The following is a 72,089-nucleotide window of genomic DNA, read 5'->3' as shown; positions in this document are numbered from 1 at the left end:
AGAAAAAATATAAGTTTATAGTCAGAAATACAGGTTACAAGTCAATATTATAAGAGGTAGTCATTTCAGTCGAAAGAACGACGTCTTGATGACCATTTTGAAAAACATACTTCCACTTTGAGTTTAACCATGATTTTTGGATATAGTTTCATGTTCATAAGAAAAATAATTTTCCCAGAAGAACAACTTTTAAATCAAATTTTATCATAGTTTTTAATTAACTAACCCAAAACAGCCCGCAGTGTTACTACGACGGCGTATGTCCGGTTTTACGGTGTTCTTCGTGTTTCCAGGTTTTAAATCATTAAGTTAGCATATCATATAGATATATAAGATGTGTTTAGTTGATTTTAAAAGTCAAGTTAGAAGGATTAACTTTGTTTGCGAATAAGTTTAGAATTAACTAAACTATGTTCTAGTGATTACAAGTTTAAATCTTCGAATAAGATGGTTTTATATGTATGAATTGAATGATGTTATGAACATCATTACTACCTCAAGTTTAGTAGGTAAACCTACTGGAAGTGACAAAAATTGATCTAGCTTCACAGGATTCTTGGATGGCTTGAAAGTTCTTGAAGTAGAATCATGACACGAAAACAAGTTCAAGTAAGATTATCACTCGAAATAAGATTGTTATAGTTATAGAAATTGAACCAAAGTTTGAATATGAGTATTATATTGAATTAGAAATATATATTACTGTAAATAAGAAATATTTCTTGAGATTGGATGATCACTTGAAATGGATTAGAAAGCTTGGAATTAGACTTGTAAACTTGAGAGTATTCTTGATTTTATGAAACTAGAACTTATAGAATTTATGAAGAACACTTAGAACTTGAAGATAGAACTTGAGAGAGATTAATTAGATGAAGAAATTTGAAGAATGAAAGTGTTTGTAGGTGTTTTTGGTCGTTGGTATATGGATTAGATATAAAGGATGTGTAAGTTTGTTTTCATGTAAATAATTCATGAATGATTTATAATATTTTTTGTAATTTTGTGAGATATTTCATGCTAGTTGCCAAATGATGGTTCCCACATGTTTAATGACTCATTTGGGCTACTAAGGAGCTAATCATTGAAGTGTATATACCAATAGTATATACATCTAGAAGCTGTGTATTGTAGAGTACGAATACGGGTGCATACGAGTAGAATTGTTGATGAAAATGAATGAGGATGTAATTGTAAGCATTTTTATTAAGTAGAAGTACTTTGATATGTGTCTTGAAGTGTTTTAAAAGTGTACAAATACATCTTAATACACTACATGTATATACATTTTAACTGAGTTGTTAAGTCATTGTTAGTCGTTACATGTAAGTGTTGTTTTGAAACCTTTAAGTTAGCGATCTTGTTAAATGTAATTAATCCATTGTTATAATACTTAAATAAGATGTTAAATTGTTATGTTATTATAATAACATGTTGTATAGATATATCTTAGCATCATATATATATATGTTAAAATACTATTACAACGATAATCGTTACATATATGTCTCGTTTCGAAATCCTTAAGTTAGTAGTCTTGTTTTTACATATGTAGTTCATTGTTAACACACTTAATGATTTACTTAATTATCATTTTATCATGTTAAATATAGTGTAACAATATCTTAATATGATACATATGTATTTAGTAAGACGTTGTTATAACGATAATCGTTATATATATCATTTTCGAGTTTCTTAAATCAATAATATCATTTGTTTGTATATAACTCATTGTTAACATATTTATGGAGATACTTACTTATCATAATCTCATGTTAACCATATATATATCCATTTATATAACATCATGTAGTTTTTACAAGTTTTTAACGTTCGTGAATCGCGGTCAACTTGGGTGGTCAATTGTCTATATGAAACTCATTTCAAATAATCAAGTCTTAACAAGTTTGATTGCTTATCATGTTGGAAACATTTAATCATGTAAATATCAATCTCATTTAATATATATAAACATGGAAAAGTTCGGGTCACTACATGGTTCATTTGAGTAAAACTTATCCAAAAGCAAAGAAATCTCTAAGTCGAATGATGTTATCCCACTTCTTGGACTACAAGGATCAAGAAGTAGTTCTTGATGACACTCATTAGGGTTTAGACTCATTTCATTTTTATGTTTGTAAAGAAAAACTACTCCGGTTTTTGAAGTGGTGGGAGAGCAACTGCCTTTCACACTTTCTTCGTAATCGGTTAAGTTTGAACTGGAATCTACAGAAATTAATACCATAATTAATATTTTGTTTTTGTAGTTTATTAAAGGGTTTATTATAATGGCGACTTTTAAACCTATACCCACAAACTCTCTATTTGTTAATCATATGTGTTCCTTATCAATTTACCTTTGAAACAAGTGTCCAAATCGACAACGGAGAGGCAAGATCCTTTTGGTTCCAATATAATTGGAGACTGTTCAGAAAATCCAACAACTAAGTCCGTGTATAATTGTCTTTCTTAGACACCACTCAAGAATCTCAGATATCTTGACAGAATCAATGATTACCTTAACAAATAGAAAATTCGATCCCCAGCAGCGGCGCCAAAAACTTACTACCCCTATGGTATGGCTAAAATGGACGGTTTTATGTATGCTGTGTCGTTACGTCGCAAAGCATCAGAATCAGTTGCCAAGAGGGAGTAATGGTTTTATTATTTATATTTAGCTGGGTTTCCTAGCTATAATTCACCTACTTGTCTTCCTTTTAACGAGTAAGTGGTAAGTATAACTTAGGTTCATATTTTTGTATGTTTGCTCAGTAATGTGGGATAAAAGTGCCTAAATAGTTAACCCTAGCGACAAGTTTGATGGATTAAACTTAACTAAGATAATACAAACTATAAAGATAAAATAGATAGGTATGAAGAATAGGATACTGAGGGAGAGCTGTGAAAGGAGTTTAACTTCCTAGAATGAACACTAAACCTCAATCAACCGGGCTATGAACCTAATTGATTTGTCACTAAGAGTTTAGGCCTTGAAGATTCTTGCTAAGACGGATATCCCTACTCCCAACGTTAACCTTAGAGGGTTTAAACGACCATATGGATGGAATCCTAGGTATATGAATAAAGTGGTATATCCCTAAAGGAAAGTCTCAGCTTTTCTTAATCCTAGTTGGTTTAACTACAACAACATTCCTCCACTTAATACTAAGCTATGCCTTAACAATAACAGATTCGCAATCTTAGATATCCTAAGGCACTGCTACTTGGATTAGAGGTCTCTCTTTTGTGATCACTTACTCAACCCCGAATCATCTTACATCATCTCAAGAACGTTGCTTCTGACGCGAATCATGCTTTTGAGTAAGCTAGTGTTCACTGAACTCTATATTGCCTACTCTAATCATAACCTAATTGGGCAGCTCTTCTTTGTCGGATAAATAATTAACCATACGTAGGTACTATATCCCTATTGTGATGTTAAGCACACATAATGAATCGACCCGTCCTAATCCATAAGGACGAATACAATAACATATAGTTACATTGCGAGGTATTTGACCTCTATATGATACATTTTACAAACATTGCATTCGTTTTAAAAGACAAACTTTCATTTCATCGAAAGTTGACAGGCATGCATACCATTTCATGATATCCAAACTATAAATGACATAATTTTTCATTTACTTAATAATAATCTTTATTGAACTCAACGACTTGAATGCAACGACTTTTGAAATATGCCATGAATGACTCCAAGTAATATCTTTAAAATGAGCAAATGCACAGCAGAAGATTTCTTTAATACCTGAGAATAAATATGTTTAAAAGTGTCAACCAAAAGGTTGGTGAGTTCATTAGTTTATCGTAATCAATCATTTCCATCATTTTAATAGACCACAAGATTTCCAGATATTTAATTATACACGTAACCCGAGTACAAAATAATACGCATAACCCACGAATTAAAAATCATTCATATGGTGAACACATGGTAATCGACATTAACAAAATGCGTCTAGAATATCCCCATCATTCCGGGACTCTCATCGGACATGATAAAATCGAAGTACTAAAGCATCCGTAACCCGAATAGGGTTTGTTAGGCCCAATAGATCTATCTTTAGGATTCGCGTCAATTAGGGTTTCTGTTCCCTAATTCTTAGATTACCAAACTAAAAAGGGTGATATTCGATTCGATAATCCAACCATAGAATGTAGTTTCGATTACTTGTGTCTATTTCGTAAAATATATATAAAAGAAATGCATGTATTCTTACTCCCAAAAATATATATTGCAAAAGCATTTAAAAAGGGAGCAAATGAAACTCACAATGCTGTATTTCGTAGCAAAAATACATATGACAGCATTGAACAAGTGCAAGGTTGACCTCGGATTCACGAACCTATATTAATTATATATATTTACATGCTGGTCAATATATGTCTAACAATTTAGGTCAAGTCATAGTGTATCACAATCCTAATGCTCGAGACTATCATGCAGAAGTTAACAAAAGTTATTTAATCCAAAAATGACTTTCAAAATCTATACATGTTTATTATATAACTTAAATATAGTCGTTTTATATATTTAAATATATTTAACAGATTTTATTAGAGTAAATAATATAAATCATTTATTAATAAATAAAAATTTATATTAAAATTTATATATAATAAAAATATACCTTTATATATCTTAAGTAATAAAATTTATAAAGTTCACTTAATATCATAAAAATATAGTGGTATGTATTATTAATGTAATTATATTACATGTGGTAAAATATCTTTGTATCACATATTCATTTGATAAAATAATATGGATAATAATAATAAGTAAAAGTTTTATTATTTTGTAATAATAATAATAATTATTATTATTCTACTAATAATAATAACAATTTTTATATTTACTAATGATGATATTAATTATGATAAAATGATAATCCTAATCGTGATAATTTTAATAATAACGATACTTTTTAATATTAACAGTAATAATAATAATATTTTATAAAAATAATAATTCTATTCAAAATGATAATTTTTAATAATAATAATAATGATATTTTATAATAATAATGATATTTCTATTAAAAATGATAATTTTAGTAAAAATGATAGTTTTAATATTAATAATACTATTAATAATAATAATAGTGATAAAAATAATGAAAACGGTCTTTTTATCTACATCAATATCTTACAATATTTTAATTTCATCCTAATACTTATACTCATTATTTCCTAATCAATTTGTTTAATAGCTTTTAATCCTCTTTTACATCGCATTCACAATAATGGTAATAATAGCAATCATAATAATTAGATGATACTAATATTAGTTTTAATGATAATGATACTAATAAGTATTATAATAATATTAATGGTAATACTAATAATTATAATAATAGTAATAATAATGATAATATTAATAATAACCTTAATGATAATAACGATAGTAATAATAATAACAATAACAATTTTTAATAATAATATTTATATCAATAATAATAATAATAATAATAATAATAATAATAATAATAATAATAATAATAATAATTATTATTATTATTATTATTATTATTACTATTAGATAATAATAATAACGACGATAATAACGACGATAGTATTAATAATCATTTTAACAATAATAATACTAAAATTAATAATAATTCAGTTGACCATATCTTTTAATCCGTTCATCGAAATCACACGATTCCTAAATGAAAAGTTATTGATTTTTCGTTAGCTTTCCCACGACATGCATATCATATACCTTATCCTAGTAGCATATGTATTAAATTCATGATTTGTCATAAACTATTTAACGACAAAATTAAACATACAAATATGCATAATCATATATACTCGAGCACTAGTCAGGGATACACTATTAATATATAAAAGTTAAGTTATGAGTGGTCACGTATCAATATTTGATTCAATATTGCAGGAAAGTACGTAGACGCAACGGAGATGATAAACACTAGGTTGACCTCACGAGCTATATCCCCATAACCTCTATAGCTATTACCCATAATTTCCTTAGCTCTATCCAACTCGAAAACCCGTTTTAAAAATTAATAGCCCATTCCTACTTTATTAATAAGCCCAACTATAACACCCTTGTCATCACAATTTACGTACCATAATCTCATTTCATCATCAATTATTATATTCAATAACTATATGATCATAATCATAGACGATTTCTTAAAAAAAATAATGAACGTCCATTGTATTTGTGATGACCCGGGAATTTCCGACCAAATTTAAACTTAAATCTTATTTGATTTCGATACGATAAGCAAAGTCTATTAAACTGAGTCTCATAATGTTTGTACTATTTCCATGAATGCATTTGACTTTGACTATTCCCGACGATTCACGAACAATCATTTGTAAATAAATATGTAAATATAAATACAAGAATTTATATAATAATAATTTGGAATAATAAAATATAATATAAACATTAAAGTTAAATAGGTAAAATAGGATATAAAATAATTAAAATGAATCTATATATATATATATATATATATGTTATACATACGTAGTATTATATATAACGTAAAATACATAAAACTTATAAAGATTAATTATACAATATATATTATTTTATAATATATAATTAGTAAATATGATATAATTAATAAACTGTAATATTAATATAATAAATGAAATTACAAGATAAAATTTATTATAGTAATATTATTATTACTTTCAATATTTATAGCAATATCAATATTAAATATATTATGATTTCTAATACCATTATCATTAAGAATCATTATCACTATTATTATTATAAATTATTACTATTATTATCATTGTTATGATGTTTATTAAAATTATTATTATCACTACTAATATATTTATTATTATTAAGTATTAACTCGATATCATTATTGAAATTATATTTAATCCTATTATTGTTAAATATTAGTATTAGTATTAGTATTTTATTTTTTATTTTTTTTATTTTTAACATTATCAATACTATTATTAAAATTAATATTACCATGAATAAAATTATTGATAATTATTATTATCGGTATTATTATTACATATATATTATTCTTATTATTATTAATAAAACCATTATAATTAATATATTTAGAATTATTATTAATATATTACTTATTTGAATATAATTTGTTCAATGGAAATTAGTTAAACTTCGCTATCTGTTCTACCCTACTATTATTTGTCTGATTCATATATTTATTTCTATTATCTCTGTGCTACTCGTGATATGTCGACACACACATCAAATCCATCAAAAGCAAATCGAACAACCCTTATTCTCTGCATCTGCCATTCAACTATTCCACAATCTTTATTAAATATTACATCACTGGTATCTGATATTATTTGGGAATTAAACAGAATTTTATAAGGATATATAATAACCGATACCTCTGTTCTATAACTTTTCAGCCAGAAATCGAATTCGAAGTTCATTTCAAAATCCATTAATGTGGTGTTGTTAGGAATGTTTTAATTAAACTTTCTCCAAAATTTTAGTCGTCAATTCCTAAAAACGAACTCGAATTCTTGAAGTTAAAGATGAGTTTCAAAAAGTCAAATATTTTGTTTATAGCGAAATTCGTGATTTTGTTGACGTTTCTGTTGAAATTGAGGATTCACAAAGATAATAGAGGTAAATTGAAATATATTTCGTATTATAAACTTCGTCCAAATCTTTCTCTATTGAAAAAATCAAAAAAAAAAATTTAAAAAGGCCTACGTCGAACAGGAACAGCAAAAGGGCTGGTATTATATTTTTTTTGTTTTCATTAAATGAATTAATCCTTAATCTTTTTCTGTTTGTTAAACAATTCTTAAACTAAATAAATAAAACTTTATGAATTTGGTTTGAACATCGATCAAATTAAAACGCATGGGGAAGAAGAATGAGTTTTATAATACGGTTTATATATAATTTCGAGGGTTTTAAAACAGAAAAATGTGCAACAGCCCAATGGTCCGAGATGTTAACGAGGGAGCGAGAGGTCGTGGGTTCGATTCATGGTAGAGACGTTTTCTTTTTAGACAGCCTCTTTATTGAGGTAGTCTTTTTTTTTTATTATTATTATTTTTATTATTATTATTATTATTATTATTATTTTTATTATTATTATTATTATTATTATTATTATTATTATTATTATTATTATTATTATTATTATTATTATTATTATTATTATTGTTAATGTTGCTATTATTACGATTGATTATTAATTAATGTTATTACTACTAAGTATATTAAATATCACTAGTACCATTATTATTGTTATTATTATTATTATTACTAGAATTAGAAATATCATAAATATTAGTATTTGTTGTACAATATGATTAAGACTATCATCCTTGTATAATATTCATCATTAATATTATTTTTATTAAAAGTAGTATTATTATTACCATTAACATTATTATAACTATATGTATTAATTAAAATTATTAATATCATTATTATTATCAAAGCTATTTTTTTAAAACAAATAAATACTATGTACATAAAATATACTTATTACATAATTATATTAATATTTTCACATAACCATATACATTAAACCTATTAATATTATTTGTATAGATATTTACAAATAAGAAACTATTTTTTTAACACTAAACAATTATAAATATAAATTTGGATATATTAATGTAACTATATAAATATTAACCTTTTTGAATACATACACAAATTAATTATATATAATATATAAATTTGGTTATAATATATAAAATTGTTCAATTACGATTATATGTGTTAATATATACACAAATGATATAGGTTCGTGAATCCGAGGCCAACACTGCACTTGTTCAATGTCGTCATATGTATTTTTACTAAAAAATACAGTATTGTAAGTTTTCATTACTCCCTTTTTATATATATTTTTGGGACTGAGAATACATGCGCTGCTTTTATAAATGTTTTACGATATAGACACAAGTAATCGAAACTACATTCTATGGTTGAATTATCGAAGTTGAATATGCCCCTTTTTATTAAGTCTGGTAATCTAAGAATTAGGGAACAGACACCCTAATTGACGAATCCTAAAGATAGATCTATCAGGCTCAACAAGCCCCATCCAAAGTACCGGATGCTTTAGTACTTCAAAATTTATATCATGTCCGAAGGAGGATCCCGAAATGATGGGAATATTCTTATATACATATTGTGAATGTCAGTTACCATATGAATGATATTTTTGTCTCTATACACGGGACGTATGTTTATGAGAAATGGAAATATGAAATCTTGTGGTCTATTAAAATTATGAAATGATTATTTATGTTAAACTAATGAACTCACCAACCTTTTGGTTGACACTTTAAAGCATGTTTATTCTCAGGTATGAAAGAAATCTTCTGCTGTGCATTTGCTCATTTTAGAGATATTACTTGGAGTCATTCATGACATATTTCAAAAGACGTTGCATTCGAGTCGTCGAGTTCATCAAGATTATTATTAAGTCAATTATAGTTGGATATATTATGAAATGGTATGCATGCCGTCAACTTTCGATGAAATGAAAGTTTATCTTTTAAAAAAGAATGCAATATTTGTAAAATTTTATCATATAGAGGTCAAGTACCTCGCGATGTAACTAAATGTAATGTATTCGTCCAGATGGATTAGGACGGGGCACTACAGGTGGTATCAGAGCATAGGTCTTAGCGAACTAGGTCTGCATTAGTGTGTCTAACTGATAAGTCGTTAGGAGGCATTAGTGAGTCTGGACTTCGACCGTGTCTGCATGTCATAACCCGACCATAACCATAAGGACGAATACAATAACATATGATTTCATCGCGAGGTATTGACCTCTATATGCGACATTTTTCAAAAACTGCATTCGTTTTTACAATACAAACCATAGCTTTTATTACAAATACAAGGTTTAAACAACTTAATAATGATTATCGTTTAGCGATAATCTTATACTTACAAACTTTACATGTGATAATAACAATACGACCTCCAACATATTTTACACTACAAATCCTCCGATATGCAGTTTTATTTTTGACACAAATATGCATACTCAAGATCTTGCTTAAATTCAACATGTTGCAGCGGAAGCTTTTAGTTATCACCTGAGAATAAACATGCTTAAAATGTCAACATAAAGTTGGTGAGATATAGGTTTAATGCCGGCAGCGTTATAAATATAGACCACAAGATTTCATATATAAACGTTTTAATGAAAATATTCTAAGTTGTTGAGCACTTGATAACCATACTTAACATTTAATCAACGTCGCATATTCCCTTTATTATGAAATTTTACTACACCGTACCAAGTGTAGTTACCGAAACGAAGTACTGTGCAACCGTTGAATACTGGTCGTCCAGTCCGGTTGGGGTTGTCAGGCCCGATTGATCTATCAACAGGATTCGCGTTTACAATACCTCATGTAAATAATAGTTACCAAGTTACAGGGAAGTATGCCAGTGGTACAACTCAACGTAGAATATATATTTTTAATCAGTTGTGTCCATAACGTAAATCATAAAATGCATGTATTCTCATCCCGAAATATTTAGAGTTTAAAAGTGGGACTATATACTCACCTTTTCCTTGAAGGTATTTAACTCGACTTGGTCTCCGACAGATATCACGAACCTAACCATATATATAATATATCAACATATTTTCTTTTCAAGTAATCGTTACATATATATATATATATACTTATAATACTTTTAATATTTTCTTAGTCCGTAGTTAGCAGTCTGTTGTTAATGGTCCACAAATAGTTGCTCAATAAAATAAATAAAGACCCCATCGTATTCGTATTGATCAGAATTAATCTCGACCCATGGTACCATGTTGTCAAATGACGTGTTGCGTACATAAAGTACCGTGTTGTCAGATGACGTGTTGCGTACAATCATGAGGTCTTATGATTAATCTTCTCGTGTTGTTTACGGGTGGTCCTGGAATATATAAAATCAAATCATAAGTAAATATATATTAAATATTATGTTAATTAGCCAAGATATGATTAATCCGATTTTGTCATAATATGATATATTACAGGTTTTGAAGTGTTTTAAAAATCAAATTAGAAGGATCTATTTAGTTTGCGAACAGGTTTGAAATCATTCAAACTATGTTCTTGTTGTTAAATATTTTATAACACAAAATAAGATAGCTATATAAATATGAATTGAATAAGATTATGAATAAGGTTACTACCTCAAGTTACTTGGATAAAGCTACTGGAAAAGATAGAAAATAATCTTGATCAAACTTTCTTATGATGATTATAGGTTGTTCATGAAGCTAGTTCTTCATGAGTATTTGCTGAGATTGTGAAGAACACTTAGAGTTCCTAAGAGTGTGTTTTTGGTTAGAGAAAGATGGTTGTAAGAATGAAATGAAAAACCAAAGTGATGGTGATACTTATAGGACAGTCTGGTTGTTGAGGGAACAAGGACAAATTATTGTGTTGAATTTTTGAGTAATAATGTATGCTAGCTTACAAATAAGATTCCCTCTTATCTAGGGCAGATCTAAAGCTGATAAGGATATTGATTTGATGTGTATTTACCAATAGTAAATACGTATGGATGATGAGTATGATACGGTAAAAGAAGCTCAAAATCGGGCTTTTATTTTGGGTCCAACCGGGCCAAAAATAAAATTTTAAGATATTTTTAATAAAGCAATGTTAGCCCAACCAGGGGCTCTGTCCCTTAGACCCTGCCCCTTGGACCCTGCCAGGGGCTCTGCCCCTTGGACCCCGCCAGGGGTTGCCACCCCTTGGACCCCGCTTATCGGGGGCGCTGCCCCCGAACCCCCGTCATAATCAAGATAAGTTCAAACAAGTGTGCACTCCACACTTCCCCAAACTTGTTCGATATTTATCAAGATTATTTTGGTTACAAATTAATCCCATTACACTTAAATCATATTGGTGACATAAATCACAACACATTATAGATTGCAAGTATATATGTCAAAGAACGTTACATATAGTTATCGTTTTGAAAACTTAAGTTAGTGGTCTCAAAGTATACTTATAACTCATTGTTGTTAGTTCACAATGAAATGTTAAACCATCCTTAAATCATGTTAAATATGTATAGATATGTAAATATACATAATCGTATAATTATCGTGTGTTATATAGTTCGTGATATCATCGGTCAAATTGGACGGTCAAACGTTGTGTAAAACTCTTTTCAAAAATATAAGTCTCAACAGTTTGAATTGCTTATCATGTTGGTAAGGTTTAATTTGTGTAAATATTAATCTCATAAGTATAGAACGATCGGAAAATTCCAGGTCGTTACAGTACCTACCCGTTAAATAAATTTCGTCCCGAAATTTTAAAATTGTACCTATTTTGCGTTCTCGGGAAACAAATGTGGGTACTTTTGTTTCATCTGATCCTCTCATTCCCAAGTAAACTCGGGACCCCTTCGAGCATTTCAACGAACCTTAACGATTGGTATGTTGCTCTGCTTGAGTTGTTTAACTTCACGGTCCATGATTTCGACTGGTTCTTCTATGAATTGTAGTTTCTCGTCGACTTGGATTTCTTCAAGAGGAATGGTGAGGTCTTCCTTTGCAAGACACTTCTTAAGGTTTGAAACGTGAAATGTATTATGTACTTCGGCGAGTTGTTGTGGTAATTCGAGTCGATAAGCTACCGATCCAATGCGTTCGATGATCTTGAACGGGCCTACATACCTTGCGTTCAGTTTACCTCTTTTTCCAAAACGTATTACACCTTTCCAAGGTGACACCTTTAACATAACCATGTCACCGATTTGAAACTCTAGTGGTTTCCTTCGGACATCGGCGTGGCTCTTTTGGCGACTACGGGCTGTTTTCAATCTCTCCTTGATTTGTACTATCTTCTCAGTCGTTTCGTGTATGATCTCGGGACCAGTTAATTGTCGATCCCCTACTTCATTCCAACAGATAGGGGATCTACACTTCCTTCCATACAGTGCTTCGAATGGTGCAGCTTTAATGCTCGCATGATAACTGTTATTATACGAGAATTCTGCTAATGGTAGATATTTATCCCATCCGTTTCCAAAATCGATCACACATGCCCTGAGCATGTCTTCAAGAGTCTGAATTGTTCTTTCACTCTGCCCGTTAGTTTGTGGATGATATGCGGTGCTCATATCCAAACGAGTTCCCAGGGCCTCCTGTAGTGATTGCCAAAACTTTGATGTAAATCTACTATCACGATCGGATATAATGGAAATAGGTATTCCATGCCTTGAAACAATTTCCTTTATGTATAATCGTAATAGTTTCTCCATTCTATCCATTTCCTTTATAGGCAAGAAATGTGCAGATTTGGTGAGACGATCAACTATTACCCAAATGGTGTCATAGCCCCAGGAAGTCTTAGGTAACTTTGTGATGAAATCCATGGTAATACCGTCCCATTTCCATTCTGGGATTTCTGGTTGTTGAAGTAACCCTGACGGCTTCTGGTGTTCTGCTTTAACTTTGGAACAAGTTAAACATTCCCCAACATATGTTGCAACGTCTGTCTTCAAATTTGGCCACCAATAATGCGTCTTAAGATCTTGATACATCTTTCCAACTCCAGGATGTATCGATTATCTTGTCTTATGTGCCTCATTCAATATCAACTTCCTTAATCCACCCAACTTTGGTACCCAAATACGGTTTGCAAAATATCGAATTCCGTCTTCCCGTATAACGAGTTGTTTCCCATACTTCTTCATTATTTCATTTCCTATGTTTTCTTTAGTAAGAGCTTCTCGTTGAGCCTCTTTGATTTATGAGTTGAGATTCATGCGAATTTTTATGTTCATTGCTCGTACTCGAATTGGTTCCCATTCCTTTCTGCTTAGAGCGTCGGCCACTACATTCGCTTTCCCTGGATGATAGCGAATCTCATAATCATAGTCGTTTATCAGCTCGACCCACCTACGTTGCCTCATGTTTAGCTGTTTCTGATCGAAGATATGTTGAAGGCTTTTATGATCGGTAAACACAGTGCATTTAACCCCATATAAGTAGTGTCTCCATATCTTCAATGCAAACACTACTGCTCCCAATTCTAAATCATGCGTCGTATAATTCTGCTCATGAATCTTCAATTGTCGGGATGCGTATGCTATAACTTTCTTCCGTTGCATAAGGACGCAACCAAAACCTTGTCGCGAAGCGTCACAATATATCTCAAAATCATCGTTCCCTTCAGGTAACGATAAAATAGGTGCTGTAGTCAACTTCTTCTTTAGTAATTGAAATGCACTCTCCTGCTCAGAAGTCCATTCGTACTTCTTCCCTTTTTGTGTTAACGTTGTTAATGGTTTAGCTATTCGAGAAAAATCTTGAATAAACCTTCTATAATAACCAGATAAACCCAAAAATTGGCGTATCTGCATTGGTGTCTTAGGAGTCTCCCATTTTTCAATGGCCTCAATTTTAGCTGGGTCAACCTGAATTCCTTTGCTACTAACAACATGGCCAAGAAATTGCACTTCTTTCAACCAAAACGCACACTTAGAAAATTTGGCGTATAATTGTTCTTTTCTTAACAATTCTAATACCAATCTTAAATGCTGCTCATGCTCTTACTCACTCTTGGAATAGATAAGAATATCGTCAATGAAAACGATAACAAACTTATCTAAATACGGACTACAAACTCGATTCATGAGGTCCATGAATACAGCTGGCGCATTCGTTAACCCAAACGGCATGACCAAAAATTCATAATGACCGTAGCGTGTCCGAAAAGCAGTTTTCGGAATATCTTCTTCTTTGACGCGTAGTTGATGATAGCCCGACCTTAGGTCGATTTTTGAGTAAACACATGATCCTTGCAATTGATCAAATAAGTCATCAATTCTCGGTAGTGGATACCGATTCTTGATAGTTAACTTATTTAATTCACGATAATCTATACACATTCGGAAAGATCCGTCTTTCTTCTTGACGAATAAAATTGGAGCTCCCCACGGTGAAGTGCTCGGTCGAATGAAACCACGGTCCAGTAATTCTTGTAACTGGCTTTGTAACTCTTTCATCTCAGATGGTGCAAGTCTATATGGAGCACGAGCCACTGGTGCAGCTCCCGGTACTAGATCTATTTGAAATTCTAAAGATCTAAATGGAGGTAATTCTGGTAACTCTTCCGGAAATACTTCAGGAAAATCTCTTGCCACAGGCACGTCGTTGATGCTCTTCAATTTTTCCTTCGTTTCGACTTTATTAACATATGCTAAGATAGCATAGCACCCTTTCTTCAAGCACTTTTGAGCTTTCAAATAACTAATGAGTTTTAGCTTTGAGTTACCCTTCTCTCCATAAATCATTACTGGCGTTTTATCCTTACGAGGAATGCGAATTGCCTTCTTGGCGCACACAACTTCAGCTCCTATTTTGGACATCCAGTCCATGCCGACTATTACATCAAAACTTCCTAATTCTACGGGTATCAAATCAATCTTAAATATTTCTCTGGCTAAATTTATTTTACAATCACGGCAAATTTTATCGGCTTTAATTAGTTTACCATTAGCTAACTCAATCATGTACTTAGCATCTAGAGGTAATGATGAACAATTCAATTTAGCGTAAAAGTCTCTACTCACGTAACTTCTATCGGCACCAGTATCAAATATAATAGATGCGGATAAGTTATTAATGGTAAACGTACCCGTAACAAGCTCCGGGTCTTCACACGCCTCTCTAGCATTAATAACAAATGCTCTTCCACGTGCAGATCCATTATTCTTCTCTGGATTCGGACACTGGCTCTTATAATGACCCTGTTTCCCACACCCATAACAAGTAACAGTGGCCAAGGCAGTTCTATTTGCATTGGTGGCAGGAGTCTTGGTACCATTTGTATTTGTAGCAGGAACCCTACAATCTTCAGCAAGATGACCTTTTCGATTACAATTGTTGCACACCACATTACAATAACCAGAGTGATGTTTGTGGCATCTGTTACATAAAGGATTTCGTCCTTTGTAACCTGAGTTTGAACCGCTACCCGCACCTTGCGTGGTTTCTTGTTTCTTGTTGGACTGTTGATGATTACCTTCCCACTTTCTTTTGTTTCCCGATGTCTTGACATCGGTGTTCTTATCCAGAATAATCTGGTCCATCAATTCGTTCGCCATGGTGATAGCTTCATGAATAGTCTTGGGTTTGGATGCTGTAACATTTGCCTTGACCTTTTTAGGCAAACCGTCTTTGTACAGTTCAATCTTCCGTTCTTCGGTTGGTACCAATTCGGGACATAGCAAAGCTAATTCCATGAATCGCTGATTGTAGTTGGTGAGTTCAGTACCAACAGCTTTCAGGCTTCGTAATTCAGCTTCCAACTTCCTAACCTCGTTCCTTGGACAATATTCGTTGATTAGCATTGTTTTGAATTCTTCCCAAGGAGTATCATAAGCTACATCTCCTCCTACGGCCTTCACATAGTTTTTCCACCACGTGAGTGCACTATCTTATAGGGTGCACGATACATACTTGGTCATGTCCTTCTCAATACAACCACTGATTTTAAACACAGACTCAATCTTTTCGATCCACCGGGTTAAACCGACCGGTCCTTCTGTTCCACTGAATGATGAGGGCTTGCAACCTTGAAAAGTTTTGTAAGTGCACCCCACACGAGGATTTGGGTTAACTGCAGCACCTCTTACAGCCTCGACCCATAACATTCTGTCATTCACTCGCTGATTGATGAGTTCCTGGATTTCTTGTTCCGTCATTCGGTTCAATCGCGCCATAATCTTCAATAAGAATGAAAAAATAATTATTCACATGGAATATTATAGATGTAGTATGTATTTACAGTACATCGTAGCTTATTAATAATATGAACCAGTTATTATTATAAAAGCCTTTTCTTCTTATTAGCGTTTTATAATTATATCTAGGGTAGTACCTACCTGTTAAAGTTCATACTTAATAGCTTAGCACGAAAATCAATTACTACCACCCAAATAATACTTAACCATGGAAAATTATTACATTTCACACTTCACTATTTTACATATGCTTATCTTACATCAAACATTAAGCAAACCACACTAGTAATATTATACAAAACATTATATGATCCCATGGTTTAAAACAACAGCGCATCATTTAACCCAAAGCGTTTGTGTTCAAAGAAATCGTTTAAAGGTTATCCTGGTTGTCTCCCTGCGTTTTAGCTGAGGAACCGAAGAACTGGATGTCGGGATAGAACTAATAGGAATAGCGGGAATAGGTGTGGAAGTATCTGGTGGAGTTGGTGCCACAACATCCTCTCTAGACTCGGGATTTAGATTTTCCATTTCAGTAGCCTTTCGTTTCTTTCCTCATTCGAACTTGTCTTTCGTAATTTCCTGTATTTCTTCCTCCTCAGGATCACTTTCCGGTTCCTCTTCAATTGATTCATCCGGAACTTGTGAGTCTTCCCCAAAGGTGTCGTTTTCATCATCGGATAGATTAATGACTGGAACACCATCTGAAGAGTCTGGTTCGGAGTCGCTGAATGTGATAATAAGTTCTAAGCCAGACATCTATCACATAACAACTAGCAAGTTAATACCACATAATATTTACATATTAATTTTTAACCAACAAGGATAAGCAATAGTTTTCGAAATCAAACACGGTCAAAGTCCAGACTCACTAATGCATCCTAACAAACTCGATAAGACACACTAATGCAAATTCTCTGGTTCTCTAAGACCAACGCTCTGATACCACATGTCATAACCCGACCATAACCATAAGGACGAATACAATAACATATGATTTCATCGCGAGGTATTGACCTCTATATGCGACATTTTTCAAAAACTGCATTCGTTTTTACAATACAAACCATAGCTTTTATTACAAATACAAGGTTTAAACAACTTAATAATGATTATCGTTTAGCGATAATCTTAGACTTACAAACTTTACATGTGATAATAACAATACGACCTCCAACATATTTTACACTACAAATCCTCCGATATGCAGTTTTATTTTTGACACAAATATGCATACTCAAGATCTTGCTTAAATTCAACATGTTGCAGCGGAAGCTTTTAGTTATCACCTGAGAATAAACATGCTTAAAATGTCAACATAAAGTTGGTGAGATATAGGTTTAATGCCGGCAGCGTTATAAATATAGACCACAAGATTTCATATATAAACGTTTTAATGAAAATATTCTAAGTTGTTGAGCACTTGATAACCATACTTAACATTTAATCAACGTCGCATATTCCCTTTATTATGAAATCTTACTACACCGTACCAAGTGTAGTTACCGAAACGAAGTACTGTGCAACCGTTGAATACTGGTCGTCCAGTCCGGTTGGGGTTGTCAGGCCCGATTGATCTATCAACAGGATTCGCGTTTACAATACCTCATGTAAATAATAGTTACCAAGTTACAGGGAAGTATGCCAGTGGTACAACTCAACGTAGAATATATATTTTTAATCAGTTGTGTCCATAACGTAAATCATAAAATGCATGTATTCTCATCCCGAAATATTTAGAGTTTAAAAGTGGGACTATATACTCACCTTTTCCTTGAAGGTATTTAACTCGACTTGGTCTCCGACAGATATCACGAACCTAACCATATATATAATATATCAACATATTTTCTTTTCAAGTAATCGTTACATATATATATATATATACTTATAATACTTTTAATATTTTCTTAGTCCGTAGTTAGCAGTCTGTTGTTAATGGTCCACAAATAGTTGCTCAATAAAATAAATAAAGACCCCATCGTATTCGTATTGATCAGAATTAATCTCGACCCATGGTACCATGTTGTCAAATGACGTGTTGCGTACATAAAGTACCGTGTTGTCAGATGACGTGTTGCGTACAATCATGAGGTCTTATGATTAATCTTCTCGTGTTGTTTACGGGTGGTCCTGGAATATATAAAATCAAATCATAAGTAAATATATATTAAATATTATGTTAATTAGCCAAGATATGATTAATCCGATTTTGTCATAATATGATATGTTACAGGTTTTGAAGTGTTTTAAAAATCAAATTAGAAGGATCTATTTAGTTTGCGAACAGGTTTGAAATCATTCAAACTATGTTCTTGTTGTTAAATATTTTATAACACAAAATAAGATAGCTATATAAATATGAATTGAATAAGATTATGAATAAGGTTACTACCTCAAGTTACTTGGATAAAGCTACTGGAAAAGATAGAAAATAATCTTGATCAAACTTTCTTATGATGATTATAGGTTGTTCATGAAGCTAGTTCTTCATGAGTATTTGCTGAGATTGGGAAGAACACTTAGAGTTCCTAAGAGTGTGTTTTTGGTTATAGAAAGATGGTTGTAAGAATGAAATGAAAAACCAAAGTGATGGTGATACTTATAGGACAGTCTGGTTGTTGAGGGAACAAGGACAAATTATTGTGTTGAATTTTTGAGTAATAATGTATGCTAGCTTACAAATAAGATTCCCTCTTATCTAGGGCAGATCTAAAGCTGATAAGGATATTGATTTGATGTGTATTTACCAATAGTAAATACGTATGGATGATGAGTATGATACGGTAAAAGAAGCTCAAAATCGGGCTTTTATTTTGGGTCCAACCGGGCCAAAAATAAAATTTTAAGACATTTTTAATAAAGCTCTGCCCCTTGGACCCTGCCCCTTGGACCCCAGCCAGGGGCTCTGCCCCTTGGACCCCGCCAGAGGTTGCCACCCCTTGGACCCCGCTTATCGGGGGCGCTGCCCCCGAACCCCCGTCATAATCAAGATAAGTTCAAACAAGTGTGCACTCCACACTTCCCCAAACTTGTTCGATATTTATCAAGATTATTTTGGTTACAAATTAATCCCATTACACTTAAATCATATTGGTGACATAAATCACAACACATTATAGATTGTAAGTATATATGTCAAAGAACGTTACATATAGTTATCGTTTTGAAAACTTAAGTTAGTGGTCTCAAAGTATACTTATAACTCATTGTTGTTAGTTCACAATGAAATGTTAAACCATCCTTAAATCATGTTAAATATGTATAGATATGTACATATACATAATCGTATAATTATCGTGTGTTATATAGTTCGTGATATCATCGGTCAAATTGGACGGTCAAACGTTGTGTAAAACTCTTTTCAAAAATATAAGTCTCAACAGTTTGAATTGCTTATCATGTTGGTAAGGTTTAATTTGTGTAAATATTAATCTCATAAGTATAGAACGATCGTAAAATTCCAGGTCGTTACAGTACCTACCCGTTAAATAAATTTCGTCCCGAAATTTTAAAATCGTACCTATTTTGCGTTCTCGGGAAACAAATGTGGGTACTTTTGTTTCATCTGATCCTCTCGTTCCCAAGTAAACTCGGGACCCCTTCGAGCATTCCAACGAATCTTAACGATTGGTATGTTGCTCTGCTTGAGTTGTTTAACTTCACGGTCCATGATTTCGACTGGTTCTTCTATGAATTGTAGTTTCTCGTTGACTTGGATTTCTTCAAGAGGAATGGTGAGGTCTTCCTTTGCAAGACACTTCTTAAGGTTTGAAACGTGAAATGTATTATGTACTCCGGCGAGTTGTTGTGGTAATTCGAGTCGATAAGCTACCGATCCAATGCGTTCGATGATCTTGAACGGGCCTACATACCTTGCGTTCAGTTTACCTCTTTTTCCAAAACGTATTACACCTTTCTAAGGTGACACCTTTAACATAACCATGTCCCCGATTTGAAACTCTAATGGTTTCCTTCGGACATAGGCGTGGCTCTTTTGGCGACTACGGGCTGTTTTCAATCTCTCCTTGATTTGTACTATCTTCTCAGTCGTTTTGTGTATGATCTCGGGACCAGTTAATTGTCGATCCCCTACTTCATTCCAACAGATAGGGGATCTACACTTCCTTCCATACAGTGCTTCGAATGGTGCAGCTTTAATGCTCGCATGATAACTGTTATTATACGAGAATTCTGCTAATGGTAGATATTTATCCCATCCGTTTCCAAAATCGATCACACATGCCCTGAGCATGTCTTCAAGAGTCTGAATTGTTCTTTCACTCTGCCCGTTAGTTTGTGGATGATATGCGGTGCTCATATCCAAATGAGTTCCCAGGGCCTCCTGTAGTGATTGCCAAAACTTTGATGTAAATCTACTATCACGATCGGATATAATGGAAATAGGTATTCCATGCCTTGAAACAATTTCCTTTATGTATAATAGTAATAGTTTCTCCATTCTATCCGTTTCCTTTATAGGCAAGAAATGTGCAGATTTGGTGAGACGATCAACTATCACCCAAATGGTGTCATAACCCCAGGCAGTCTTAGGTAACTTTGTGATGAAATCCATGGTAATACCGTCCCATTTCCATTCTGGGATTTCTGGTTGTTAAAGTAACCCTGACGGCTTCTAGTGTTCTGCTTTAACTTTGGAACAAGTTAAACATTCCCCAACATATGTTGCAACGTCTGTCTTCAAATTAGGCCACCAATAATGCGTCTTAAGATCTTGATACATCTTTCCAACTCCAGGATGTATCGAGTATCTTGTCTTATGTGCCTCATTCAATATCAACTTCCTTAATCCACCCAACTTTGGTACCCAAATACGGTTTGCAAAATATCGAATTCCGTCTTCCCGTATAACGAGTTGTTTCCCATACTTCTTCATTATTTCATTTCCTATGTTTTCTTTAGTAAGAGCTTCTCGTTGAGCCTCTTTGATTTGTGAGTTGAGATTCATGCGAATTTTTATGTTCATTGCTCGTACTCGAATTAGTTCCCGTTCCTTTCTGCTTAGAGCGTCGGCCACTACATTCGCTTTCCCAGGATGATAGCGAATCTCACAATCATAGTCGTTTATCAGCTCGACCCACCTACGTTGCCTCATGGTCAAATTGGACGGTCAAACGTTGTGTAAAACTCTTTTCAAAAATATAAGTCTCAATAGTTTGAATTGCTTATCATGTTGGTAAGGTTTAATTTGTGTAAATATTAATCTCATAAGTATAGAACGATCAGAAAATTCCAGGTCGTTACACTGCATGTCAAAGTTTTGCTTATCATTTCTAGTCGGAAATCATCTACTTATCATCCTTAAGAAATTACCTGCTTATCATTCCTAGTCTAGATACATATTACTGCATTGATTGCATGAATAGTGTATAGATAAATTCATATCTTAGCGTATCTGTTACTGTAGACCTTGCCTGATATCTCTCGTAAATTTCTCCTTAATTTAAGGGATCCTGGTACTATATATATAACTATGCAATTTATGCATTGAGAATACCATCCAACCATCAATTGCTGTCACTAAACTCTTCATACCAAAAAAAAACCTTTCCTGAGATCGTGTAAGATGGCCTCTACGAATCGACCAAGTTCCTCTGACTCTGAAGACAGCGTGACAGGAGCACACCAACCAATCAACTACCGTGATTACTGGAGAAAATGGGGGTGGGTTCGCGCCATACTCACCCTATGGATAGGTACTCCATATCATGAACCAAATCTACCACCTAACCTTGGAGTACTCGACCCGCTCACCGGCGAACCTGTTCGCAACACCATTTATACCCTTTTTGCCAGAATTTTTCGTCTTGAGACTACCATTTACGGAACTAGGGAAGATATCCGATCTCTACCTCACACTGAAAACCAACCAGGGTTAGTAGAAGAAGTTAAAGAACTCCGAGCTCGAGTGTTAAGTTTAGAGAGCACAGTACACAATTTGCAAGCACCAGCAGTATCACCAACACCAGTAACATCACCAACCTTAGCACCAACAGCATTAGTACCACTAACAACAACACCCGCCTCACCAGCTTCAACATCTCATTCTGTACCTCGAGTATAATCATCGTTCTACGTATCATTCTATCTATTTTATTTTCGTTCGACATGGCGATTATGTAATCTCTAATGTTTTAGAGATTACATATTCTTGTTCTAATGGTAAATCAAATGAGATTAATATCACATTAACTCATTAAATTCATGATTATATCTGAAGAAAATATATATGTATATATATTTTCATAAAGATTGTAATTAAAAATTCTTTCGTACAAACTGTTAATGGTGAAAATATTTTTAACGAGTAGGTAATACACGAGGAATATTTAGATTTCACTTTAATAAGTTACACTGTACATTCGACGAAGCTAATTCAACAGTCATTTACTATCCTATTTACATTCATCGATATACGAATCCGTTCACCACAGAATAACCATTTTTATTCAATTTCATATTTAGATTTTGACTTCTCAGAATCCAACAAGTGGCATAATGAAGAAAACATTGAACAAAATAAAATTTGTTAGAAACAAACGAATTAACTAATTGGAATATTGTTAAGAATCCACGCTAACTGTTCCTAGCTAACTGGTTACATTTTATTTTCCGCAATTTAATTATCGCAATTTATATTCTCGCAATTTTATTCATCGTCATTTAATTTCCGATATTTACTTTACGCACTTTAATTATCGTCATTTATTTTCTGTTATTCATTTTACGCACTTTAAATATCGGGACACGTATACAAGGTTTTGACATATCATATCGACGCATCTATATATATTATTTGGAATCACCATAGACACTCTATATGCAGTAATGATCAAGTTCTCTATACAGGGTTGAGGTTGATTCTATAATAATATATATACTTTGAGTTGTGATCGAGTCTGAGACGTATACGGGTCACGACACGTATTAATTAATTCGAATATTATATTAAACTATATATGAATTATCGAACTGTCGACTGTGGGCTATCGACTATGGACTAATAACATTGGACAATTAAAATGAATTAAAATATTGATTATAACATATGAAACTAAACAATTCTTCAAGTTTGCCACTTGATTTCGTCTTAAACCTCATTTGTATCTTCACGATTACATTCTGCGTTCAAACCTTTCATGATTCTTGAAAACACCTCAATCGATAGGATGAATCAACCGCACTTCATCTACAAAAGGAAAGATTTATGCATATAGTTATGCACCTGAGAAACTCTCGGCAACTGAGTAAAAGTTTAACACGTAGCCGCGTCAGATCCTTTGGCATTTATTAGCAAAAATAACTTTGTGATCCCTTTTCAAGGTAGCCAATTTTGTCACAGCTCCAGCAAGTCAACTTCGACTTTTCATTCGAAGTAGCCTTACTATAATCCTGATATATACGATTACCCTTTTGATACCGGAGAATTCTTTTATATTCCACCATATTACCAGCAGACATACCAGCAACCTCGTTACTTCTTGGCTTAAATCTCTCTGACAAATCATTATATTTATTCATTGAAACCCTATCATATACTCATCCGTATCTTGTAACAAGAACTGCCATACCAATTACTGGGAATCAGCAATCAGTACTTTGAAAACTCACAGCATATCTACATCAACAGTTATATGTATGACATTTATCTCTTAGAATTATGATCTCTCCTTCTGGAATTCTGAAAATCACTCAGTCACAAAATCAATACTCTGAATGTTGAAAAAGCTGAATGAAGCAGCAGAAACCATAGAAAACCGTAAACGACCATAATCATCGAAAGTTTGATGATAAAGAATAATATGTTGGAAAAGCTCATAAAAGTTGGAACTGGAAAACGGATTGAGTTAACCACGAAGGAGATCGAGGACAAATACAAGGACCATACCATATATTCAAAGAATCCAGATAATTCTGGATCTGATGAAACCTTCAAAGAATATCTTGCTCCAAAGTCATGTTAAAATCTTGCAGAAAATCTTTCTCCATCAACCATCGAACTTAGAAATTCCAAAATATCATTATCAATATCTTCGATATTTCTGAGGATATTTTCATAAATATTCTCGTCCAAAATTATATACCTCTTCGTGCTTCCTGTGTATCATTATATTAGAAACATTCAATAGAAAATTTAGTACCGAAAAGCAGATTATGCGAAACTATGAAGAAAGCCATGGACAAATCACAAAGAATAAGTTTGACTTCAAAGAATCCAAATGATTCAATGTCTGCTAAAAAAAAAAAAAGTCTTTAGTGAATATTTTGCTCCTTACTCTAAACCCTTGCAGACAATAGTTTCTATTATCCTCTGATCTTAGATATTCCGAGATATTATCGTATCTTTCATTATAAATATCCTCCATATTTCTGGAGATATTTTTATAACTATTCTTATCTAAAATCATTAATCTCTTCGTGCTATCAGTATTACATCATATAGAAACTGTTAGTTTCTATATTCTGTAAACTTTCGAGCTTAAAATATGAATATTATTAAGTAATGTTGGAAACTGATGCATGAGTTAGTATAATACAATGACACTTGATCAATGTGATTATATTACAGTAAGTCATGCTGAGCTTCTAATGGAACGTGATGATTCACAAATCATACCGTCATCATGTGCCATGTTACATAACTCTTTCATTCAAATTAACTTCTGAACATATCAAGAAAATATATTCTTGATAGTTCTATTCTCAGTGATTCTGGTAATTTGACAAATCAAATCGTGCTATTACGTTCTTTCTTGCTTAGAACATTAAGTTCATTTAGAACTCCATACCTACAAATTCTGGACCAACACTTGCGAAAAGAAAACCAAAGCATGAAGCTCCGAAATAGAAAGGGGGTATAAATCGCAGCAAATAAGAGAGAACATTAACTGTGGATGACAATGATTATAGGAGACAGAAGCAGGGACACCGAAATATAAGAGAAAATATAAAGCCCAATAACAACACGGAGATTACAAACCGTGGATATTAATACAAATAGCAATATAAAGACACGGTAGAATTAAGAATAGTATCACCCCAAGGTAATAGTAGAAATAACCAGATTCTTCTAGAGGAAGATTAAAAAGAAGGATGATAGAAATGATAATTAAGAAAATATCAAGGAGTAGAACTGGATGAAGCATTTCCCCAATCTTTTAGAAGTAAGAATTAAGAATAAAAGTATAGGAACGATGAAGATAAGGGAACAGAAGAAGTTCATTTATAGTGGAGATACCAGACAAAGTAATTGAGACAGATTATCGCATTTAATTAAAGAAATCCTAATTTCTTTAAATCTCGAAGAAATCAAATCTTATATATTTCCAAGATTTTCTATAAATCCCTTGAATTCTGGAATTCAACCCTCTACGTCAAAAGCTATGACGCACCATATCTTCTAAATTCAACCATGACTACATTAAAAGTAAAGACGAATATCTATTACCTTATCTCTATCTTTTGTGATAGCTTCACTCGTACGCTTCGAGTAATCGAATTGTTTTATCCAAATTATTCAATAATGATAAAACTCTATTTATCAACTCATATTCGTCAGGAAAACATATTTATTGTTAGCCATGACGACCTCACTCAAATTTCGGGACGAAATTTCTTTAACGGGTAGGTACTGTGATGACCCGGGAATTTCCGACCAAATTTAAACTTAAATCTTATTTGATTTCGATACGATAAGCAAAGTCTATTAAACTGAGTCTCATAATGTTTGAACTATTTCCATGAATGCATTTGACTTTGACTATTCCCGACGATTCACGAACAATCATTTGTAAATAAATATGTAAATATAAATACAAGAATTTATATAATAATAATTTGGAATAATAAAATATAATATAAACATTAAAGTTAAATAGGTAAAATAGGATATAAAATAATTAAAATGAATATATATATATATATATATATATATATATATATATATATATATATATATATATATATATATATATATATATATATATATATATATATATATATATATATATATATATATATATATATATATATATATGTTATACATACGTAGTATTATATATAACGTAAAATACATAAAACTTATAAAGATTAATTATACAATATATATTATTTTATAATATATAATTAGTAAATATGATATAATTAATAAACTGTAATATTAATATAATAAATGAAATTACAAGATAAAATTTTTATAGTAATATTATTATTACTTTCAATATTTATAGCAATATCAATATTAAATATATTATGATTTCTAATACCATTATCATTAAGAATCATTATCACTATTATTATTATAAATTATTACTATTATTATCATTGTTATGATGTTTATTAAAATTATTATTATCACTACTAATATATTTATTATTATTAAGTATTAACTCGATATCATTATTGAAATTATATTTAATCCTATTATTGTTAAATATTAGTATTAGTATTTTATTTTTTATTTTTTTTATTTTTAACATTATCAATACTATTATTAAAATTAATATTACCATGAATAAAATTATTGATAATTATTATTATCGGTATTATTATTACATATATATTATTCTTATTATTATTAATAAAACCATTATAATTAATATATTTAGAATTATTATTAATATATTACTTATTTGAATATAATTTGTTCAATGGAAATTAGTTAAACTTCGCTATCTGTTCTACCCTACTATTATTTGTCTGATTCATATATTTATTTCTATTATCTCTGTGCTACTCGTGATATGTCGACACACACATCAAATCCATCAAAAGCAAATCGAACAACCCTTATTCTCTGCATCTGCCATTCAACTATTCCACAATCTTTATTAAATATTACATCACTGGTATCTGATATTATTTGGGAATTAAACAGAATTTTATAAGGATATATAATAACCGATACCTCTGTTCTATAACTTTTCAGCCAGAAATCGAATTCGAAGTTCATTTCAAAATCCTTTAATGTGGTGTTGTTAGGAATGTTTTAATTAAACTTTCTCCAAAATTTTAGTCGTCAATTCCTAAAAACGAACTCGAATTCTTGAAGTCAAAGATGAGTTTCAAAAAGTCAAATATTTTGTTTATAGCGAAATTCGTGATTTTGTTGACGTTTCTGTTGAAATTGAGGATTCACAAAGATAATAGAGGTAAATTGAAATATATTATAAACTTCGTCCAAATCTTTCTCTATTGCAAAAATCAAAACTTTTTTTTTAAAAAGGCCTACGTCGAACAGGAACAGCAAAAGTGCTGTTATTATTTTTTTATTTGTTTTCATTAAATGAATTAATCCTTAATCTTTTTCTGTTTGTTAAACAATTCTTAAACTAAATAAATAAAACTTTATGAATTTGGTTTGAACTTCGATCGAATTAAAACGCATGGGGAAGAAGAAGGAGTTTTATAATACGGTTTATATATAATTTCGAGGGTTTTAAAACAGAAAAATGGGCAACAGCCCAATGGTCCGAGATGTTAACGAGAGAGCGAGAGGTCGCGGGTTCGATATGAAATGTCCCGTTCTTATTGATTAAAAACGTTCCATATTAATTGATTTCGTTGCGAGGTTTTGACCTCTATATGAGACGTTTTTCAAAGACTGCATTCATTTTTAAAACAAACCATAACCTTTATTTCATAAATAAAGGTTTAAAAAGCTTTACGTAGATTATCAAATAATGATAATCTAAAATATCCCGTTTACACACGACCATTACATAATGGTTTACAATACAAATATGTTACATCGAAATCAGTTTCTTGAATGCAGTTTTTACACAATATCACACAAACATGGACTCCAAATCTTGTCCTTATTTTAGTATGCAACAGCGGAAGCTCTTAGTATTCACCTGAGAATAAACATGCTTTAAACGTCAACAAAAAAATGTTGGTGAGTTATAGGTTTAACCTATATATATCAAATCGTAACAATAGACCACAAGATTTCATATTTCAATACACATCCCATACATAGAGATAAAAATCATTCATATGGTGAACACCTGGTAACCGACATTAACAAGATGCATATATAAGAATATCCCCATCATTCCGGGACACCCTTCGGATATGATATAAAATTCGAAGTACTAAAGCATCCGGTACTTTGGATGGGGTTTGTTAGGCCCAATAGATCTATCTTTAGGATTCGCATCAATTAGGGTGTCTGTTCCCTAATTCTTAGATTACCAGACTTAATAAAAAGGGGCATATTCGATTTCGATAATTCAACCTTAGAATGTAGTTTCACGTACTTGTGTGTATTTTGTAAATCATTTATAAAACCTGCATGTATTCTCATCCCAAAAATATTAGATTTTAAAAGTGGGACTATAACTCACTTTCACAGATTTTTACTTCGTCGAGAAGTAAGACTTGGCCACTGATTGATTCACGAACCTATAACAATATATACATATATATCAAAGTATGTTCAAAATATATTTACAACACTTTTAATATATTTTGATGTTTTAAGTTTATTAAGTCAGCTGTCCTCGTTAGTAACCTACAACTAGTTGTCCACAGTTAGATGCACATAAATAAATTGATAAATATTATCTTGAATCAATCCACGACCCAGTGTATACGTATCTCAGTATTGATCACAACTCAAACTATATATATTTTGGAATCAACCTCAACCCTGTATAGCTAACTCCAACATTCACATATAGAGTGTCTATGGTTGTTCCGAAATATATATAGATGTGCCGACATGATAGGTCGAAACATTGTATACATGTCTATGGTATCTCAAGATTACATAATATACAATACAAGTTGATTAAGTTATGGTTGGAATAGATTTGTTACCAATTTTCACGTAGCTAAAATGAGAAAAAAATATCCAATCTTGTTTTACCCATAACTTCTTCATTTTAAATCCATTTTGAGTGAATCAAATTGCTATGGTTTCATATTGAACTCTATTTTATGAATCTAAACAGAAAATGTATAGGTTTATAGTTGGAAAAATAAGTTACAATTCATTTTTGTAAAGGTAGTCATTTCAGTCGAAAGAACGACTTCTAGATGACCATTTTAGAAAACATACTTCCACTTTGAGTTTAACCATAATTTTTGGATATAGTTTCATGTTCATAATAAAAATCATTTTTCAAGAATAACAACTTTTAAATCAAAGTTTATTATAGTTTTTAATTAACTAACCCAAAACAGCCCGTGGTGTTACTACGACGGCGTAAATCCGGTTTTACGGTGTTTTTCGTGTTTCCAGGTTTTAAATCATTAAGTTAGCATATCATATAGATATAGAACATGCGTTTAGTTGATTTTAAAAGTCAATTTAGAAGGATTAACTTTTGTTTGCGAACAAGTTTAGAATTAACTAAACTATGTTCTAGTGATTACAAGTTTAAACCTTCGAATAAGATAGCTTTATATGTATGAATCGAATGATGTTATGAACATCATTCCTACCTTAAGTTCCTTGGATAAACCTACTAGAAAATAAAAAAATGGATCTAGCTTCAACGGATCCTTGGATGGCTCGAAGTTCTTGAAGCAGAATCATGACACGAAAACAAGTTCAAGTAAGATCATCACTTGAAATAAGATTGTTATAGTTATAAAAATTGAACCAAAGTTTGAATATGATTATTACCTTGTATTAGAATGATAACCTACTGTAAGAAACAAAGATTTCTTGAGGTTGGATGATCACCTTACAAGATTGGAAGTGAGCTAGCAAACTTGAAAGTATTCTTGATTTTATGTAACTAGAACTTGTAGAATTTATGAAGAACACTTAGAACTTGAAGATAGAACTTGAGAGAGATCAATTAGATGAAGAAAATTGAAGAATGAAAGTGTTTGTCGGTGTTTTTGGTCGTTGGTGTATGGATTAGATATAAAGGATATGTAATTTTGTTTTCATGTAAATAAGTCATGAATGATTTACTCATATTTTTGTAATTTTATGAGATATTTCATGCTAGTTGCCAAATGATGGTTCCCACATGTGTTAGGTGAATCACATGAGTAGAATTGTTGATGAAACTGAACGAGGATGTAATTGTAAGCATTTTTGTTAAGTAGAAGTATTTTGATAAGTGTATTGAAGTCTTTCAAAAGTGTATAAATACATATTAAAACACTACATGTATATACATTTTAACTGAGTCGTTATGTCATCGTTAGTCGTTACATGTAAGAGTTGTTTTGAAACCTTTAGGTTAACGATCTTGTTAAATGTTGTTAACCCAATGTTTATAATATCAAATGAGATTTTAAATTATTATATTATCATGATATTATCATGTATGAATATCTCTTAATATGATATATATACATTAAATGTCTTTACAACGATACTCGTTACATATATGTCTCTTTTAAAAATCATTAAGTTAGTAGTCTTGTTTTTACATATGTAGTTCATCATTAATATACCTAATGATATGTTTACTTATCATAGTATCATGTTAACTATATATATATATCCATATATATGTCATCATATAATTTTTACAAGTTTTAACGTTCGTGAATCACCGGTCAACTTGGGTGATCAATTGTCTATATGAAACATATTTCAATTAATCAAGTGTTAACAAGTTTGATTGCTTAACATGTTGGAAACATTTAATCATGTAAATATCAATCTCAATTAATATATATAAACATGGAAAAGTTCGGGTCACTACAGTACCTACCCGTTAAATAAATTTCGTCCCGAAATTTTAAGCAGTTGGAGGTGTTGACGTATCTTCTGGAAATAAATGCGGGTATTTCTTCTTCATCTGATCTTCACGCTCTCAGGTGAACTTGGGTCCTCTACGAGCATTCCATCGAACCTTAACAATTGGTATCTTGTTTTGCTTAAGTCTTTTAACCTCACGATCCATTATTTCGACGGGTTCTTCGATGAATTGGAGTTTTTCGTTGATTTGGATTTCATCTAACGGAATAGTGAGATCTTCTTTAGAAAAACATTTCTTCAAATTCGAGACGTGGAAAGTGTTATGTACAGCCGCGAGTTGTTGAGGTAACTCAAGTCGGTAAGCTACTGGTCCGACACGATCAATAATCTTGAATGGTCCAATATACCTTGGATTTAATTTCCCTCGTCTACCAAATCGAACAATGCCTTTCCAAGGTGCAACTTTAAGCATGACCATCTCTCTAATTTCAAATTCTATATCTTTTCTTTTAATGTCAGCGTAGCTCTTTTGTCGACTTTGGGCGGTTTTCAACCGTTGTTGAATTTGGATGATCTTCTCGGTAGTTTCTTGTATAATCTCCGGACCCGTAATCTGTCTATCCCCCACTTCACTCCAACAAATCGGAGACCTGCACTTTCTACCATAAAGTGCTTCAAACGGCGCCATCTCAATGCTTGAATGGTAGCTGTTGTTGTAGGAAAATTCTGCTAACGGTAGATGTCGATCCCAACTGTTTCCGAAATCAATAACACATGCTCGTAGCATGTCTTCAAGCGTTTGTATCGTCCTTTCGCTCTGCCCATCAGTTTGTGGATGATAGGCAATACTCATGTCTAGACGAGTTCCTAATGCTTGCTGTAATGTCTGCCAGAATCTTGAAATAAATCTGCCATCCCTATCAGAGATAATAGATATTGGTATTCCATGTCTGGAGACGACTTCCTTCAAATACAGTCGTGCTAACTTCTCCATCTTGTCATCTTCTCTTATTGGCAGGAAGTGTGCTGATTTGGTGAGACGATCAACTATTACCCAAATAGTATCAAAACCACTTGCAGTCCTTGGCAATTTAGTAATGAAATCCATGGTAATGTTTTCCCATTTCCATTCCGGGATTTCAGGTTGTTGTAGTAGACCTGATGGTTTCTGATGTTCAACTTTGACCTTAGAACACGTCAAACATTCTCCTACATATTTAGCAATATCAGCTTTCATACCTGGCCACCAAAAATGTTTCTTAAGATCCTTGTACATCTTTCCCGTTCCAGGATGTATTGAGTATCTGGTTTTATGAGCTTCTCTAAGTACCATTTCTCTCATATCTCCAAATTTTGGTACCCAAATCCTTTCAGCCCTATACCGGGTTCCGTCTTCCCGAATATTAAGATGCTTCTCCGATCCTTTGGGTATTTCATCCTTTAAATTTCCCTCTTTTAAAACTCCTTGTTGCGCCTCCTTTATTTGAGTAGTAAGGTTATTATGAATCATCATATTCATAGATTTTACTCGAATGGGTTCTCTGTCTTTCCTGCTCAAGGCACCGGCTACCACATTTGCCTTCCCCGGGTGGTAACGAATCTCAAAGTCATAATCATTCAATAATTCAATCCACCTACGCTGCCTCATATTCAGTTGTTTCTGATTAAATATGTGTTGAAGACTTTTATGGTCGGTATATATAATACTTTTGACCCCATATAAGTAGTGCCTCCAAGTCTTTAATGCAAAAACAACCGCACCTAATTCCAAATCATGTGTCGTATAATTTTGTTCGTGAATCTTTAATTGTTTAGACGCATAAGCAATCACCTTCGTACGTTGCATTAATACACAACTGAGACCTTGCTTTGATGCGTCACAATAAATCACAAAATCATCATTCCCTTCAGGCAATGACAATATAGGTGCCGTAGTTAGCTTTTTCTTCAATAACTGAAACGCTTTCTCTTGTTCATCATTCCATTCAAATTTCTTCCCTTTATGCGTTAATGCAGTCAAGGGTTTTGCTATTCTAGAAAAGTCTTGGATGAACCTTCTGTAGTAACCAGCTATTCCTAAAAACTGGCGTATGTGTTTCGGAGTTTTTGGGGTTTCCCACTTTTCAACAGTTTCTATCTTTGCCGGATCCACCTTAATACCTTCTTTGTTCACTATGTGACCGAGGAATTGAACTTCTTCCAACCAAAATGCACACTTTGAAAACTTAGCGTACAATTCTTCCTTCCTCAATACTTCTAACACCTTTCTTAAATGTTCACCATGTTCTTGGTCATTCTTTGAGTAAATAAGTATGTCATCAATGAAAACAATGACAAACTTGTCAAGGTATGGTCCACACACTTGGTTCATAAGGTCCATGAACACAGCTGGTGCATTAGTTAAACCAAACGGCATGACCATAAACTCATAATGACCGTAACGTGTTCTGAAAGCAGTCTTTGGAATATCATCTTCTTTCACCCGCATTTGATGATACCCGGAACGTAAGTCAATCTTTGAATAAACAGACGAGCCTTGTAGTTGATCAAATAAGTCGTTGATTCTCGGTAGTGGGTAGCGGTTCTTGATGGTAAGTTTGTTCAACTCTCGGTAGTCGATACACAACCTGAATGTACCATCTTTCTTCTTGACAAACAAAACAGGAGCTCCCCACGGTGATGTGCTTGGTCGAATGAAACCACGCTCTAAAAGTTCTTGTAATTGGCTTTGCAGTTCTTTCATCTCACTGGGTGCGAGTCTGTAAGGAGTACGAGCTATTGGTGCAGCTCCTGGTACAAGATCTATTTGAAATTCAACGGATCGATGTGGGGGTAATCCCGATAATTCTTTCGGAAATACATCGGGAAATTCTTTTGCAATGGGAACATCATTGATGCTCTTTTCTTCAGTTTGTACTTTCTCGACGTGTGCTAGAACAGCATAGCAACCTTTTCTTATTAGTTTTTGTGCCTTCAAATTACTAATAAGATGTAGCTTCATGTTGCCCTTTTCTCCGTACACCATTAAGGGTTTTCCTTTTTCTCGTATAATGCGAATTGCATTTTTGTAACAAACGATCTCTTCTTTCACTTCTTTCAACCAGTCCATACCGATTATCACATCAAAACTCCCTAACTCTACTGGTATCAAATCAATCTTAAATGTTTCGCTAACCAGTTTAATTTCTCGATTCCGACATATATTATCTGCTGAAATTAATTTACCATTTGCTAATTCGAGTAAAAATTTACTATCCAAAGGCGTCAATGGACAACCTAATTTAGCACAAAAATCTCTACTCATATAGCTTCTATCCGCACCCGAATCAAATAAAACATAAGCAGATTTATTGTCAATAAGAAACGTACCCGTAACAAGCTCCGGGTCTTCCTGTGTCTCTGCCGCATTAATATTGAAAACTCTTCTGCGGCCTTGTCCATTCGTGTTCTCCTGGTTCGGGCAATTTCTAATAATGTGGCCCGGTTTTCCACATTTATAACAAACTACATTGGCATAAGTTACTCCGACACTACTTGCTCCGCCATTACTCGTTCCGACACCATTTGTTCCTTTCGTTCTGTTAACCCCTGGTCCGTAGACCTCACACTTCGCCGCGCTATGACCATTTCTTTTACACTTGTTGCAAAATTTGGTGCAGAACCCCGAGTGATACTTTTCACACCTTTGGCATAGCTGCTTCTGATTGTTGTTGTTGTTGCGGTTGTTATTGTTGTTGGGATGATTGTTGTAGTTGCTGCTGTTGTTGTTGTTGTTGTTGTTGTTGTTGTTGTTGTTGTTGGGCCGTTTGTTATAGTTGCGATTGATGTTGCGATTGTTGGGATAATTGTTGTGATTATTATTGTAATTGCTGTTGTTGTTGTATTGGTGATTCTTATCACCGTTTTCCTCCCACTTTCTTTTGACTTGCTTCACATTGGCCTCTTCAGCCGTATGTTCTTTAATTCTTTCCTCAATCTGGTTCACTAGTTTGTGAGCCATTCTACATGCCTGTTGTATGGAGGCGGGCTCGTGTGAACTTATATCTTCTTGGATTCTTTCCGGTAATCCTTTCACAAACGCGTCGATCTTCTCTTCCTCATCTTCAAATGCTCCCGGACACAATAGGCACAATTCTGTGAATCGTCTTTCGTACGTGGTAATATCAAATCCTTGGGTTCGTAACCCTCTAAGTTCTGTCTTGAGCTTATTGACCTCGGTTCTAGGACGGTACTTCTCGTTCATCAAGTGCTTGAATGCTGACCACGGTAGTGCGTACGCATCGTCTTGTCCCACTTGCTCTAGATAGGTATTCCACCATGTTAACGCAGAACCTGTGAAGGTATGCGTAGCGTACTTCACTTTGTCCTCTTCAGTACACTTACTTATGGCAAACACCGATTCGACCTTCTCGGTCCACCGTTTCAATCCGATCGGTCCTTCGGTTCCATCAAATTCCAAAGGTTTGCAGGCAGTGAATTCTTTGTAGGTGCATCCTACATGATTTCTTGTACTGCTAGATCCAAGGTTATTGTTGGTATGTAGCGCAGCCTGTACTGCGGCTATGTTTGAAGCTAGAAAAGTACGGAATTCTTCTTCATTCATATTCACGGTGTGTCGAGTAGTCGGTGCCATTTCCTTCAAAATAGTCAAATGGAACAAGTTAATCATACAGAATATTAAGAGTAGTTAATTGTATTTCGTAGCATAATATGAACTCATTTATAAAAGCTTTTTCTTCATATTAGCGTTTTATAAGTTTAAATTCGGGTAGTACCTACCCGTTAAGTTCATACTTAGTAGCTAATATACAATTCAACTACTACAATTCTATATGAAAAACTGATTATAATAATATTTCGCGTTCAAACTTTTACACAATATTTTACAAACTTACAATAATATCTTATTTTACATATAGCATGAAATATAGCACACAATAAATTTGATACAAGATGGTTGTGAAGATAATTCTAGCTAGTACACAAGTCGTTCAGCAAAGGCAATAAAGACACGTAATTCATACGTCTAGAAACAAATCATGCATTCTGGTTTTTCTAGGACTACTTCCCATCCTTGGTCTTGTGGAACATAACCGTTATGGCCGTTGATAAGACAGCGTGTCGTAACGTCGTCAAAGGGACGAGGGTTACGTAATGTCCAACAGTCCCGTAATAATCTAAAAACCTCATTTCTTACCCCAATTACCGACTCCGTCACTTGTGGGAACGTTTTGTTTAATAGTTGTAGCCCGATGTTCTTGTTCTCACTTTGGTGAGAAGCGAACATTACTAATCCGTAAGCATAACATGCTTCTTTATGTTGCATGTTAGCTGCTTTTTCTAAATCACGAAGTCCAATATTTGGATATATTGAGTCAAAATAATTTCTTAACCCATTGCGTAAAATAGTATTTGGGTTCCCCGCAATATATGCGTCAAAGTAAACACATCGTAACTTATGGATTTCCCAATGTGATATCCCCCATCTTTCGAACGAAAGCCTTTTATAAACCAAGGCATTCTTGGAACGTTCTTCGAATGTCTTACAAACTGATCTCGCCTTAAATAGTTGTGCCGAAGAATTCTGACCGACTCTAGACAAGATTTCATCAATCATGTCTCCGGGTAGGTCTCTTAAAATATTGGGTTGTCTATCCATTTTGTGTTTTTATACTATAAAATAGGCAAGAGTTAGATTCATAAAAAAAAAATACTTATTAATACAAGCAATTTTTTTTACATATATCATAAAGCATAAGCACACTATATTACATATATTACACCACACGAATACAACTATCTTATTCCGACTCGCTCGTTTCTTCTTCTTCAGTTTTGGTTCGTTTTGCCAAGTTTCTAGGGATATATGATGTTCCCCTAATACGATCCGTAGTTTTCCACATTGGTTTAGAAAAACCTGGTGGTTTAGAGGTTCCCGGGTCATTGTTACAACTTAAGGACTTCGGGGGTTGACGATACATATAAAGTTCATCGGGGTTGGAATTAGATTTCTTAATTTTTATGCCCTTTCCCTTATTATTTTTTTTTGCCTTTTTAAATTCAGTTGGGGTAATTTCTATAACATCATCGGAATTCTCGTCGGAATCCGATTCATCGGAGAATTGGTAATCCTCCCAATATTTTGCTTCCTTGGCGGAAACACCATTGACCATAAATAACCTTGGTCGGTTGGTTGAGGATTTTCTTTTACTTAACCGTTTTATTATTTCCCCCACCGGTTCTATTTCTTCATCCGGTTCTGATTCTTCTTCCGGTTCCGATTCTTCTTCCGGTTCCGACTCTTCTTCCGGTTCCTCTTCGGGAACTTGTGAATCAGTCCATGAATCATTCCAATTTACATTTGACTCTTCATTATTATTAGGTGAGTCAATGGAACTTGTTCTAGAGGTTGACATCTATCACATAATATCAAACGCGTTAAGAGATTAATATATCACATAATATTCACATGTTAAAAATATATAGTTTCCAACAAAATTTGTTAAGCAATCATTTTTCAAGTAAACACGGTCGAAGTCCAGACTCACTAATGCATCCTAACAAACTCGATAAGACACACTAATACAAAATTCTGGTTCTCTAATACCAACGCTCTGATACCAACTGAAATGTCCCGTTATTATTGATTAAAAACGTTCCATATTAATTGATTTCGTTGCGAGGTTTTGACCTCTATATGAGACGTTTTTCAAAGACTGCATTCATTTTTAAAACAAACCATAACCTTTATTTCATAAATAAAGGTTTAAAAAGCTTTACGTAGATTATCAAATAATGATAATCTAAAATATCCCGTTTACACACGACCATTACATAATGGTTTACAATACAAATATGTTACATCGAAATCAGTTTCTTGAATGCAGTTTTTACACAATATCACACAAACATGGACTCCAAATCTTGTCCTTATTTTAGTATGCAACAGCGGAAGCTCTTAGTATTCACCTGAGAATAAACATGCTTTAAACGTCAACAAAAAAATGTTGGTGAGTTATAGGTTTAACCTATATATATCAAATCGTAAGAATAGACCACAAGATTTCATATTTCAATACACATCCCATACATAGAGATAAAAATCATTCATATGGTGAACACCTGGTAACCGACATTAACAAGATGCATATATAAGAATATCCCCATCATTCCGGGACACCCTTCGAATATGATATAAAATTCGAAGTACTAAAGCATCCGGTACTTTGGATGGGGTTTGTTAGGCCCAATAGATCTATCTTTAGGATTCACGTCAATTAGGGTGTCTGTTCCCTAATTCTTAGATTACCAGACTTAATAAAAAGGGGCATATTCGATTTCGATAATTCAACCTTAGAATGTAGTTTCACGTACTTGTGTCTATTTTGTAAATCATTTATAAAACCTGCATGTATTCTCTTCCCAAAATATTAGATTTTAAAAGTGGGACTATAACTCACTTTCACAGATTTTTACTTCGTCGGGAAGTAAGACTTGGCCACTGGTTGATTCACGAACCTATAACAATATATACATATATATCAAAGTATGTTCAAAATATATTTACAACACTTTTAGTATATTTTGATGTTTTAAGTTTATTAAGTCAGCTGTCCTCGTTAGTAACCTACAACTAGTTGTCCACAGTTAGATGTACAGAAATAAATCGATAAATATTATCTTGAATCAATCCACGACCCAGTGTATACGTATCTCAGTATTGATCACAACTCAAACTATATATATTTTGGAATCAAACTCAACCTTGTATAGCTAACTCCAACATTCACATATAGAGTGTCTATGGTTGTTCCGAAATATATATAGATGTGCCGACATGATAGGTCGAAACATTGTATACATGTATATGGTATCTCAAGATTACATAATATACAATACAAGTTGATTAAGTTATGGTTGGAATAGATTTGTTACCAATTTTCACGTAGCTAAAATGAGAAAAAATTATCCAATCTTGTTTTACCTATAACTTCTTCATTTTAAATTCGTTTTGAGTGAATCAAATTTCGATGGTTTGATATTGAACTCTATTTTATGAATCTAAATAGAAAAAGTATAGGTTTATAGTCAGAAAAATAAGTTACAAGTCGTTTTTGTAAAGGTAGTCATTTCAGTCGAAAGAACGACGTCTAGATGACCATTTTAGAAAACATACTTCCACTTTGAGTTTAACCATAATTTTTGGATATAGTTTCATGTTCATAATAAAAATCATTTTCCCAGAATAACAACTTTTAAATCAAAGTTTATCATAGTTTTTAATTAACTAACCCAAAACAGCCCGCGGTGTTACTACGACGGCGTAAATCCGATTTTACGGTGTTTTTTGTGTTTCCAGGTTTTAAATCATTAAGTTAGCATATCATATAGATATATAACATGTGTTTAGTTGATTTTAAAAGTCAAGTTAGAAGGATTAACTTTTGTTTGCGAGCAAGTTTAGAATTAACTAAACTATGTTCTAGTGATTACAAGTTTAAACCTTCGAAGAAGATAGCTTTATATGTATGAATCGAATGATGTTATGAACATCATTACTACCTTAAGTTCCTTGGATAAACCTACTTGAAAAGAAAAAAATGGATCTAGCTTCAACGGATCCTTGGATGGCTCGAAGTTCTTGAAGCAGAATCATGACACGAAAACAAGTTCAAGTAAGATCATCACTTGAAATAAGATTGTTATAGTTATAGAAATTGAACCAAAGTTTGAATATGATTATTACCTTGTATTAGAATGATAACCTACTGTAAGAAACAAAGATTTCTTGAGGTTGGATGATCACCTTACAAGATTGGAAGTGAGCTAGCAAACTTGAAAGTATTCTTGATTTTATGTAACTAGAACTTGTAGAATTTATGAAGAACACTTAGAACTTGAAGATAGAACTTGAGAGAGATCAATTAGATGAATAAAATTGAAGAATGAAAGTGTTTGTAGGTGTTTTTGGTCGTTGGTGTATGGATTAGATATAAAGGATATGTAATTTTGTTTTCATGTAAATAAGTCATGAATGATTTACTCATATTTTTGTAATTTTATGAGATATTTCATGCTAGTTGCCAAATGATGGTTTCCACATGTGTTAGGTGACTCACATGGGCTACTAAGAGCTGATTATTGGAGTGTATATACCAATAGTACATACATCTAAAAGCTGTGTATTGTACGAGTACGAATACGGGTGCATACGAGTAGAATTGTTGATGAAACTGAACGAGGATGTAATTGTAAGCATTTTTGTTAAGTAGAAGTATTTTGATAAGTGTATTGAAGTCTTTCAAAAGTGTATAAATACATATTAAAACACTACATGTATATACATTTTAACTGAGTCGTTAAGTCATCGTTAGTCGTTACATGTAAGTGTTGTTTTGAAACCTTTAGGTTAACGATCTTGTTAAATGTTGTTAACCCAATGTTTATAATATCAAATGAGATTTTAAATTATTATATTATCATGATATTATCATGTATGAATATCTCTTAATATGATATATATACATTAAATGTCTTTACAACGATACTCGTTACACATATGTCTCGTTTAAAAATCATTAAGTTAGTAGTCTTGTTTTTACATATGTAGTTCATCGTTAATATACTTAATGATATGTTTACTTATCATAGTATCATGTTAACTATATATATATCCATATATATGTCATCATATAGTTTTTACAAGTTTTAACGTTCGTGAATCACCGGTCAACTTGGGTGGTCAATTGTCTATATGAAACATATTTCAATTAATCAAGTCTTAACAAGTTTGATTGCTTAACATGTTGGAAACATTTAATCATGTAAATATCAATCTCAATTAATATATATAAACATGGAAAAGTTCGGGTCACTACACGATCCATGGCAGAGACGTTTTCTTTTTAGACAGCCTCTTTATTGAGGTAGTCTCTTTTATTATTATTATTATTATTATTATTATTATTATTATTATTATTATTATTATTATTATTATTATTGTTAATGTTGCTATTATTACGATTGATTATTAATTAATGTTATTACTACTAAGTATATTAAATATCACTAGTACCATTATTATTGTTATTATTATTATTATTACTAGAATTAGAAATATCATAAATATTAGTATTTGTTGTACAATATGATTAAGACTATCATCCTAGTATAATATTCATCATTAATATTATTTTTATTAAAAGTAGTATTATTATTACCATTAACATTATTATTACTATATGTATTAATTAAAATTATTAATATCATTATTATTATCAAAGCTATTTTTTTAAAACAAATAAATACTATGTACATAAAATATACTTATTTCATAATTATATTAATATTTTCACATAACCATATATATTAAACCTATTAATATTATTTGTATAGATATTTACAAATAACAAACTATTTTTTTTAACACTAAACAATTATATATATAAATATGAATATATTAATGTAACTATATAAATATTAACCTTTTTGAATACATACACAAATTAATTATATATAATGGTTATAATATATAAAATTGTTCAATTACGATTATATGTGTTAATATATACACAAATGATATAGGTTCGTGAATCCGAGGCCAATACTGCACTTGTTCAATGTCGTCATATGTATTTTTACTACAAAATACAGTATTGTGAGTTTTCATTACTCCCTTTTTATATATATTTTTGGGACTGAGAATACATGCACTGCTTTTATAAAGGTTTTACGATATAGACACAAGTAATCGAAACTACATTCTATGGTTGAATTATCGAAGTCGAATATGCCCCTTTTTATTAAGTCTGGTAATCTAAGAATTAGGGAAAACAGACACCCTAATTGACGCGAATCCTAAAGATAGATCTATCGGGCTCAACAAGCCCCATCCAAAGTACCAGATGCTTTAGTACTTCGAAATTTATATCATATCCGAAGGAGGATCCCGGAATGATGGGAATATTCTTATATACATATTGTGAATGTCGGTTACCAGGTGTTCAATCCATATGAATGATATTTTTGTCTCTATACACGGGACGTATGTTTATGAGAAATGGAAATATGAAATCTTGTGGTCTATTAAAATTATGAAATGATTATTTATGTTAAACTAATGAACTCACCAACCTTTTGGTTGACACTTTAAAGCATGTTTATTCTCAGGTATGAAAGAAATCTTCCGCTGTGCATTTGCTCATTTTAGAGATATTACTTGGAGTCATTCATGACATATTTCAAAAGACGTTGCATTCGAGTCGTCGAGTTCATCAAGATTATTATTAAGTCAATTATAGTTGGATATATTATGAAATGGTATGCATGCCGTCAACTTTCGATGAAATGAAAGTTTATCCTTTAAAAACGAATGCAATATTTGTAAAATGTATCATATAGAGGTCAAGTACCTCGCGATGTAACTAAATGTAATGTATTCGTCCAGATGGATTAGGACGGGGCACTACAGTATTGACCCCCCCTTTGTCGGCCATAATTGTGTCACCTTGTCCCATTTAATTAAAAAAAATGCCAAATACTCTAAACAAGTTGGCTAAATTTTAAATTGTAAATATATTCCAACCCTTTCCTTTTTGCTATGTTGCTCGATAGAAGAATAAATTTTGACAGCAGCAGGAATATTAATAGTGATATATGATGGTGTTTCTTGTCGTTGTTTATGAGTTTGTTTAAAGGCTGTAACAACGGCAAATACGCAACAGTCTGCAGCAGTCAACAAAGGTTTGGTGGAATGGTATGTGGGTTATGTTTTGAATGGCAGCAAAATAAATTGAAACAAAAGTAGTACAATACATGTATTAAGGTGGTGGTCGACTTTGGTGATCATGGGTGGTGGAATAGGGTGATGATTTTCATTTACATATATATATATGTAAAAAAAATTGGAATGAAGGTGATAGTTGGCGGTTTGGGTGACTTACGATGGTGGTGGCATTAAGGTGATATGGTGGTTCATGATGGAGTGGTGTGGAGATGGTTTATAGTGGTTTGTAAAATCAATAAGTAGGTGTTCTTGACTTTTGTTGTTAACGGCAGAAAAATAAATCAATGGTTCGGTTTAGAAGGCTATAATCGAAACGGAAGACATAAGCAAGTGGTAACATTGGGTTGATGGCGGTGATCGTGGTAAGAAGTGGTGGTGTTGGCGTTGTCAAAGAAGGAGGATGAATGATGAATTCATATATATATGATATATCAAATGCATGGTATTATGTATATATGTATATGTATTATATAGAAGATAGATAGGATTCGGTGGGTGATAAAAACCAAAAAACAACAGTAAATTGTAATAGTTAATTCAATAGTAATCTCAATAATTCTGCTGAATAATTTCAATTGTTGTTTGATTGTGCCGATGATTTTAACTGTGAGAGTATATCGTGTTTCGTTGATAATCAGTGGTGGATAAACGTATTCGGAAAAATTCCAAATTTTTAGAGTAATTATCTTTATTTATTTTAGTCATTATGGTATAAAATTTGTTCATTAATTATTTAAAATTATTAATAAAAAAAAATTAAGTCAACTGTCCCTCTCGATTCTTGGTAAAATATAAAAAGTGTTAAAATTAAATAACTAGATCCTAAATACATTTTTAGTAAGTCTAAAATTTATAGAACTCATTTTCGGATCACCGTTTATTTTAGTTTGAATTTTAACTTAACAAGAGATACGAGACAATCATTGTAAAGCATGCATTGAAAGTCAAGCAGGAATCTCCACTAACATTTGTCTGGTTCTCGTTAATTGACACCTTCGTTCTTTCATGTGAATCACTTTACCATTTTCCGAATATTGTTAAAAAGAACAGATTTCTTAAATCATAGTGGACCTCATAACAGAGACTCGTAATCATAATCAAATTGTATCTGATAATTCAATCATTTGATATTATCTTCTAATTCTGTCTATAATTATATTAATTATATATTGAAACAAATACGTTCATGTAAAGTATTATACATCTGATACTTTTTTAACGTTTTCAATTAATATAACTAGATCTTATATATACATATCTATACACATAAATGTTCGTGAATCTGATAGTGCTCCAAATGAACATATATTTAGGCGCAATATCCTTTAAATATGAAAAGTTTTCAGTTGCAATTGTTCTATTTTCAAGTAATATTCGTTTAAATAAACAAGCGCGAAGACAAAAGGCGAAAACGAAGATTTGAAGACGCAAACGTCCAAAAAGCTCAATTGTACAAGATATAATCCAAGTGGTTCAAATTATTGATGAGAAACGTCTAAAAATGACAAGAGTACAAGTTGCGGAACGCAAATACAAGATATTAAATTATACGAAAGGACGTTCGAAAATCCAGAACCGGGACCTGAGCCAACTATCAACGCCCGACTCAACGGACCAAAGATTACAAGTCTACTATGCACAAGAATATAATATAATACTTAAATAATTATATAAATTATTTATATATTATATATTATATTAAATAACGTCGACAAAGAAGAAAACAAAGCAATGTGGCTGGATCCAGCTGGCCATGTGATCGCATGGCCTGGCAGAGCAAATTCCATGCGATCGCATGGCTTCAGAAATCAGGCCACATCTATAAAAGGCAACGAGTTTGGCCAGTTTAAACACACCAATTTTTATCATACTCCCTCTATAATATATATATATATATATATATATATATATATATATATATATATATATATATATATATATATATATATATATATATATATATATATATATATATATATATATATATATATAGTATATGTTAGTTTTATATTAGATTAGTTTGGGTTATGTAAAGGTTATTTTACGGGTTTTGAAGTCGAAGCTCTGTCCATGTAATACTACGCGATAAATAATCAATGTACGCTATGTTCTCCTTTTTAAATTAATGTCTCGTACTTAAGTTATTATTATGCTTATTTAAGCCAAAGTAATCATGATGTTGGACTAAATATTAAAGATGGGGTAATTGGGCTTTATACCATAATTGGGGTTTGGACAAAAGAACGACACTTATGGAAATGGGACTATGGGTTATTAATGGACTTTATATTTGATTAATATAGATATTTACAATTTGACGTAGTTATATATAACCACATACGCTTGATCGGGTACGGTAGGCGGGATATTTATAAATACCAATTATTGTTCATTTGACCGGACACGGGGATGAATTAATAGTCACTGGACTCATTAAAACAGAGGTGGATTACATTCAAAGATAATTGGTGTAATTGTTAACAAAGTATTAAAACCTTGGATTACACGCAGTCGATAACCTGGTGTATTCATTAAACAAAGTATTAAGTCCTTGTTACAGTTCGAATCCCCAATTAGTTGGAATATTTGACTTCGGGTATAAGGTTAATTTGGCGAAGACCCTCGCACTTTATAATTATGACCGATGGACTATTATGGACAAAACTAGATGGACTTATCAAATAATCCAGGATAAAGGACAATTAACCCAAGGTAATAAATTAAAATCAAAACGTCAAACATTATGATTACGGAAGTTTAAATAAGCATAATTGTTTTATTGTATTTTTCAACGTACTTTTATTTAATCGCTATTTTATTTAACGTCATTTATTTATTGTCATTTATTTTTCGCTACTTTAATTATCGTCATTTATATTTTGCATTAGGTTTTAATTGTGACTTAAAATATAAAATCGACAAACCAGTCATTAAACGGTAAACCCCCCTTTTATATATTATTAATATAATATATTTTGTACAGATATAATTGTTTAAAAATATAGTGTAAAATAAGTCATCTCCCTGTGGAACGAACCAGACTTACTAAAAACTATACTACTCTACGATTAGGTACACTGCCTATAGTGTTGTAGCAAAGTTTAGGTATTTCCCATTTGTAAATAAATAATTAAAACTTGTGTAATTTTTAATAGTATTTCGCAATAAAAAAATATAACTATTTCGTATACACCTCTACGCACATCAAGTATTTTTGGCACCGCTGCCGGGGACTCGGCGAAATGCTATATTTTTAATATATATTTGTGTAAATATATTTATATATAATTTTTAAAAAAACAATATAAAATAAAAAAAACCTGAAACCCAGGCCCATGCGGTCGCATGAGCCGTGTGCCTTAAACCCATGCGGTCGCATGGCCTGATCTGACACGCCAGAAACCCTTATTCAGCATTTATTACGGGGTATTATTTATTATTATTATTATTATTTAGGGTTATTTATTTTAATATTTAGTTTTAGTTTTAATTTAATTTGTAATTTAAGTTTTAATTAGTTTTATAATTATAAAAAAATTAATACTTTTATAAAATATATAATATAAAAATAATATTTTTATAAAATTTGTATTTTTATCATTTTAATTACAATTTGCATTTTTATCGTTTATTCGTAATATTTGTATTTTTATCGTTCGTAATTAGTTTTAAGACTAGTATTTTGACGTAGCTTATTTTATATTTCTAGATTTTTAGGCTTTGCCGTAAAATCCCTTAAGTGCCTTTTCTTTAGATTAAGATTTAGGTGCTTTAGAATTTTGCGACGCTGTTTATAAATTTTAGTACTTTTTAAGTTACGACGCGCTACTTTCTTATTTTTATTTTTCGATGTTTTTCGACGCGTAATCTTTTTCTTTCTTATTTCTCGACACGCTAGTTTTTAGGACATAGATTTTCTATTTCTTTTCTAAAATTCCAAACGAAAAATTATTTTAAGCAGTTAAATTGTTAGACATCCAAATTTTCTGGTTCGTAGTAATAGTTGGATTTGTTAGTGGCGAGTTGTGGGCTTCCGATTTAAAGGGTCCTGGCTGCCTGCTGCATCTATTGGCTATTCGAAACGTGAGCAAAATCAGAAAAGTCTATTAATTTGATAACTTATATAATTTTTAGTTTTGTAACTAATAGGATAATTAGTAAATGCACCACATTGTAGCTAAAATTTAGTAATAAGCGCATTATGGAAAATCTCGAGAATATTTTGGAAACTCTTTATGACATCTGAAATCAATTTAATCAATACTCTCAAACGGGTGTTGATGACAATTCGTTCGGTCAATCTTGGATCACGAATGACGAAACAATAACTGGTTGTGAAATATGTGGAGATTATCACTCAACATGGGAATGTTATTATTACGTTCCTATGGAAAATTATGCACCCATGGAACCTGAATGGAATGATTATGAGGAATACAATTCTAATTGAGATTATTCCCAAGAATATATCCAAACTCAACAACTAGAAGACGAGGAAAATTATGTGTCTGAAAATTCTTTAGATTATATGAAAATCAAACTCGAAGAACTTGATGATCAAAATGAACAAATGAGAGAGTTTGTAAATAGGCAAGCTGAAACTCTATCAGATTACACACCTGTTGATCTGAGGAATATTGTGCAATAAAATCTCATATCATCGAATTTTGATGAATTCGAGAGCTCCGAAATCACCAACCATCCCGATGATACTTTTTATTCAGCTTTACCAATTTCACAACATATCGACACATTAGCCTCTACCGACGAAATCATTGATCCATCAATGGATGAAGAAGAAGTAAGGGTGACAAATTGGTACTCTTGGGAAAACGATAACGTTGAAAATTTTACCCCCGAGACCAAAGTGGTGGGACCGATAAGTACCGTTAATGAAAAAGAATCTACTTCGATCCCGAAATTCACCATTCCACAACCTTCCAACCCAATATTCTCAATAGACGAGTCATCTACCGAAAATGAACTACGAGCTGTAATAGATAATGACACCTCGGATTTCACCCAATTGCGTAATAGAGGTGAAAACTTTGATCCAGACAATAAACGGAAGGAAATGTTAGGAATTGTCCACCCTATAGAAATATGTATATCGGTGTATATCGATCCATTTGGCCAAGAACCAGAAAAGAGACATATCCATTTACTAAAAGCTACACTTAAAAAAGAATTAAGTAGTGATGATCGGGTGGTTCTAAACTTTAAACCTATTGATATATTATACACCACCCGAGATGTAAATAACTGGCTCACTATTCTAATTCGTGGAACTTATTCTACCGACTTCACATGTCGTCAGCTAAGTGTGGGGAAGTCTAACCCCACTTAACTTTAAAATAGGGGTTCGGGTTAGTACATAACTCGTTAATAAAAATGCATGATGAGTAAGGGTAAAAGATGCATTTTCAAAGATTAGCAAACAGTTCAGAAAAGCAACCGTTTTTGAAGAAAAACATGGGGGATAAAACAAGAAGAAATGAACGATGAGGTGCACCATCTATCATTCGACGAGCTTTGTAATTACAAACTGGGTATCTTTAACTACTTTTCTACACTAATCACCCTCATGAATTTATAATTAGAGTCTGATTTCATGCAAATGAGGGCATTGCATGATCTCAAGTGTGGAGAAGAGTTATAAATTCTCTCAGGTTTACACTTAGTTTAATTGTCAAATTTTGTGAAAATTTGAAAAATTTTCAACTAAATGAACTCAAAATCATGTTTATACATATTTATGAACGATAAAACTAGGTGATAATACCGAAATTATTGTTACTTAGGAAAGGACATAAATTGAGAAAGAACCCAAAACGCTTGAATTCATTTAAAATGGAATAGAATAGATTAAAAAGGAAAAGAAAGATAAAATAAAAGTTAAGTGTGGGGAGAATTACCAAGTCATTCAATTAAAAACTATCTATCATATGTTTCTGTAAAGTTATTGCAGGTGCTTTTGTTTCAGACTAAATTAATCGCTTTACCCGGTTTATCTGAAAGAATAGATGGATCTACACGATGAATCAATTCCATCATTAAAAGGAAGTAAAGTCTTCCGAAAAAGACACGCGCTTCTTGATTTAGGTCAGGAAGTTGTCGTCCAGACCAGCTGTAGGTTGACGAAAAATCTAGAAAAGTCATCTCTAAAATCAGCAGGAAATCCACGGACCTCGGCATCAAACAGGGTCGCCAAGTGGTCAGACTTATCCTAACCATGAGAGGATCTGTCTCGTAAAATGGGGAGGGCGCCGTGCAAATTAGCTTGATAAGACTAATGAATCAGACCCCAGAAAGGATAATCGCCTTAAAGATTAAAAATCAGCTTTTAAGCCTGATATTACTCAATTCTTGAGATTGACCTTAAAGATTGAGAATTACAAACTCATGAAATTTGATGATATCTAAACTCGAGCTTGAACGAGAAAATATTTTGATCAAATTAAAACCAATTTGTTTTCTGAAAACCTATTTTCAATGCTTTCATTACCATTGAACGTAAAATTCTAAGAATTCATCAGAATTAATTAGGTCACCTGAACCAAATCGGGTGTCAACCGTAAGAACGCTGGTTGCATAGCATGGTCGAAAACAGGACCTTGTGCCAGACCAAAAAAATCATAGGATGATCTTTACTATTGCTCCTACAAAGGATAGTAATAGCATCCGACACGTTTTAGACCATGAACAAATGCATGACATTGCCTTAACAGTTTCTTGTTCATCGCTTTCCTTTACAACCGGACGGTAGTTTGCCGAAAGGTAATATACGGGACAAGTAAACTGGACGTGTTGCTTTCCTAATACAAGGTTAGCAAGTGGGTGACACAAGCCGTAAAGTTTTGAGCTAAAATTTTAAAATCCGAAACCCACAAAAATATTTTGCAACACCGGTGAAGGGTTATTCCGGAAAACTTATCTAGGGTAAAAGCTAGAATGAATTTTAAAAAGATCAAATATTTTCATAAAGATCCAATTCCCTTAAGGATCTAAATTTTCATTGTCACGTGGGACTTTAAACCGCCTTTCAAATGTGCACTTTGCTTTGGAAACCGAAAGTAAATCGGCTATTTGATTGCAAGTGTCGTTAACCTAAACCCGAGGCAACTGTGGATGGCACACCCACCTTTAACCATGGTTCTATTGTTACTATCATTGTTCATACCGCCATATCAAAATCACTAATGTACAAAGTGTGAAGAATAAAGAAATGATTCTAGTATGTTTATTTCAAGTTCTATATTGCTTGAGGACAAGCAACGCTCAAGTGTAGGGATATTTGATAGTGCTCCAAATGAACATATATTTAGGTGCAATATCCTTTAAATATGAAAAGTTTTCAGTTGCAATTGTTCTATTTTCAAGTAATATTCGTTTAAATAAACAAGTGCGAAGACAAAAGGCGAAAACGAAGATTTGAAGACGCAAACGTCCAAAAAGCTCAATTGTACAAGATACAATCCAAGTGGTTCAAATTATTGATGAGAAACGTATAAAAATGACAAGAGTACAAGTTGCGGAACGCAAAGTACAAGATATTAAATTATACGAAAGGACGTTCGAAAATCCGGAACCGGGACCTGAGCCAACTATCAACGCCCGACTCAACGGACCAAAAATTACAAGTCTACTATGCACAAGAATATACTATAATATTTAAATAATTATATAAATTATTTATATATTATATTAAATAACGTCGACAAAGAAGAAAACAAAGCAATCTGGTTGGATCCAGCTGGCCATGCGATCGCATGGCCTGGAAGAGAAAATTCCATGCCATCGCATGGCTTCAGAAATCAGGCCACATCTATAAAAGGCAACGAGTTTGGCCAGTTTAAACACACCAATTTTTATCATACTCCCTCTGTAATATAATATAATATATATATATATATATATATATATATATATATATATATATATATATATATATATATATATATATATATATATATATATATATATATATATATAGTATAGGTTAGTTTTATATTAGATTAGTTTGGGTTATGTAAAGGTTATTTTATGGGTTTTGAAGTCGAAGCTCTGTCCATGTAACACTACGCGATAAATAATCAATGTAAGCTATGTTCTCCTTTTTAAATTAATGTCTCGTACTTAAGTTATTATTATAGTTATTTAAGCCGAGGTAATCATGATGTTGGACTAAATATTAAAGACGGGGTAATTGGGCTTTATACCATAATTAGGGTTTGGACAAAAGAACGACACTTGTAGAAATGGGACTATGGGTTATTAATGGACTTTATATTTGATTAATATAGATATTTACAATTTGACGTAGTTATATATAACCACATACGCTTGATCGGGTACGGTAGGCGGGATATTTATAAATACGAATTATTGTTCATTTGACCGGACACGGGGATGAATTAATAGTCACTAGACTCATTAAAACAGGGGTGGATTACATTCAAGGATAATTGGTGTAATTGTTAACAAAGTATTAAAACCTTGGATTACACGCAGTCGATAACCTGGTGTATTCATTAAACAAAGTATTAAGACCTTGTTACAGTTCGAATCCCCAATTATTTAGAATATTTGACTTCGGGTATAAGGTTAATTTGGCAAAGACCCTCGCATTTTATAATTATGACCGATGGACTATTATGGACAAAACTAGATGGACTTATCGAATAATCTAGGACAAAGGACAATTAACCCAGGGTAATAAATTAAAATCAAAACGTCAAACATCATGATTACGGAAGTTTAAATAAGCATAATTGTTTTATTGTATTTTTCATCGTACTTTTATTTAATCACTATTTTATTTAACGTCATTTATTTATTGTCATTTATTTTTCGCTACTTTAATTATCATCATTTATATTTTGCATTAGGTTTTAATTGTAACTTAAAATATAAAATCGACAAATCAGTCATTAAACGGTAAACCCCTTTTATATATTATTAATATAATATATTTTGTACAGATATAATTGTTTAAAAATATAGTGTAAAATAAGTCGTCTCCCTGTGGAACGAACCGGACTTACTAAAAACTATACTACTCTACGATTAGGTACACTGCCTATAGTGTTGTAGCAAGGTTTAGGTATTTCCCATTTGTAAATAAATAATTAAAACTTGTGTAACTTTTTAATAGTATTTCGCAATAAAAAATATAACTATTTCGTATACTACGCACATCAGAATCATCGAGCACAGTCAAAGGGTAATAGATTATATGAACATAGTTCAAAGTTTTTGATATTTAAACATTACAGGCTTTGCTTATCGTGTCTGAATCATATAAAGATTAAGTTTAAATTTGTTCGGAAATTTCCGGGTCGTCACACATAACTACTTACCGTGTATCCTACGGTTGATCATGTCCTAATACTAGGTTATAGCCACGTGAGTAAATGGAAAGGGTGGTCCAAAAATTAGACTTCTAAACCGTCAAGGTTTCAGCATAACAATAGCATAAGTTTCAGATAAGATATTGAACATATAATAAACATTTGCAACGGATAGATAAGCATGCAAGATGAAAGCAACTTAAAGTAACAAAATAACTTTATTAGATTAAGGAAAGTATTCACCGTTTACAGAAGAGATCTGGACCATTACAAGTGCTGACATCCTCTAGACCGCTTCTAGTACAATCTTCGGCGTTCGCCTTCGGGTAATTAATTTTCCGCTCAGAGGTGACAAGGCCTTGAAAGCACTAATGAGAGAAAGTGTATCGTAGTGAGAGAGTGAATAGAGGTGTGTGAAAATTGGATGCCAAATGCCCCTTAAATACTAGAAAATTATGTTGTCATACGGCTGGCATGCCGTATGGCCTGCTCGTATGACCTGGAAATCCGGATGGCCTGGGCGTATGCATGGCAGGCTGTTTACCTATGTGGCAAGCCGTATGGAAAACCATATGGCTTGCCCCGGTCTGCTATTTTGCTGGATTGTTACTTGATTTCCGGGGTCGTAACTTGTCTTTCACCGTTTTCGCTCTAGAATCTTCGTTTTAGCTCCGTTTTACTTGATTCTTTTTGCATTGCCTTTGTAATCACTTGATCTACAAAGTTAACCAAAGAAGCGATTATTTCGCCAATAAAGCTTGGAACTTTATTATTTTTGGGCCCTAATATCGAGGTAAAAATGTGAGTTTTTAGCCGATATCAGTAACATGTTAATTAAGTATACAGAAGTTAAAACACATTCATTCCAAAAAGTTAAAGGTAACTCCTTGAAACATAAGACTTCTTGCTACATTTAGAAGATGTCTATGTTTCCTTTCAGCAATCCCATTTTATTGGGGAGTATAAGGACAAGATGTTTGATGAATAATCCCTTTCGAAGTGCAAAAATCCTTGACATTATAACTACATAATTCAGTTCCCTTATCAGACCTTATGGTCTCATTGTTAACATCAAACTGATTTTTAAGTAAGTTGTAAAACTGAACAAAGTTTTCAAACACTTGATCTTTAGTTTTAATTAGGTACACCCAAATAGCCCTAGAAAAGTCATCAAAAATGGTAAGAAATGACTTATATCCTTCTCTACTTTGAATCTTATATGGTCTCCACAAGTTAAGATGAATTAGTTCACCTAATTTTGTTGTTTTATGATCACTTAATGGAAAATGTTCTCTTGTTTGTTTTGCCCTGTGACAAATATCACAGGGATTATTTAATTCAAAGTCTTTGAAATTTAAATTAGGGTTTAATACATCTAAAATTTGATGTGCAGGGTGACCTAATCTGTGATGCCAAAGTCTGGCAGAAACACTGTTACTTATTACATTATTGTTTAAAATTTGATCACATCTTTAAACAGATAAAGTCCTCCAGACTCATCACCAATCCCAGAGTTTTTTTTTTTCCTTCAAATCCTGAAGATAACATCTACTCTTATCAAATCCCACAAACAATTTATCATCTTTAGATAGTATGTTAACAGATAACATATTAACACAATATTCAGAAATTAACAAAACATTATTTAATGTTATGTGGTTGTTTAGTTTATATTTTCCAAATTTTCTGATTCTAGCTTTGGTTCCATTTGGATGACCAACAGTTATGTTAAGTTTGGTAACATCAATTTTATCAAACAAGTTTTCTTCAGAGCAAATCATATATTGATTTGTTGCAGAATCAATTATCTAGTCTTTAACATGAGCTAAAGGTTTATTGTTAAGATCAGAGCAAAAAAACTTTTGAAATTTTTCATTAAACTGAGTGTTACAACTGTATAACCAACCTGCCATATTTGCATTAGCTTCACTAGTGGAGGGTTCATTATCTTTGCTTATGAGATTGATGATTCTTTGAATTTATTCCTCAGAGAACGGAAAATTGGTGCTATCATTATTTTTAGATGAACACTTATCTGACATTGAATTATTATTATTAGCAACAAATTTAGGTGCCAATTGGTTGAAGGGTTTCTATTTATATCCAGGATGATAACCAATTATCTCAAAACATTTTTCAATAGTATGTCTCATCATACCACACTTAGTGCAATGCAAATTAGTGTTAGGACCCCTTGTCCCTCTCTTAAAACCATTATTAGAATTATTGACAGAAGTTTTAGCCAAACACTTTGAGATCTGAGTAGCTTTAGAGATATCATTAGTAACAATTCCTCTATGAGACTCTTCCCTAGATAAAATTGCACAAGCAATTTTAACATTAGGAAGAGGGTCACTGGTTAAAATGTTACTTCTGATAGGTTGATACACATCATTTAAACACATTAGAAACTGCATTAACTTCATTAATTGATTATGATCTTGAAATTCTTTATTTGCATTACATGTACATGTAGGCAGTTTGATGAGGGTATCATACTACTTCCACAAATAATTTTCCTTATGGTAATACTCAGACAAGCTACTTTGTCCTTGAGTAAGAGAATTAATTTTATCATGAAGATTAAAAGTGATTTACCCATCAATCTTGTCATAGGTTTCTTTTAATTCTTGCCACACAGTGGTGGCATCATCAGAAAAGATCTGTCCCAGATATAGTTCATCTGAAACAAACGTTAAAATCCATGTCAAAACAACAACATTGCACGTCTCCCACTGCCCTGCCAGAACATCATCATGTTCATAGGTGCTTCTTTCACAAGTCCCATCAATAAAACCATTTTTATTCTTAGTTTTTAAAGCCAATGTTAAATCTTTACTCCAGACACTGTAATTTTCTGTTCCCTTGAGTTTTATAGAAATCAATGAAGTGCCAGAAGTATCATTGGCATGTAGATACAGAGAATCTCCAAAATCAAGTTTGTTTATTAAAGTTGCAGATGTACACTCTTCTTATTCAGACAATTTTATTTAAAAAACAAATTGATAAAACTTGTGAAAGATATAAAAAACCAAATATGTAAAAGAAACAAATAAGCAGATATGCAGATAAGTAGAACAAGTAAAAACAGATATGCAGATAGACAAAAAGAAACAAATACACCTATAGAAAACCAGCGCTTGATCAGGTTTCCATTGGTTTCATGAACCAAGGTCAAGAGTTGGGCATTGGATTCTTATACTACACAAACACGACAGATATAAATGCAGGAATTATATAAACAAATAATAAATGCAAGAGAGGCCTTGGCTATGGTCCAAGTGTGAATACAGAGGGCAGAGTATGCTTCTTAAGCAAGAAAGACTCTCTGGTCAGGAACTTGCCACAACACAAGTAGGTTTAGATTATACCAACACAATCCACACTTCAGATAACCAAAGAAACACCAACAGATACCACCGGAAGCACAACGAATGTCAAGAACAAGAGATTAACCGCAGAAAACCCCAAGTTACGAACAAACCCTAACCCTAAATTTCTAGATTCAGAAATTAGGGCAATAACAACAGATCTTGTTGAATCGAAGATTGCAAATCACCCACAGACTATGTCGAACCCAAAAAAACTCTTAATCAATCACACACTTGATCAGTGAAGAATGACTCAAATATCACAATCCCAAGACACCGATAGCTCTGATACCATGCTAAAATATGAACAATCGAAAGGAAGAACATATTGAATCAAACACAAGAAATGGTACTTGCATCATAGGCTCGATCACCCGAAAGCAACTACTCTAGCAACTAGAAGTCTTCTCCTTAATAAATGGTACTTGCAAACACTTACACAAATACCGCATGCGAGCTAGCAATTTAATAACCATGCAATCACAATGCATAACCTAAATATCCGCAATTCATAATAAGCTAACATCGCCAATAACTTATAGTTCACACATTAATATGATAATACAAAAATCACACAACCATGGTTAACCATAAGCACAAGGGAATGGTACTCGCGAATGACCATAGGTGTTCCCAACAACCATTAGTATACATACCCGGCTAATGTATCACTAACCCCATGAGTGTTATCAAACTCACGAACTTAAACCCACCCTTCACGCTCAATGTGGTATCGAACTCATGAACTTTAAACCCACATTTCACGCCCATAATGCATCCCACACAAGTATATACATTATATACATACACGTATAATTATTCCGCTCACCTTGGAATGCCCGCACAAGTCATGTATAACATGATCTCCATCCTCATATCCGAGCAAGCAACCACCTATATCACACATAGGCACAATATACACATAAATATACATTCTCTAAAAGAGAATCTGACACAATCATACCTTAGTCGAGGGATCACATCTTGCTCACCAAAACCCGCCCATTTAACACCTAATGGACACAATGTAATTACCTCTGGGGGTGGTAATTCAAACTCACTTTACAAAGTACAATTTAACCTAAATTATACTTGAAACCAATTATACCAACCTAGGTCCCGACACTAGATTACTACTTAGGTAATGATCATTTCAATACACCATTTGCATCAAAACTACAACACGTGCAATATTAACCCATATCACAATTTACCTCCTTTGACTTATGTCAAATTCAACTCAAAATCACTAACGGCTAGTGATTAGGCCTTAAACCACCAATTAACAACATAAACCAAGTGCTTAATTACTCATTACACCCACACTAGCCTCAAATCCTAGTTTTGACACCAAAATTATTTCAACACCCAATTAACTAGAAACATGTTCTTATGAACATCAAACCCACCAACACACTTCCAAACTAGTGATTGACACCCAAAATTGTGACAAATATAACCAAATTCGTCACCTAACCCTAAACCTACTTTATTAGGGTTTACATACCCAAATCACACACTAAAACCCCCAATTTCAAGAGAAATGGGGTTTATAATCCAACACAAACACAAACCCTAACCCCGAATCAAAATCAATAAAAAAAAATTCAGATCTAGAGTTTATCTCAACTCCAAAACCGAGCTAGTAGCTTGAAACATCAAGAAGAGCCAAGATTCACTCCAATTTGGGTAGAAATCTCCACCATCTTCACCCATTGAAGCTTTCTCTAACTAGAACTCTCCTATCTTTCTCTCTCTAGAGGGTTTGGTTGGTGAGAAATGAATATAAGATTGAGGATAAGATCTGGTCTCAAGCCATACAGACGTTCACATGTGAAAAGACCATATTGCCCCTCATTAAGACTAAAAAACAAGCAAAACCCGTCAGGCACCAGGAACGCCGTTCCAGGCTTCAAGAACATCGTCCTATGAACAAATGGAACGTCATTCCATAAATAAGAACGTCGTTCCCCAAACGGCCTCTAAACTCATTTTGTTTAAATTTGGCAATTTCCCTTGTTACACAACGTCGTTCCTTACTTCCGAAACGTCGTTCTTGCTTCTGGAACGCCGTTCCTCTACCTGGAACGTCGTTCTTGCTTCTGGAAATTAGGGTCTTACAACTCTCCCCACTTAGAATGGATCATGTCCTCGTAATCCTCGTCATTTACTAAGATGTAAGTGCTCCAAAGCCTTCACACTTACGTACAACTAGGAACTACGCCCCACGATTCTACGAACACAACCAAGCCTAAAGCCCATACATCTTCTACTAATCTAAAGATCTCACCACACGCTAATAATCACTAGCGTGTATCACCACAACAAGCGGTATCTCATACACTCATCGTCCAAAAATGCCCACTTAGATAATACGAAAACACCATATATACCTTCAAGTTCTCTTGGGCTACAACCTGCAACAAGCTACGTCCAACTATAACACCCAACACGATCTACTAGATCCATTACGACGTAACCCATGTCTTGCATTAATGTAATTCAAGAAGGATTCATGTCGCGATAATACTCCGTACTTCATCGGTTCATAAACGCACCACTCAACCGGTCGCACGTCCGCTTATGCGCAAGCATTGCTTTCTACCCCATAAAACCGGTAATTCTCAATTCAAGAAGGATTCATGCCGTGATAATGAAGCGACCCGTCCTAATCCACAAGCACGAATACATTACATTTGGTAACATCGCGAGGTATTTGACTTCTATACGATACATTTTACAAACATTGTATTTATTTTTAAAAGACAAACTTTCATTACAATGAAAGTTGACAGGCATGCATGCTATCTCATAATATATCCAAACTATGAATGACTTATTATCAATCTTGATGAACTCAACGACTCGAATGCAACGTCTTTTGAAATATGTCATGAATGACTCCAAGTAATATCTCTAAATGAGCAAATGCACATCGGAAGATTTCTTTCATACCTGAGAATAAACATGCTTTCAAGTGTCAACCAAAAGGTTGGTGAGTTCATTAGTTTATCGTAAACATTCATTTCCATCATTTTAATAGACCACAAGATTTCATTTTTCATAAATAACATTACACTCGCAAGTGTATAAAAATCCATTCGTATGATGAACACCTGGTAACCGACATTAACATAATGCATATAGAATATCCCCGCATACTCGCAAGTATGCCATAAATATTGGCAATCGCAATCACCATTTAAATTGAAGTACTAAAGCATTCCAAATTCCAGAATGGGGTTTGTTAGGCCCATAGATCTATCTTTGGGATTCGCATTAATTAGGGGCCATTTCCCTAATTCTTAGGTTACCAGACTTGAAGGGGCGATATTTGGTATAGTAATCTAACCATACAATGTAGTTTCAAGTGCTTGTATCTATTTCGTCAAACATTTATAAAAACAGCGCTGTATTCTCAGTTCCAAAAATATATATTGCAAAAGCATTTAAAAAGGGAGCAAATGAAACTCACGATACTGTATTTTGTAGTAAAAATACATATAACTGCATTGAACAAGTGTAGGGTTGGCTTCAGATTCACGAACCTATATCATTTGCATTTCTATTAAAACATATAATAGAAATATCATAATTTCATTTATTAATATATATTATGTATATATATTTTGTAGTTATATAAGATTTATACTAGATTTCATTTAAGAACATATACTTTATGTTATATCTTAAATTATATGTTATATATATATATATATATATATATATATATATATATATATATATATATATATATATATATATATATATATATATATATATATATATATATATATATATATATATATATATATATATTCATTTTGTATATGTTTTGTATATGTATTTAAAGTGATTAATATAGTTATATTAATATCTACATATATATATTTAGGATTATATTAAAAATACCTAATTTGTTGTATGTAAGTTTTTATATAAGTAAAGTTAATATGATTTATATATAGTTATATGGAATATTGATATAATTGTAGTATATGTAATAATTATGTTTTATGTACAAAGTATTTATTTGTAAAAAACAAACTATAGTTTTGATATTAATGATTTACTAATAATAGTCCTACAAATAATAACCTTATTACTAACGATAATACTAATAATAAAAATGATAATGATAATAATGATAATACATATGTTAATAATGATTCTAATGATACTAATAAGTACATAATGATACTAATACTAATATGAGTAATAATGAGTAATAGTTTGTGTTATTTTGGTAATAATAATAATCCTAATCATAATAATAGTAATAATACATATATTAGTAACAATAATAATGATAAAAATTATAATTTTAGTAACAATAACAATAATAATGATAATAATAATTTTGGTAATGAAATCTACCTTCCAAAGCTTTTCTAAAAAAAACATATCCCGAATAGGGCTCGAACCCGAGACCTCTCGCTCACTAACAAACACACTTAACCATTCTGCCATATCAGTTTTTCTGATTTATATTGTAACCCAAACATATATATCTATTATCTCTTAAAGCCTAGTTGATCATCTTCTTCACCATGTATAAAATCAAACGGAGGCAAATTAACAACAATAATCGAAAGGGTTTTGAACTTAGGATTTATAAACAACATGAAACAAAAAATTAAAGTGTTCTTGAAATAAAAAAAAATTCAAAAAAAACTGCATTGAGCTTACTGCTGCAGCTCGTAACATTTTTTAAAAAAAATAATGTTTTTCCATTTCGAATACGTTTTGGACAATTCTTACAACACGAATTTAGTTTCAAATCATTCCTAAAAACTATTAGAATCGTCAATTGAACTTAAAACACTAAAACAAGCTCTAATTTCTCCAAGAACAAAACAGTTGACTTTTGACAATTTAACTTTGACTCGCAAATTCGAATTCGTTATCAAGAATTGAAACTTGAGATTTTACAGGAAGTTTGAGTAAAAGATTCCTAACATCTCTGCATTATTAGTTTTTGAAATTTGTTTAGAATTCAAGTTTTTGTATTTCACTGTCAAGAACACATGAACTTAAAAATTGATTTTGAATTTAAGAATGTTATAGATTATGATTACAACATGAATTGTGTTGCAAATCATTCCTATAATCTTTATGGATCATCAAATTAACTGGAAACATCAAAATAAACTCGAATTTAATTCAAGAATACTTAGTTGACTTTTAAAACCTAAAACTTTGACTCTCAAATTAGAGATTAATAGAAAGAATTGAGGATTGAAAATTTACAGATAGTTTAGATAGATGATTCCTAACAAGACTGTATTATTACATTTTGAAAATTCATTCAAAATCAAAATATGATGAAAAAGATGAAGAACAGAGGATACGAGCTTATTTCTTGATTTTTGGTTAATATTCTCTAACACTAATGTAGTGTACCATGTATATAATGAATAATCTCTATTTTGAATTGTGATTGAAAATGATTTGTAACAAACTGGAGACAAAACCAAAAATCAAATACAGTGTTGATGGGTACCTGCAACTGCATTTGATTCCTTGTAAATTAATTTAAAAAATATTAATAGTAATGTACTAATAATATTAATAATAATTATATTAATAATAATTCTTAAAAATAAATAAATACTAGTAATAATATTATGAAAATGATAATAAAAAAATAAGAATTCATTTAAATTATAAAAAAATTAATCTTAATTATTTTCATAATTCTTATAATATTGATAATAATAATACTATTAGTGTTAATAATAATAAATTATATTATTTTCTATTAATAATAATAATAATAATAACTATAATAATAATAATGCCTTTTTAAAACAATAACAACAACATTAATATCCTAAATCACATGTATTAACTTTTATATGTAATAATAATAATATTCATAATACTGAGATTAATAATAATACTTATTTTTAATGAAAGTATTAATAACCTTGTTAATATAATAACTATATTTTAACTTGTAATAAGATTTTATATGTTAACTTTATATTTCATTAATCATGTATTACTTATTTTATATAATAATCTATTTGAATATATATATATATATATATATATATATATATATATATATATATATATATATATATATATATATATATATATATATATATATATATATATATATATATATATACAAGAACATAGTTCCAAAATTTTCGAGACTCAACATTATAGACTTTGCTTAACGTGTCGAAATAAGATAAAGATTAAGTTTAAATTTGGTCGGAAATTTCTGGGTCATCACAGATAATACTCCGTACTTCATTGGTTCATAAATGCACCACTCAACCGGTCGCACGTCCGCTTATGCGCACGCATTGCTTTCTACCCCATAAAACTGGTAATTCTCAATTCGACAAGTCGATGCCAACAGGGCAGTCGACACACTCCTCCGATGAGCACTTCTTAGGGTGGCTCTCCAACACTTAGCACGGGGCTATTTTTTGTAATGGAATTCCACTGATGGCAATAAGCCATACTAACACCGGTCCATCATGTTTGTTCTCTAGTTTAAGAACCAACTTCCCCCATCACCACATCCGAGTTATTCCTTTAACGAAGAAATTTTGGTATCACCAAAATAATCACTCTGAACACCAACATTCCCATCAAGTGGTCTGGACACGACCATCTGTCTCTGGATTAATCCAGGACAATAATAATACAACACGAGCTAGCTAAAACATCAACACTCGACACGGGTCTCTCCTCTAAACCCTACAACACAAGCACATAAGACGGCTTCCTAGTACTAGTATGAAAATTATTCATATACTAGAATACCGTCAAAGACGAATTATTATCACAACAAATTCTCAATTCACCACACGACCCACAAAAATATTCACCAATGCCGGGTGAACCCTCCTACCTAGACCGTCCGTTAAGGATGACCTCGACATTTTAATGCAACCAACGGGTCACATCACTAGGGAACACACTCTCACAAAAAAACAAACAAACAACATCCAAGTGTCCTTATGTGTAAAATCTAGTATATAAATTATCTCTGGAAAATGCCGGTTTAAAAGATTACTACACACTAACGGGCAGTGTACCCGATCGTGTAATAGTATAAAGTTGGTAATTCCGAAATCGTTCCAAGGACAGTTTAAAGTGAGAATTAAGATTGCAGCTAATGAAAATAGACTAAGTTAATCTATTAAAATTGAAAGTACGAGATAATTGGTTTGTGGCTATTTAACGATTAGCCAAATCAAGGATAGATCAAAAGTAAAAGACAATATTTTTAGTTTTTAAGTTTAAATAAATTGAATTGCAGACTCAACGAAAAATAAAGATAATTGAATTCAATAGATAAAAGAATGTTCGCCTAGATCTCCTATTCGCAGTGTCAGATGATTTGTTATTAAGCACTAGTTCAATTTATCAATACATGCAACTACAGAGTCGGTTTACCCAGAGTTCTCTTTTAGCAAACACGTCAAACTAGGATTTATTGGCTTAGGGTTCCCTTTCACCAAAGACCTCTTTCATTTGTGACTTAGTAATTAACTAATTATAAGATTAAGATTCAATTGGTTACGCGTTCACTCCACACAATTCACCCCTATTTTGTTCAATCTATGTTACTCGGTTTACCCCCTTGGTCCAGTAAGCACCCAATTGATTAAGACAAATTAATTGAAAATCAGTTCTCTAAATTGAAACAGGGTTCCCTTTGTAAAAAACAAGATCACTAATCAATCCAAGTAACAAATATCAAATCCCATAAGAATGGTTCTTAGTCAAAACTCATAATTATCATGTATTAATCAAATTAAACGTTAAGTATCATCCAAACACATAATAATATTCAATCTAGACAAACATTAAAGAACTTAGCCAACAATCATGGCTAAAACCAAAATCACAATCAAAATAATAGAAGAATTCATTGTTTGAAACAAAGAGATTAACCTAATAGATAATTGAATCTTGAACGATGAATGAATCGAAGCACGTTTCTGTAATGATTGAAGCGTTAGAATGATCTTGGGATTCCCCAAAAATCACCTTTTTTCGTCAAAAAGCTACTGCAATTCGTCTGGGAATAGAATATGATCATTAGGGTAAAAATTCGTGCTTTAAATACCAAGATTCTGAAGCCGGCTGGAAATGGAACGGCGCTCCATATATTGAGCGGCGCTCAATATGCTATTAACCTGATCTGTGAACTTTTGAAACTCTCGAACTCATTTTCACGCCTAATGGAGCGGTGCTCCATGTATCTGAGCGACGCTCAATGCCTATTTTGCTGAATCTGGAGTTGAAAACTCATAACTCAACCCAAACTCGAATCAAACCAACTTCTTTCACTCGTTTACATAGAAAGTCACTAAAACCATCAAATAACTTCAAATTTCCTCTTCTTGGTCTTAGAACTCGAAATTATTTTCACTTATCGAAATAAACGCCAAATCGTATCCAAAATGATTAAAATGTGATCGATATCGCTAAGGAAAACGTGTATTAAATATGCAATATCAAACAACCCCACACTAGAGTTTTGCTTGTCCTCAAGCAATCGAACTCGAAAATAATCTTCTACCATATGATTACTTCTTCAAACATGTATTTAGAACCAAACGAACAACCAACAAACCAACATCTAGCGTGGGCATGATTTTGGAGTAAATATCAACCATACCTCCCACTTGCATTCTCCCAAAATTAACTTCCTAAACCTCAAGCAATTAATATGAATAAAGTAGCTAAATATAGTCTCGAATAGCATACCATAATAATGAGGTAGAGAATCTCGAACCATAATATAAGTCTTCAAAGAAATCGGGAATCAAATGGGAACCGAACACCAAAAATATAGCAATTGAACATGTGTACCAAAAAAGAACGCACGGGCTACCCGACAATTGGTCAAGCCAATGCCTCCCACAGTACCTAACATCGTGCGATGTCGGTAAGAAAATAATGTGCTTAGGAGGATACACATTACGCCCGGATATCATCGATAATCATGAGGTAATCATCTAATCCGTTAAGTCAATCATAAAGATTGAGGTTCATCAGTCTTAAAAGATGATATCTTACCTTTCCGGAGGTTATCCAACTGGGGATCTGATCAATCACAGATTTGTGTATCATGGTGCGCTCACCATTTGACGAGACAGATCTCCCTCATCGAGATAAGTCTGACGACCAGTTTCCCTGTTTGATATGAGGCCTGGTAGATTTCCAGTCGATGTTAGAAATGACTTTTCAAGATTTTTCGTTACCCTACAACTGGTCTGGACTACAACTTCTGAAATAAATCAGCAAGCGTGTCGATTTGGAGACTTTACTCCTAGGGTTATACAAAGTGGTCGGGTGCAACATTGTCCTTATTAGGAGAAACAATGAGGATCGCCCTATTAAAGTTTTTGATCTAGCGCATGGTCCGGTTTCGACCAAACGATACAATCACCGTTCATACGGTTGACACCCGCATTGGTGCAGGAGACCTACGTATGAATTTTTTTGTTCATGTAGGAATTCACATTCAAAATAATGAACATGTTTTGAAAGTTCAAGACTTTCACCTCTAACACTACCTCACCGTGAAACGATGGGTAATGAAATGGTACAGCTTAAGAGGTATACGTACCAAGTGAAACGGTTGGAAGACTTTACTTCCTAGTTGCCTGCTTCCCACACGACAAGCTTTTCTGTTTGTTTTAAGAAAGGTAGGAAGTAGATACTACCCTTTCGATAAATCCCAAAAACCTTTGGGTGCCATAGTTTTTGGCTATGGGTTGTGTTGTCTAAGCAAGCACAAGCACATAGCTATTGTTCCTAAAAGGGACAACACTGGTGAAGCTCAAGGCTCCTCTTCCCACAGTATCACACCATTAAATGATGTAATAATAAAATGGTATAGTTTCGGAAGTCTGCTATACTAAGTAACCAAAAGTTTTTGATCTGGCACGTGATTCGGTCACAATCACGCTTTGCAATCACTGCTCTCTCACGGTTTACACCCGTTTTGGTACAGGTGACCTACTATTGAGTTCTCCGAACTCGTAGGATTTCATGTCCAAGAAAATGAACATGTGGAACAATTTTGGCTTCTTTAAAATCACGAAATATGACATAAAATACCAAGCCAAATCAAACCAATTTTCATAACAAAGGTTTTGGCCGAATTTTCAATTGTTTTTCTACTTTTTTTTAATTTTTAAAATAACTTTTCTATTTTTTTTATTTTACCCCTAATTTTTCAATTTTTTTTTTCTCGAGCAAAACCTGTGAAACTGTCAAGTCTTTTTATATCAAAACTAATATGACGATGACTCAATTAACAATCAACCCGAGAGATTTTACATCCCCCACCTCACACTTGAGATCAAGTAATGTCCCCATCACTTGAGATCAAAAATAGATTAAAATCGAAAGTGTTATGTAAGAAAGAAAATATAAAAACTTATCGAGCTTAACCACTGATCGCGGAATGCCAGTGACAGATGGCGCTGAACTGACTGCCAGCATAAGAACATAGTCCATTCCCAATCATCACACCAATATCATCAATCATGTAGTTTTGCTGAACTTAATGCCAGACTTGAAAATTCGTTTCACCAACAAACCTATTAAAAAAACAAAAAAAAAACTACATAATCCGGACAAGGTGGCATCACCCAATGCCGAAACGCCTTGCCCCTAAAATAAGTTTTCAAAGTACAGAAACAGAATACATAATTATCCAAATAAAGACCAAAGGAAAAGAAATAGTTGTAAACAAATTACAACAACATCATGCGCAACGACAAATCATTCACTCGGCCACAAATCTCTGAAGGGGTCCCAAGCCACACCATAAGTGTCCTGGCAAGCCTGATACGGGTCATACGATGGATCCGGCCTCGGGAGAGTAACTGATGTATAATTAGGGATTGTAGTACGCATCGGAATATAAGCCTCCGGTGTCTGACGCATCTGTCTCTGTATCTGTCGCTGATGAATCTCCCACTGATTATGAGCCTGAATCCTCATCACATTATACTCAACCCTATCAACTCGCTCACCCAAGCGACCAACCTCCATTCAAAACTGTCCCAATGCTGTGTTAATCGGCCCATAACTATTTCGATGCCAAGCCATCAAATCCTCATTATGCTTTCGCTGTTCCTCCAACATCCTCTGATTATGCTCCACCTGATCATCATACACTGACCGACTATCCCGAAACTCCAAATGCATCCCATCTACACTGTTAACCAAAGATTTCCAACTTTCTTCACTAAGTGCCCACGTACCCGGTACGTTTGTAGCACTCGAAATACCTGCCTCATAAGTTGATCGACTAGCACCACGCCCGCGACCACGACCAGCACCATCACCTTGTTGTTGTTGTTGTTGTTGTTGTTGTTGTTCATCAACCCATAACACCCAACCTCCTTGAATTCTCTTAATAAATTCGGTCCTTGAAAAAAATAAAAGATTAGTAGGCATCTCCTCAATATCCAACCTGTTACACCTACTAGTAGGAACCGAAAATGCTCGAGCAATACGAGTAACTAAATGCCCACCTAACAAAGCGCGTTTCTTGCGCTTATCCGTACCAACTTCTTGCAACCAAACACCTACCATATAAGGCACATCAATTCGTTCTCGCAATTTAATTTGTTGTAGAATCTAAAGATCCCTTCGCTGAACTTTATTCGCATTCCCACGTGCCATGAACATATGCAAAATCATTTTGAAAATAATACGGTCCTCTGGTAATCGAAACATTGACCCAACACTTCTACTTTCACTAAAAGCACCCGCGGTGTCCTTAGCCACAGTTGTACAAAACTCACTCTTACTAAAAGCTTCTTGCCCGAACACCTTACACTGTATCAAAAACTACTTAAAATCATTGTCATTCAACTCGGGATACAAATCCAATGCCCGAGCTAACCCAATCTTACTCATGCCTCGAACCAGTCGGCCTAACCTAAATGTCAAGAAATCCTCCTCGGTCGGAGAAGATCGTGGTCGATAACTGACCGCCGAAAAGAACTCTAAATTCAACTGCTCATAGATATCCTCACAGATTTCAAACAACTTCTCATATGGCCTCAACTCTTGACCCGTATATATTAACCACAAATAACCACGCAACCTTCTCGCAATATTATTACCCAATGCCGTAAGTTGCGTCCAATCCAAATAAAATGTTCTCTCAATCGGACGTGCGCTGATTATCGTGAATCGTTCCTCAAAGTCCTCATCATTAGCAATCTGTGACAACCAAAGTTCCGGATTGTTTGGTGGTTGTCATGGTTGTTCCTGGTTGCCTCTCGTTCTCTACACACATGAAACAAATAAAGAAAACAAAACACCAAACTCAAAAGTTAGTTTTAGTCAAAATAATAAGCACTAAATACCATCACAATCAAACCATGTTGCATGTTAATCCACCTTAATAACAATCACCAAGTCACAAGTAACACATGTAAAATATGCCAAGACCTCAAATCTAACGCACATCACATTGTCTTTTAAAACATAGCAACATACCAAAGTTACTCACATAACATCACAACCAAAATATGACAAACATGACTACACATAACTCTTTTTAATATCCACAAATCTAGACAAGTTCATCATGTTTGCTAACTTTAACCAATTCAAATTACTACTAACCAAAATACTTATCACAACTCAAAAACACATGTTATATCCTCTCTAGCATGGCATCATACATAAAGAAACCCAATATGGCACAAGTCATTCAAACCAACATGACCCGTCCATATGAACACAACCCCACACTAGCTCAAAAACCCATCAACAATTCAAGAGCAAGAACAATTAAAGCATTTAACTCTTCCACCACATATAAATTCTAATCTTCAAACACACAAACCCTAGATTCAAGTGAAACTTCTAAAATCACAAAATTAATCATGAATTCAAAGCATACAATCACAATCTAACAAAACCCATTGCCAATTAGAACACAAAACCCCAATTAAACAAACCCCACACTAATTCATCATGTAAATCAAAGATTAAGCAAATAATTACACATAATTAGATAAGATTAGAAAGGGAGAAAACAAATTCGGACCTTAGTGGGAGCCATTCTTGCAAGATTTAGAAGTAATTGAACAAGAAATTGAAGTTATGGAAATTAGGGTTTTTAGATCTAGGAGTTTGTAGGTGTAAGAAAGTTAGATAGAATGGAAAGAATGAAAGGATTTGGTGTAAAAAGGCTGGTACCCGTCGCCTAATGTTGTACGGTTGAGAGTAATGGGTTTTTTTTTATTATTAAAAATCAGACAGCCTGCCAGTTAATTGGTGCGCGACGCTCAAATTGGTGCGCGACGCTCAGTATTGGTGCGCGGTGCTCAGTTTAACTAAAAATTGATGTCGAGCATTTTAAAACATCTGAAACATCAGATACGTACATACTGAGCGGCGCTCAAAGGCTTGGAGTGACGCTCCAAGTACCGTCAATCCAGAATTACAAAATTTTAAGCAATTTTAACACCAATCCTCATCCTATAAACCCACAAACGACCAAAACAGAAAGTCAAGCAAGATCACATTGAACATATCATCAAACAAACACAAAAAGACACAAACTCTACAACAATATGAAGTTTATTATCGAGTCATTCACACGAATCGTTCCCAATTTCAAGTGACGTTAGGATCGGGTTCAACGTGAACCCCGTCTTCAATCTCAAATACACCATCGAAATATTTCTTAACTCGATGTCCGTTAACCTTAAAGGTAGTACCACTCGCATTTTTCAACTCAATCGTACCGTATGGATACACCTTAACTGTGACGACCAGAAAATTTCCGACCAAATTTAAACTTAATCTTGATATTATTCGACACATAAGCAAAGTCACTTTAATTGAAACTCAAAATTTTTGAACTATTTCATGGAATCATTTGACCTCTGACTATTTCCCGACGATTCACGAACAATTATTTGTAAATAAATATGTACAGGTGTATACATATATAAATGTAAATAATTATAACAATTGAAAATAATAGAATTTAACTATTTGAATTAAGAATTATTATTGTTAAGTATTGTCAGTAAGAATTATTATTGTATTTATTATTATTATTATTATATACATCATATAATTAATAACATGTAATGTTAATATATAATATAATAAAATTAATTATAAATTAAAATACAATTGTTATAGTAATATTAATATTACTTTCAATATTAACATCTATGTTTGTATTATCAATATTATTACGAAAATGAATATAAGTATAAATTGTAATATTATTATTTCTAATATTATTGTAATTAGTATCATTATTAGTGTTATTAATAACGTTATTATTATCACTAAAATTATCATTTTTGTTATTACTAATATCATTATATTGTTATTATATTTACTTTTATTAGTATTATAAGTATTTCTATAATTAATATTTTTAGTATTTCTATTTCTATAATTAATAATAAGTATTATAAATATAATTTTTATTTCTAGTATTATTACTAATATACATATTTATTGTTAAAATTGATTATATACTCTAGAAACAAAGATATAAATATATAACAGATATGTGTAATAGATACGTATAAATATATAACGGATAATAAATATATAGCAGATAAATAAATAAACATAGTTATATTGCATACATATATATATATATATATATATATATATATATATATATATATATATATATATATATGATACTGATATAGTACGTAATAGTTAACCATCACAATCAATTTTATTTAATTGATGCACATGATTGGTACTATATTTGAAATCCATTCAACTATAATACAAATTCTGTTACCTATCTCAATCTATCAATTTCTATCTATCTTTATGTATATCATTATCTATCGATCTAATATCCAATGATACATACATATATGCACTGATATATAACAATGAAACCAAACATTTCTTTTTCTTCTCTTACTATACAGACAACCAAAGTGACCATCGAAAATGTGCTGCCATCGCCCACTTGCAGAAACTACGCTACACGATTATCATGGCCGAACTATTTTCTATTACTCCATCACCCCACTGCTACCTCGAAAACCATCACTACCTCACTATCCTCAACACCTTCATCAAATCGTCACCACCACCTCCTCTGGCAACCATCATACGAACCACCACCATTACTTCAAACTCGTCACCTTCCAACACCCTAACCTATTTCCATGAACAACCACCACAAACCCAGAAATTATGACTGTGATAATAAATGAAGGAGATAAAAGAATGTTGTGACGCGTACAGTGAAAACGATAGGATGATGATGGTACCTTTCTGCGTTTCTTTCTCCTCTTTTTTCTTGTTCTTGTCAACCTCAACAACATCCATCACCACTGTTGGCTATAGATTACTTAAGCACTTTAATTTCAGACCATTGATTCCTATTTAAACATCAACTCTTGATGCAGTGATTGATCCTGCTCTCACTGTTCGCTGTTTATTCTTTCTGTTTCTTTTAATAGTCGATTAAGATAAGATAAGATGGCTAATGTTTGAGAAATTATATTCTGTATAAAGCTGCCTTTATAATTATAATGGAAGGTGATGTGTTGATGTCGGTATAATGATGGGATAATAATACCTAATGAGGTCCCATTTCATATTCTTCCTACGTCAAACCACAAAAACCAGACATTTTCACATGATTTCCATTTTACTAATTGGGCTCCGAAAGTCTCAACGGACTACTGTTAAATGGGCCGATTAATGGACTATTATATAGCCTGCTATGTTTTAATTTCATATTGAGCCAAAACCCAATTTTATTTAGTTTACAAGATGAGAATGATGATGGTAGCGGTATTATAATGATGATCGAGGTAGTGATTAACGAGTTATAATGATATTTGATGATGTTAACGATGTCGTGATGATGATGGATGAGATATGATGATCATTCGATAATGATGATGGTGATCGTGATATAATGAAGATGATGAGATGAATAATGCATAATGATGGCAATGGAGTATGATAATGATGATGACTGTGAAAAGAGATGGTGATGATTATGGAAATGATGATTTCGATGATGAATAAGATGACGATGTATGATGGTAATGAACGATGATGATAATATGATTATGATGGTAACGAATGATGATGA

This window comes from Rutidosis leptorrhynchoides, chromosome 2 (assembly GCF_046630445.1).
Source record: "Rutidosis leptorrhynchoides isolate AG116_Rl617_1_P2 chromosome 2, CSIRO_AGI_Rlap_v1, whole genome shotgun sequence".
Taxonomy (NCBI): Eukaryota; Viridiplantae; Streptophyta; class Magnoliopsida; order Asterales; family Asteraceae; genus Rutidosis; species Rutidosis leptorrhynchoides.
The sequence above is the reverse complement of the archived record's forward strand: the minus strand, read 5'-3'. Positions refer to the sequence as shown.